We start from the raw sequence: 65,356 nt of genomic DNA on the forward strand, positions 1-65,356 counted from the left end.
TGCAAACGTTGATGATTTCGAAGACTTGAAATGCGCCTTATAATGACATCACGATCATTAAACTGCGTTAAGCAGGTATTAAACGAAGCAAATATTTGCTATTTTTGGTACGATTTTTATTTGCACAAAATAAAATCTGTATTGAAAAATAGCAAATATTTGCTTCGTCTAATACCTGCTTTAGAGAAAAACAAAAACATTCGCTTTCTTGCAAGCTATCTACAGCACATAATCATTGGTTCATGAAAACTCATTTGGACCTGTTTGAAAATACAAAACTTATGCCCATCCAGAATAATGTTCGCAACTTCGGCAACTCTGGTGAGACAGCGTTACATATTTCCATTTCAAGTAAACACTGAGGGACGAAACGAAAGTGTTTCTAATTAGACATTTGAGGTTGACGGTTGAGATTCTGACTATGTGTGGATGAAGGAGACAAAAATGAACCAGATCGTTGCATCAATACAAATGCAGCGAGTGAAGTCTTGCTAACACATGCATTGCATTGTTCAAAATTACACGGTTTTCTGATTTTTATATATCAGCTGAAAGAGTGCAATTTTCTGAGCAAAACGTGATTTTTAAAAAACTTTATCGTTGTCCTCCGATTTTTAAATGAAGAATAACAAACCGCTCGAAATACCTCAAATGACAATTCTCCCATATACCGTACGTGTGCGAAATGTCATTTAAGACATTCCGAGCAATTTTTTATTCTTCATTTAAAAATCTATAGAGAACGAGGAACATTTTTTTAAAAATCACGTTTTGCTCAGAAAACGCGGGTTTTCAAATGATATATAAAAACTGGTATTCAGCTTTTTACGCGCCATAATGGCGGACACTGAAATGCAGAATTAAGTATTAAATCATCCACCCTTTTGACAACTTTGCTCATGTCAATTTGAAGTCTTCACGTGTGTTGTCAATTTCTCAGAAATCCCAAAACTGACGTAAGCAGAGAGCACCAGAGAGGTTCACATATCACGAACACGCATTATAGCGACCGCCATTATGGTGCGAAAAAAATTGGATAGCTTTAGGACCCAAAAGTCAGATAGTTGAGGGTTGCAAAAACTAGACAATTTCTCTCGACAAAATTCAACCAAAGAAAAAAATCGTTCAAAATGAGTCTGTTTCATTCTGGAGTCAAAATAAAAGTACTGAACAATCTTCAAAATTTCTGAACATCCGGCATCATTCAGAAAAATCAGGACAAATGCTAAAATATGAGAAATAAATCAGGACGCTCCAAACGGATCTCAAAATCAGGACATGTCCTGCTAAATCAGGACGGATGGTATCCCTAGCAATTGTTGATATGTTGACAGTTGAAAAATAATAATTTAAGCTAAATTTTACATTTCATCTCTTTCTTATGTGACCAATACGAATTCGTTGTTATCTTCCATGCTCAACGATACTACAGCACAGTGGTACGAGAGCTCAAAAACGTGAACTTAATTTATTTGCTCTACAAATATTGGTTTTATTGACATACTATCTTCCGAAGATATCTAGTATATAAAAAGGATCAAATCATGACAAAAAATTTAGTTCGAAACTCAACCGCTAGTGGCGCTGCAAAATCTAACTTTTTAGCCTTACGTTTTAGAGAAATTGTGTCTTCAACAAAGTTATAGATAAAGTTATTACAAAAAACTTTGTCGAAGACACTTTTCTTCTAACTCTCCTTGTTTTGAATATATAACGTCTCTTATTAGACTTGGTTTTAAAATTAGTTTTTCTCGAATATACAAAAAACTGTAACATTTAGAAGGTAATAATGTTCAACATTTATTTGTATATCATTAAAACACACAACTTTGTAGAAGACACGAAATAGATGGCTTCCACACAAATTTATCGCCAAAAAATGTTAAAAAAGCATCATTTTTTTGTACATACCAAGAACACAAAATAGCAAAACCTAGCAGACGAAACCTGCATAGCATGAAATATTATCATAATCACTCTAAGAAATTACTTTGATCGTTTGTCCCTTTCAGTATCTTCATTGCCTAAGTTTTGTTTTAAAAACAGCCTTACTCAACGTTTTCGATGACAATACACGTCAAACGTTGGCCAGGTTACTGATCACTGCATACTTTTTCCACATTAAAAATGTTGTATCATCTATTGCATTGTTCTAATAATTGAATTATATTTTAATGTTTTAATTTTGCTAAAATAAATGTATAAAAAATATAAAGTTGAAAAATCATCATCAGAATTAGCATTATCCTCCTAATAAACATTTAGCCTGTATTTTGCATCACCGCAAAGCTCATTAGGTGGCTTGTCTCGCAAACTGCTAATAACTGGATATGTTGATTCCAGAAAACGGTGTAGTAAATAGAAAACTTTTTGGTGTGGTCTAATCTGTATCTATGAAGGTAATAATTATTCTTCGTTTTCAAATATATTAGCAAGTTCACCATACCTCTTGATGACTTTGTTCCGGCTTTCTTGTGCCTTCTCGGATAGCCAATAGGCCAATAGAGACTAGGAAATGCCTACTAGATTTACAGTACTAAAAAAAAATCGATACAGTGAGATCGATTCTTTGCGTGAAATTGTCCAGTGCTATTACTGGTTCAAGTTTATGACATATTCGCCCTGCAATTGCACTATGAACTGTCTTTTTGAATTTCATATCAGGCAAGGAAGATACTAAAAGGGACAAACGATCAAAGTGATTTCGTAGAGTGATTATGATAATATTTCATTCTATGCAGGTTTCGTCTGCTAGTTTTTGCTATTTTGTGTTCTTGGTGTGTACAAAAAATGATGCTTTTTTAACATTTTTTGGCAATAACTTGGTTTGTGTGGAAGCTATCTATTTTGTGTCTTCTACAAAGTTGTGTGTTTCAATGATATACAAATATATGCTGAACATTGTTACCTTCTAAATGTTACAGTTTTTTGTATATGCGAGAAAAACTAATTTTAAAAACAAGTCTAATAAGAAACGTTATATATCCAAAACAAGAAGAGTCAGAAGAAAATTGTCTTCCACAAAGTTTTTTGTAATAACTTTATCTATAACTTTGCTGAAGACACCATTTCTCGAAAACGTAAGGCTAAAAAGTTAGATTTTGCAGCGCCACTAGCGGTTGAGTTTCGAACTAGAACTTTTTGTCATAATTTGAGCCTTTTTATATACTAAATATCTTCGGAAGATAGTATGTCAATGAAACTATTATTTGGAGAGCAAATGAATTGAGTTCACGTTTTTGAGCTCTCGAACCACTGTGTACAGGTGTAAATATTTTACTGTTCGATCACTTATCCATATGGTAGAGTAGCGTCCATCATTCTAATTTGGGAATCGTATCCCGAACCCGTTCCATCGCTCGCGAAACTATCGTGTCAACACGGCTATCGCGTATAACAAGAATTGCATGTTTATCGAAAATTACCTCAATTTAAGCTCCCTAAATCAGCTTCTCGTATCGTTGTAGCTCGTTCCGAAAGCTGGCCGCAGTTTCACCAAGCGGCGACGTGGCGTGCCAAAGCCGTGCGTCCTGTTGCCGCGACCGTTCCGCTCGCTGTGCTGCTTCTGGCTTGAGATCGCTCGCGTCTTGTTGTGGTCGCTCATCATGTGTAATTTAAAACGGTAATTTATTTTGGATATTATTTATCCATCTCGATATCATTCCGGTGGTACCCTCGTTGCTGCTCAACACGGACGCGCCCATCATCGATGAGAGGAATACGCCTGCAGGATTGCGGATATTTTTATGGTTAAGTTAGGCATGCGCATTTTTTTCCACCAAATTGTAGACTATCGAAAAAATTTGGACGCTGTGTGGAACTGATCATCACTACTCGGTACCGGAGTATTCAGCGGGAATTCGGCAGTTTGGACGGTTTCGTTTTCATAGCGCATACAATTTATTATTATCGAAAATTATAATTAAGTAAATATATTGATTTTTCGCTTATCTTTATTGTATTATAAAAAGCGAGAAGCAAATTATCGAACCAATACCGAAAGTGGACCTTACATGATGCACCGAAGCCAGTTCCTTGCGGTTGCTCGTGTATCGAACGGAACGATAATATGAGTGAGAATATGAGTAATCATCGCAAATTACTGTTTTGGCATGCTTGGAGGCAACAGATCGGTTTAACAGCTTGCAATGGGGTAGGGGTTTTCGAATCGAAATGAATGAAAAATCAGCCAATTTACATACTGCGTACGACCAAGTATACGTAGATTCGAGAATGATAAACTAAATTCAAATTATTCGTGCCTTTTGAAACACAATTGTTTTTCAGAAAAGTTACAATGAAATTCGCGCTATCATTAGGAACAAATTAACTCGAAAATTAGTCCTAGTCTTGTGCTTATTCTTACTCTTAGTTTAAGTGTTGGTCTTTGTGCTGGTGCCTTGCTCATAGTCTTGGACTTGATTTAAGCTCTGGTTTTGGTTTTGGTCTTGGTCTTGGTGTTGGTCTTGGTCTTGGTCTTGGTCTTGGTCTTGGTCTTGGTCTTGGTCTTGGTCTTGGTCTTGGTCTTGGTCTTGGTCTTGGTCTTGGTCTTGGTCTTGGTCTTGGTCTTGGTTTTGGTCTTGGTCTTGGTCTTGGTCTTGGTCTTGGTCTTGGTCTTGGTCCTGGTCTTGGTCTTGGTCTTGGTCTTGGTCTTGGCCTTGGTCTTGGTCTTGGTCTTGGTCTTGGTCTTGGTCTTGGTCTTGGCCTTGGTCTTGGTCTTGGTCTTGGTCTTGGTCTTGGTCTTGGTCTTGGTCTTGGTCTTGGTCTTGGTCTTGGTCTTGGTCTTGGTCTTGGTCTTGGTCTTGGTCTTGGTCTTGGTCTTGGTCTTGGTCTTGGTCTTGGTCTTGGTCTTGGTCTCGGTCTTGGTCTTGGTCTTGGTCTTGGTCTTGGTCATGGTCTTGGTCTTGGTCTTGGTCTTGGTCTTGGTCTTGGTCTTGGTCTTGGTCTTGGTCTTGGTCTTGGTCTTGGTCTTGGTCTTGGTCTTGGTCGTGGTCTTGGTCTTGGTCTTGGTCTTGGTCTTGGTCTTGGTCTTGGTCTTGGTCTTGGTCTTGGTCTTGGTCTTGGTCTTGGTCTTGGTCTTGGTTTTGGTCTTGGTCTTGGTCTTGGTCTTGGTCTTGGTCTTGGTCTTGGTCTTGGTCTTGGTCTTGGTCTTGGTCTTGGTCTTGGTCTTGGTCTTGGTCTTGGTCTTGGTCTTGGTCTTGGTCTTGGTCTTGGTCTTGGTCTTGGTCTTGGTCTTGGTCTTGGTCTTGGTCTTGGTCTTGGTCTTGGTCTTGGTCTTGGTCTTGGTCTTGGTCTTGGTCTTGGTCTTGGTCTTGGTCTTGGTTTTGGTCTTGGTGTTGGTCTTGGTGTTGGTCTTTGTCTTTGTCTTTGTCTTTGTCTTTGTCTTTGTCTTTGTCTTTGTCTTTGTCTTTGTCTTTGTCTTTGTCTTTGTCTTTGTCTTTGTCTTTGTCTTTGTCTTTGTCTTTGTCTTTGTCTTTGTCTTTGTCTTTGTCTTTGTCTTTGTCTTTGTTTTTGTCTTTGTCTTTGTCTTTGTCTTTGTCTTTGTCTTTGTCTTTGTCTTTGTCCTTGTCTCTGTCTCTGTCTCTGTCTTGGTCATGGTATGGACTTGGTCTTTATCGAAGTTCTGGTGCTGGTCTTGGTCTTGAACTTGGTCTTGGTCTTAGCCTTGTAACCATATAGATTGAGCATTATGATTGACTACGTATTTGATTCCATGTAGTCAACGTAAAAGTGATATTTGATTCTATTCAGGATAGAATGTCAAGAAATTTTTGCGCACTCTCTATTACAAATTAATAACGTCGCAAGCGTCAACATAATTTGAATTACGGAGTAACGCTTATAGCTAATTTAAGTTCCCTTCAAAAATTATATACGTATGCAATCAACATTTTATAATTTTGCAACATATTTATGCAAAATCAAATTAATGTCACCCATATAATTCTGATGGCAACCGCGAACTTGATTGCACTAACTAACTTGTTCTGATACTCATCAATTACTGTCGACTAAAAATAACCTATCGACAGGTTTAACCTTTTCCAAAACACATCGAACAGTAGAAAAATATACAACACATATCCCGCTGCCGCTCACCGCATAACATGTCAACGCACAAGAGACATCTGTTCAGGAGCAAGCCCGCAACTAATTTCTAGATCTTTTCCCGTCCTTTTGGGTGATGGAAAGAGACTCTCGATGCATACTGCCACCGTGTCAGCAGCTTGTTGCTCGATGGCTTAAACGTTCCTGGGAGGTCCTTTCTCTAATACTGCGCATAATTGCTACAACATGTGTCACTCACCACCACCGTTTTTACCCTCATCCTCACCCTGATGCATACGTATAAGAAACATGCAACCAGGAGTTTCGGTATCTTGCCAAAACGATCAGCGCCGGGCCCACAGGACTGATAATCAGCATCAGACAGCTTAAGGAACATCTTCGCGGGCTGCTGCCTGCCATAAAAATATGTTCACTGGAAAAGTGGATAATTATTATGTGCCAAATAAACAACAAAACTGTGCAATGGTTTGACGAAGGGCCTCGGAATCAGCATAAAAATTATGATGCTTGTTAGGTTGGTGCGGCTTTCTCTGGTGCTGAGATGGAACCGCTTTAGGTTTTGTTCTGTTTCCACTTCGAGAGCATGATCACGGTACGGGACGCGAGGAGTGGTGGCACGGATCGATACATGTAAACCGTGTTAAGTAAACCAGCAAATGCAATAAAATTAAATTTATGCTCATCTTGATTTTATGTGAAAGCTATGTGTTTGCGTTGTTTCGCTTCTTGCTCGGCACTTGGCCCCGAGGGGTGGGCGTAATCGTTTCCCCGTATTTGGAATATTTAGTGGGGCTGAAGCTGTCAAGGTTAGTTAAACTGTTTATTGGAAGAAATGATATATCTTTGTTTTAATGCTGTTGATGAGTGCACCGTTGCGAAGTTGTGCGGTGCGGCCGAAGGGGAAGGGGCCAAAAAAATGACTCACCATTGCGGGACGGAGCGATCGCGTTTGCTGGTCCGGAGTGGGAAATACGAAAATATGTTAGGAAGGAAGCTTCAGACCAACTTTTGGTTAACTGAACGTCCAATCGAAAGTTGTGAGTGTAGAAGCGATATGAAATTTAAAAAAAAACAGAAATTCTTTTTTCAATGTTATTTTAGATTAACGAGAAGACAACATCGAAGGCAGAACAGTTTGGATATTCGGAAGAACATTTCCCTGAACAATAAGTGACGCCGGTTAAAAGCTCGTCCAGTTTCTATTATATCTAGCAGCGTTTCGCGCAAATTCCAGCAATTTCGCAGCAAGCTACATTGCAGCCGCCAAATCGATAGATACGTCCTGTACCAACTCGCATAATTTACGAGTACTATCCGTGGCGTTGGCAGCCTTAAGACTGGTTGTACGTCTTCTACGTTTACCATCCACGCGGTAGGAACGTAATCACGAGAAAAAACGTGAACTGGAACCGATTTCAAAATTTACCCCTGAATCACGCAAAAAGCAGTAGAAAAATGATGATGTGATGAAATAAATGCATGCGATTGTCTTAAATATCTACGAAGAGGACTAATGCGACAAGTGGCCATGCTAACGGTATTATGGAAGAAATTAAAAAAAAGGGTTTGGCTGCTCTGCTTTGAGTATAAAGACAAATTCAAATCCAAAGACGACTGTAACATGAAATTCCAAGGGAAATACGGCTTTTTCAGTCTCAACGGTGGATCAAAACGCTACAATATTTTATGTTCGACGTTTCGGGCTTAAAACTTGATCTTCCTCAGGGAATATCAATACATCACCTTCAATGCACAATATCAAAGGCACCATGCGTTGGTGGATTTAACTCGTTTTCTCGGGTTTTTTTATCACACCTCTGCTGACACCAAAATGAAAACGTCGGACATAAAACATAGTAGCGTTTTGATCCGCCGTTAAGACTGAAAAAGCCGTATTTTCCATGGAATATACAAAAAACGTTGCGCGCGAAGTGCATGAGTTTTTCGTCAACTGTTCAACCGTCTCGTCACTAGGATGACATCGAACTCTTCATAAGGATGGCATTGAGGATGCAACCGGGCCACGGACAAGCGGCATAGCAGCCAAGTTCAGACTTTCTTTCTTTTGCTGTTACTAGGAGAGCTAACCAAGTACGCTGGGCCTGAAGCTACAGCGATTACGAAATATACTACAGGGTGACAGAAAAGTACGGTCCGGTTCATAGCTTTATTCAGTAACTCATAAAGATACCTCACAGATAATATCTCGGAATTACACCACCTTTCTCTGGTCGAACCAGCTTCAGACGTCTCGGAAAGTCGTCGCAAGCGGCGCGCACGTGCTCCATCGGCATCTCGTCCCAGATTTTCGTGATAACTCGCTTGAATTGCTCCAAATTTGTTATTTTATAGTCGTTCAGCTTCGACATCATGTATCCCCACACGAAATAATCCAGTGGATTCAGATCGGAGAAGACGGTGTCCATTTATTTTTCGAAATGAAATCGGTCAAGTTTTCCTCACACCACGCCTGAACAACCTTTGCGATATGGGATGGGGCGCCATCTTGCTGGAAGCAGTAGTAATCGTCTTCAAACAATAGTTCAGCTTGAGGCAAAACATGTTTATGCAAAACCGTGTCCAGGTAGTACGCTGCGTTGATTTTGACCCCTTTATCGATAAAAATAAGAGGCAGTTTACCTCTCTTGCAAATGGCTCCCCAAACCATCACTGACGACGTCGTATTTTGGAACCAGGAAACGTTCAGCTTGTCCGCAGGAGCTTGCTGGAGGCTCACACTCCAAACTCGATCATTTTGGCGATTGACTGTTTGTTCCAAAACGAACAGCTTCTCGTCCGAAAAAATAATCTCGTCATCTGCGCGCCAACCGAGTAACTCCCGCGACCGTTGGTACCTCTTGTCCTTTGTAGCTTTGGTAACCCCATGAACCACCTGGTTTTTTTGTACGGTGTAAGTTTTAAATCCTTGCGCAGAAGCAGGCGGATTGATTCTCGGTTCATTTTAAGGTTTCTGGCCAGCTTCCGTGCAGATTGGGCGGGATTCCGGCGAATACGGTCTCGTATAATCTTTTTCAGCCTTCGAGTTCTCACAGACCTTGGTCGTCCAGATCGTACCTTATCCTCGGTGCCTCCGGTCTCTAGGTACCGATTCATGGTCCGGTACACGAATTTTCGGTTAATTCCGTTCGGTTTTAGGTGTTTGAATATGTGTCCGGGTTTGTTTTACATGTTCAGCGATAACAGCTGCTCTTAACTCTGCCATGGCTCACAACTCAATGTGAACAAACTGCACAGAAACGAAACTCTGCCACTTTGGGCAGCAAAGTTAACCCTTTCATTTGACATATAGATGGCACCAGAGAGATGCAACGTGTAGGCTACAGGCGACCCCAAAAAAGTGTGACCGGACTTTTTTGCCACCGTGTAGCTCAAAGTGAATTGTTTCGTTTTTCGCCAAGTACAGATTACAATTGGCTTTTCGAAAGGCCACGAAAACGTTCTTTAAGAAGTGCTAATTTTTGTTACCTTGCAAATAATGAAATATGCAGCTTAACATTACACTATTTTAAACGATTAAAAATGATGTTAAGATTTCTTTTCACTAAATGCGATCATATTTCAACCATCGAGCTAGTTTGAATTATGCTTGAAATTTGTTTGATGTTGTTAATAAGTCGTTTATTATATGTAATACAGATGAACAGCTAGAATAAAGCAACTACACAACTCTGAAAAATAGTTTGAAAAATAAGTTAGAAAATGTAATTGATGTATCACAATATAACGACAATAAAACATAGTTTAAAGATAAAGACGAGGAAATGGTGGAGAAATTAGGATATTTATTACGATCGTTGCATCTGCCGTCTGCAGTCGAAAAATGTAGGGGAACTGCTCCATTATTCATCTCATTAAGCCGATATTCACGAAGAATGCACGGATTAAACAACAAATTGTCATGAAATCATTGAACAAATAAACAAAATACGCTTACGTGCTCTTATAGAATCGTTCAGTATTGTATATTTAGTAAACTTAGCTAGATTTATCCTGAATTTTGTAAAACAAACCATTTTGCACAACGCTTCCATATCCATCTCAAAACTAAAATCACTGCTCAATTATTCATCCCACGACGCCCCCATATTCATCACACTGCAATGCACTGTTAATCATGAATGAATCGCATTATCATGAATGAACGTAGCCGCAGCCCGTCGTAGTCGGTTACCTAGATACCAGCTGTAGTTGTTTACGTGCAAATATGGTAACCTAGGTAACCACTGCAGTGCTGTCCATCTATATCAATTATGTCGGAATAATTCAACATTTTCAGTATGATTTGTTCGGATTAACAGAAACAGATTTGGCAACTTTTGATTTTTCTCAAGGCAGTGAAAACAGATGAAAATACATACAGTTGAAATTTAGGAATTGTAGAAATTCATCTCATATATTACTGCTAATTCAAGCTGGTTTTTGGAAATTTGAGGTGAACGTTTCAAAGATTAAAGTATTCTTAGTGTAGTGAGTGATTTTGTTTAGTGCTTCAAATGAAAAATGGTCCGCTAGTGAAGAGAAAAACTTTGGTTGGCTGCTGAACGAGTCTCGTTGTAGCCGTACAGAACAATGCGCGAATTTCGTTTTCTGAGGTAGGTGATTGAAATAAATGAGTTTTCGAGTGCAGATGCCTGACTATTATATCAAATTTAGAGCTTTCAAGTGAGTTTTTGAGGATTCTACTAAACGAGAAATCTAAAGTGAACTAAGAAGAATCCATTTCATGGATTAGCAGATCGATTAATTCTGATTTAGTACAAATTCATGGTGCTTATTTAACAAAGATGGCGCCTTGTCAAATGAATGTTGTTTGTAACGAAGTTCTTTCGAGTGTTGTTAGGTAAATACATTTCTAACCTCTAGGAAAAAATTAAGGTGAGGCTGAGAATAAAAACACGTAAGTCACTGAACAAACGAATTGATACTGCCTGCGGACTTTTTAATGTTTGTTACTAAAAATTCCTCTAAATACAGGGGGCTCTGGCAGCACGGCTATCGTCAGCGCGTGTCAATTGTCTGCTTGGTAAAAGTTTATATTTTAAGTGCAAATGAGTTTTTTTTTTGTTGAAACTAGTGTGTTTGGTGTAAGTGGCTGCTGTAGGCTGTGGAGGCACTCGAATAAGCAACAATTTCAATGGATTCAGTGTGGTAGGTACATATTATTGTACCTATCACACAAAAAATATTTGTCGCCCTATCTTACGCCGCATTGAAAGTGCAGAAAAATGTCGCTTGTGAGGATTGCAATATCGGGTTTTTTCCTGTTGTTTTTTTCGATATTCATCATACATTTTTTAATAACTTATTTCAACTCATGTTTTCAGTCGCAGAGAGCAACACAACTGCAACTATTCATATGTCATGAATCAGTCTCATGACAGTTCATCTCTTTTTTTTTGACGTAGGACTACGTCTAACCGGACTACATCGAGATACATTCTGCGGAAACTAAAACCAAGGTGTAACATCGAAATAAAAGATTTCAAACATTTATACTGATGTAACCACATGATAGATCACAATAATCAATATGTCGTTGGATTGATAAAATGATGGACAATTTTGTGATTCTTCAATTTTCATTATCACTTCATTGTTAAACAGTGAAAATTGAATAAAAGTTTCAAGGTCGAATTTTCACCAACAATGTAACAATCATATGCAAGCACGCCTGGCACAGACTTCATAAATAGACGCCAACTGCCTGCTGTGATATCCTGTATAGCAGTGGCAAAAAAAATTTGAGAGAATCTCCCCGTCCCAATAGGTCAACTAATGTCAGCTTCCATGAGCCTCGACTATTTTGATGTCTTGAAGGTGAACCTTTTTCGGGAAGTTCGTAACCACCTCCAAACTGATGTCTTGAAGGAGAACATGATGGCACAGGCAACAGTACTGCACCGAGCAATGTATGAATAGAGCGTTGGTTACTCGTCGTATATCAGTGCAGAAAAACTTGATATTCATTTTTGTGCAGTCAAGCCAATTGAAAACTACATTGCCGCTGTTGACGCACAGTGGGGCGTGGAACACGATCGAATTTCCGTTCGAATTGTCTTTTTCTTCTTTTTCTTCTTTTTTTTCTTCTTCTTCTTTTTCTTCTTCTTCTTCTTCTTGTTTCTTATAGCAGCAAATATCAGAATTCAATATGATTTTTCGGGTGCCGCAAAATACGCTGCGCCGTCGGGGACAACAAAATGCGTTGTTTATTTTTGAACTCTACACTCTGATTTTTTCAGATTTATTTAAATAACTGAATATTAGGTATTTAAAAGACAAAAGAAAACCAAAATGCTCCGTACAGATCTTTGAATAGGTATTAAATGAGCTGTACTAATGATTATATTTTACTAGCTAAATGAATTTAGTCCAATATGACAGTACTAGTTGCATCCCGCGGTGGTGGTATAGAGGAAAAAAAATTTGTGACAACTTTGCCGCTTTGTGATCGGTGAGTGAGCCAACTTTAACAAGACAAATAGATATAGAAGGAAGTTTATTTTTTACTGAATCATACTCAATTAATTATTTTATAGAAGGTTGCCTTTTCGCGTATTAAAGAAAATTGACTGTATTAGAATGAAAGATATTCATCAATGGTCCAGAAACCAAATTTAGGGGAAAATTTGGGTCTAGAACTCTATAGCAATATTTTAGAGAAAAACTTTCTTCTACAAAGTTGTTACATATGATAAAGCGCTTATTGAAAAATTCAAAAATCAGGGTGACCAAAATTTTCAATGCTATCAAGTATCTAACTTTTTTATTTTTGTAGATAAAAAACCTTGTTCTACAATTTTATAGCTTCAATAATTTTAAGTAACTTTGTAAAAGAAAAGTTTTTCTCTAAAACGTTGCTATAGAGCTCTAGACCCAAATTTCCCCCTAAATTTGGTTTCTGGACCATTGTGAATGTTAAAGAGCATATTTTTACTTCTGAAATAGAGTGCTGCAAAGAAATAATCAAAATACAGACCCCGTTCGATTTTGGCAACACGCCATAATTATTCTGTTACCAAAATCGAACCATGCCAAAAATGAACGGTTCTTTTTTCATGACTTTTTTGACTTTTTAAGTGGTCAAAGACGACCTTAACAGTAAAAATGGCCACCAACGAACTAGTTTTTGTTCCAAGTCGTTTGAGGTGTCGCTTGATGAATTTGGGCTGACGACCTTGATACTTGATATTACCACCCAAACCAAAATAGTTTCCTTTCGGAAGATGTTGAACTTAAATTGGTTAAAATAAATCAAACTACGAAAGTAAAACGAGCTCGAATCAAACATAGCTTCAAAAGAAAAATATAAAATTATTGTAGTCCTACGTCAACTATGCGGTCGTGTCTTGGATACCGCCTTCCTACTATTTTTTTTTTTTTGAGAACACAACGGACACACACAATGTTTTTCGAATCTTTTTCTATCAATTTTTTGCGTTTTCTACGTTAAAAATTTGAAATTTTCAGCTATGAATGGCAGTCAACTGAGATCTTCTTTACATGTTCTAATACTCCTTATAGTATTTCTAGTATTTTATAACTCATTATTATTAATTTCACATTATATTGTATGTACATGATCATAATTATATTGTTATATTAATCCAATTAAATCATAGTCATATCACTTATCAAAGTGAATCCTGATCAAAAACCCACCCCACTAACAAAAACTCCCTTCCGTGGCCTCTGTAGAGATGCAGAGGGCTCGGTCTCTAAGAAAGAAAAGACTACATTCTAACATTCCTTCTTATTGTACGTTTCGTGCGGCACGGGAGTAAAAAATAAGCATTTAAAATTACCTTCGTCACATCCACGAAAACTATGAGCAAGTTAAAATCTGTTTTTATCATCTTTGGAGCATGTTTTTGGTTTGAATTCCGAAGGCACATCAGCTTATAGCTCAGGGTTTTTTTTGTGAATTTTGAAACTAGTCTTTTTGAAATAAAACTTAGCCGTATTTGGCAACGTTTGACGTCAATTTTTCAGAACAGAAAAATTTTGAGTTTTGCCTGTGTTGCACGAAATCGACGATACCCCAGTTGACTGTAAGGACGTGGCCGACGCGGTAATTGGTCTATAAAAGATCGGGTTATTGAATAATGCACAATGAGAAGAAATTACCACTCCGTCGTTTTTTCAGTTGATTCATTATGCACCTTGAGCGGCTCAGGCCCATCCCGGAGTAGCAACCATTGATATGTACCCTCAGAACTAAGCTAAGCTATGCTTTGTAACTGCAAAGCCGTTTAATTATAGTGTTTATTCCAACGTAGCCATTTCGTGCAACCCTAGGGCTGTATACCTTGCAGTATTTTAACTTGTTCTGCATTAGTTGTTACCCTTCCTAGATGGTTAATTAGTATCTTCTCTAGCTAAAATATTCATTATTATTAAATAAGCAAAAATTTCTAAAATTCAATTTTCCAAATCTGTTATTTAAATTGTTGAATTTAGAAATGTTTAAAGGCCAAATCACAACAATGTAGTTTTATCTGGGTTTTCAATCTTTCGAAACGATGGCACGCATGCATAATCACACTACCCAGATGTTCGACTACTCATTCCGCAGCCTAATAACTTTTTTATGGTTAACATGTTTTTCATGACCCTTGATTGCAATTGGATGGATCGGTTACAAGCTACTAATGGGCAGTTTTCGAAAAGCTCATCACCACCACCAACACTACTATTACTATAGGTCACCAGGCGGTGGCTAAATTAAGTTTTTAAGCAGTTAGGCTAAAAACATCACATTTACAACCTGTTTACGCGAGGCTAACCGCGGTCTCCGGCGGTTGATGAGGCGTTTGCATCGAGTAATCTCTAGACCACGACCACCTCAACCGCATACACTGGCGTTTTTTTTTTTTTTCTCTTTATGCCACCACTCTTGGTTTTGAGCAGCAATAACAGCAAACGCACAATGGATTTTCGAACAAGAATCGGTCAAAATTGAAAACAGGTTTATGATTCAATTATCACTTTAAGTATCACATCATATTGGATTACATTTGGCAATTTAAGACTATTTTTACAGAAACCGAAAGTCACCATATTAGATTTCAAAGTGGCATCTGCGTTCTGCTTGAGGCTTCCAGGCATCATCTCTTGTTTTTGAAATACCCACATTGGGTGATATTTGACCATTCTATTTTACAAAAACTGAAGGTCACCATTTTGGATTTAGAAATGACATCAGGAATAGATTTTCGGCTTCTGAACATCATTCCGCTTCCGGCAATACTCAGATTGGATAACATTACTCTGAAAAGATTTTAGCTTCTTAACTATTCCTGTGAACTTCAATGCCCCTAGTACGTCAAAATGCGGGAGATTAATTCCTCGCTGAGTTTGTCGCTTCAACGTCGGCTTATAGAGAAACTCATTTAAGTCTCTGTAAAAGTTATTTTCACAAGTGGCTCCAAAATTCTCAGGAATGGTTAAATAGCCAATCCTTTCTTTTCAGTTCGACCTCCAGGGCTGTAGAAAATGTGTTGAGTAAAAAATTTATTTTATTTATTTTCCAAATTTTGTCCAACCTCCGGTCACTGTGGTACGATGCGTGATAATCGTGTAGGGTTCTAGCGCGCGGGTACAAAGTATTCCTACGTATGTACTGCACTTGTACTTCGCACGGATAATTAAGCACAAATTAGAGCGCGTACAGAACAATATGGTAGGTCTTCGCAAAAAAAAAGAAAGAAAAGCAACAACTTGTGAACCTGCCCAGCTGAAAGCGGTAGGTAGAATCATCGTCCAGGTCGTGGCCGGCCCCAAAACCGACCGGCTTCTCGTACACGACACGAAATTCGACGCATGCGATTCTCCCGGCAATGGGGGTATTATTTTAACTTAATTATACGCATTTTTCTACGAGTAAGCTCGTAATGACTGCATAATTAATTCATATTACTGCCGCTGTCCATCCGTAACCGACTCGGTATGTTTTGGACCCTAAATGAGGTCTGATTCCGGTCCCTGTTGAGTTTTGCATAGCATTAGCAAGAGACGTCAACTGCCGTCTGACGCCTTGGGATGGAAACCTGTTGCGAGTCGCCTGTCATTGCAGGATTGCCTGGCAGGTGTACAGTTTGGTGGACGAGAGACGGGCTTCGAGCATGACGAACGCCACTATGATCTATCCCAAGGGTGCGCGCGATGTTACTGATGTTATGTCCGCCAGAGGTAATTACCCATTTTTCAAAGTATGTTCGATAAATGATGCGATCCAATGTTACATTTCAATTTTATTGAAAGTTTTAGTGAAAGCTCATTCGCGAAACAAATTTATTCATTCGTTTTAAACAAGGAGCTCGTTCGTCCGTTATACTCAGTGCTGTACCAATTTCGTCAGTTCATAGTACAGACAGCTTTGCAACATTTTGCTGACATTTTACGTAGACCAGACACCTACCATTCGATTTATGAGACTTTTTTACTCAAGGTAAGATATTATTTGACTACCACTTTAAGATATTAGCGAATTACCATTAATGTTCAGAAATAGTCGATATTATTTTGCTTTGTGAAATACAGTAAAACTATGCCAAACCCGGTTTCGTAGAATCACCGTTTTGAGCTCAGTTTTTGTCCGATTTAAGATCTGTTTTTTTTTTTTAAAAAGATGGGTAAAAAGATGCTAATATGTGGACAAACTCTTAGAATTTTGATATTTGGTCTTAAAACAAAATGGCGTCGAAAAAACATCAAAAATTTCCAGTTTCTCAAAAATTCAAAATGACGCCATTGTTGCCCCTTAAGTTGAAATATGTTCAAACTTCGGGAAATTTATTTTCGCATCAAACTTCATCAAAAAATCATACATAGAAGCCAAGGCAAAAAAAATGTTGCACTGTGTTATCAATCTACAAGATAACTCAACTATTAATCTATGAATCTATAATCTACTATGAACAAAGCCTTAAGGGCTGAACATTTATCCTGTCAAAAATTATACGTTTGTAAAACAAATTCAAATAAATATCAAAATAAAAGATAATTCAAGTCAAGAGAGAAGATCATTCCCTGGTCGACCGTCATTTCATAGTACAGACAGCTTTGCAACAAGAATTCATTCGGAAATTCTGTTAAATTCTATTTCTAACCACCTTTCGCGAACAGAACGTCGTTATTACGAGTGACGCGCAGTGAAAGAGACTGACTGAACATAATCACGTACAGATTACACGCGTCTCCATCGCTCCAAACTCATGATAAATGGTGATTAACTTACCGTTCTCGATTTGAACAAGCAGACAGATCTGGATATGCGATCAAATCACTTGTATGAGAATAAAAGATACTCCAAGAGATTGCGAAAATGTAAATGTAAAATTAACTTGAATTTGTACAATTGAGTTGCTGTTCAATGTCTCTTTTACACTGTGCTACAAATGAAAAAAAAAATGCAAGAACTTCTGAAGTGACCTAGTGTAGGTTGTAGGTCTTGTTGAGTGTAACATTCGCTTATACTAGAAAATTTCCAAACACCCTCAAAATCTGAAGTTATGGTCAAAATACGGTTTTTTGGACCTCAGCGCATATAATATTTTTTAACTCAGTCATTTGTCAACCGATTTTCAATATTAAAGCAGTTTTAGAAAAAGGACAAATAGAGCTTTTAAAATGTATACAGGTTTGTTCTAATATCAATAAAACATGTTAAGTTATTTGAGTATATATCTAATTTTATAGACTTTTTCACGCAATTTTTCAATTTGATTTTAAATTTGCTGTCTATTTTTGTGAGAAACATACCACAAATACACTATAATTTCAAAAGTATATTCAATTCCGAATCAAATGAAAGCAGTTTTGTGTAAATCGGTTGATATTTGGCTAAGTTATATATTTTATAAAGAAAACCAAAATTTTTGGCTTCTATCGTACATTTATTTCACAGTGCTACGAATGATAAAAAAAATGCAAAAACATTTGATGTGACTTAGTGTGGGTTGTAGCTTTAGTAACTGAATTAAACATAAAAATGTGAGCTAAGGTAAAAAACAGGGTTTTGACCATAACTAATAATTTTTGGGGTATTTGAAAAACTTCAAGTAAACGCGCAAGTAACATTTGACTAAAGCTACAACAATGTTCTTGCATTTTTTCATCATTTGTAGCTCCGTGAAATAATTGCGCGATAGAAGCCAAAAATTCTGGTTTTCTTAAAAAATATATAACTTAGCCAAATACCAACCGATTTTTACAAAACTACTTTCAATTGATTCAGAATTGAATAAACTTTCAAAATTATAGTATATGTGTGGTGTTTCTCACAAAAATATACGGAAAATTGACAATTGAATTGAAAAATTGCGTGAAAAAGTCTAAAAAGTTAGATTTAAGCTCAAATAACTCAACGTGCTTTATTGGTATTAGAACAAACCTGTATACATTTTGAAAGCCCTATTTGTCCTCTTTCTAAAACTGCTTTAATATTGAAAATCGGTTGATAAATTACTGAGTTAAAAAATATTCTATGTGCTGGAGTCCAAAAAATCGTATTTTGACCATAACTTCAGATTTTGGGGGTGTTTGGAAAATTTCTAGTATAAGCGAATGTAACACTCAACAAGACCTACAACTTACACTAGGTCACTTCAGAAGTTCTAAATAGCTGTAGCACAGTGTTATCGATGACTAGGTTAGTTTTAGCATTTTATCTGATTATTGTTATAGATTTTTTTTCATTGGATTTTTTTCGTTTATATTGATTTACACTTACAATAATGACTAGTCTTACTTAACTACAAAAGCAATCGGGTTCTAAATCAAAATTGTCGATTTATTGCTGAAAATGCATTATGTATTCTCGAAACCACAGTTTAATCTGTTTAAGAAGGAAGAAATCAGGGAATTAAGTTATGTGTTTCGGCGTAACTCAAAGTGTGCAAATTGAAAACAGCCGATTTCGATTAAATTTGGTATTATGAACTGTACTTACTTACTTTACTTTTTTGGCCAACGGACCGTTCACCGGTCTAGGGCCGAACGAATTAGAGATGTCCAGCTCCTTCCGTCTTGGGCAGCCGTTCTCCAGTCTCCCCGTACACCAGCAGATCGTGCATCTCTTTCCACCGCACACATCCACCGCGTGCGAGGCCTACCACGGAGTCGACGGCCTCTTCTTGGTTCTCTACTGAAGATAGTTTTGGCGGCTCTCTCGTTAGGCATCCTGGCATCCTGGCTATCCAGCCCACTGAAGCCTGCCCCGCTGTATTACCTTCACTATATCAGCATGTTTGTATACCTGGTACAACTCGTGATTCATGCGTCTGCGCCACACTCCACCATCCAATTTACCGCCAAGTATCGATCGCAGAACTTTACGCTCAAAAACTCCGAGCACTCGTCGATCAGCTTCCTTCAGCGTCCATGCTTCATGTCCGTAAAGGGTCACCGGGAGTATCAGCGGCCTATACAGCGCTAGTTTTGTGCGAGTTTGCAAACTACGGGACCTTAGCTGGTTACGCAGTCCGTATAAAGCCCTGTTCGCAGCTGCAACTCGTCGTTTCACTTCACGGCTCATATCGTTGTCGCATGTCACAAGCGTACCAAGATAAACGGATTCGTCAACCACTTCAAATCGTTCCCCATTTATCTCCACCTCAGCACCAACATCACGGGGACACCCACGCTCTCTGCCAGCTACCATGTACTTCGTTTTGGCAGAGTTAATGACAAGTCCCAATCTCGCTGCTTCTCTCTTAAAAGGTACGAAAGCCTCCTCCACGGCCTCACGGTTGATATCGATGATATCGACGTCGTCCGCAAAACCAAGAAGCATGTGAGATTTCGTGATGATCGTACCGTTTCTTTCGACGTTTGCTCTTCGTACTGCACCCTCAAGAGCTATGTTAAACAGTAGGTTGGAGAGCACATCCCCCTGCTTCAGTCCATCCAACGTTACGAACGCGGCTGATGTCTCGCCTGCCATCCGCACGCACGATTTTGATCCCTCCAGCGTCATACGACTCAGCTTAATTAATTCCGTAGGGAAACCGTGTTCCAGCATTATCTGTCACAGCTCGTTTCTTTCCACTAAGTCGTATGCCGCCCTGAAATCCACAAACAGATGGTGAGTCGGTAAGTTGTACTCCCGGAACTTATCGAGGATCTGTCGTAGGGTGAAGATTTGATCCGTCGTGGAACGCCCCTGTCGAAAACCAGCCTTGTATTCGCCAACAAAGGATTCCGTTAACGATTTCAATCTGAAGAACAGGATACGAGAAAGCACTATATATGCGGAGTTGAGCAATGTTATGCATCGATAGTTGCCACAATCCAATCGATGGCCGCTCGCTTCCCGCTTTTAGAAGTTCGGCCGGGATACCGTCCATTCCAGCGGCCTTGCCGTTTTTCAGCTCACTAATCGCCTTTTTCACCTCCTCCTGTGTTGGTGGCTCCACCGTTTGTTCGTCACTCATAATCGTCATCCTGTTCCTGCTCTGCTCATCCGGCTCCTCACCGTTCAATAGCGCTTGAAAATGCTCCTTCCACCTGGCTGCAACCGTCGGTTTATCAGGCACAGGGAAATTCCTGCATCTGACTCTGTTGACAGTTCTATAGAATCTCCGCACGTCGTTTCGAGCATAGCTGTTTCATGCGCTGGCGAGCACCTGCTCCTCGTACTCGCGCTTCTTCCGACGGTGGGTTCTATTTTCGGCAGCTCTTGCCACCCTGTACATCTCTCTGTTCTGACGCGTAGCCGCAGTGAGCATGCGGCTCCTGGCACGGTTCTTCTCATCTGTCGCTCTCTGGCACTCGGCATCGAACCAGCCGTTAGGCTGTCTTCCACGCGTCGTACCTACCACCTCTCTCGCAGTCGTTTCGATGGCGCCGTGAATACTGCACCACAGCCCATTTATGTCTTCCACTCCTTCCTCCTGCTGTTCTGCGATCCGTTGATCCAGCTCTCTGACGTATTCTGCTGCCACGCCATCAGTTTTCAACCGCTGAATGTTAAAACGCGTCGTTCTCTCTGTGCGAGATTTCAGCACGTTCGACAACCGTGCGCGGATCTTACAAACAACGAGATAATGGTCAGAGTCAATGTTTGGTCCCCGAAAAGACCTAACATAAGTAGCATCCGAAAAGTGCCGACCGTCAATCAGTACGTGATCGATCTGGGAGCAGGCTTCTCCATTTGGATGCCTCCAGGTGTGTTTCCGAATATTCAAACGTGGAAAATAGGAGCTACATATGGCCATTCCTCTGGCCGCGGCAAAGTTTATCAGCCTCAGGCCGTTTTCATTGGTTGACGATTGGAAGCTATGCCTTCCAATGACCGACGGAAGAATTCCTCCCTCCCAACCTGTGCGTTTGCGTCTCCGATGACGACTTTTACGCCGTGTTTGGGGCACTCGTCATAGATTCGCTCAAGCTTGTCATAGAACTCATCTTTGACTTCATCGGATTTGTCGTTTGTCGGTGCGTAGGTGTTGATTAAACTATAGTTGAAGAATTTGCCCTTAATCCTCAACACGCATATACGGTCATCTACGGGCCTCCACCGAATGACTCTTGTTTTCTGATTTCTCAGCACTACGAAACCGACGCCCCGTTCTGCTGCTTTGCCGCCACTGTAGTAGAAGTGGTACTTGAAAGAAGTGCGTGCAATAGGGTCTACTGCACGGAATTCCCTTTCTCCGGAATTTGGCCACCGAACCTCCTGAATCGCTGCGATTTTGACTCCATGCCGTTGTAGTTCTCGAGCAAGCAAGCCAGCCCGCGCCGGTTCATTGAGAGATCGGACGTTCCAAGTACCCAATTTCCAATCGTTTACCTTAATCTTTTTCCGTGTTCGTAGCCTAGGTCTTTGCCGATTGATCCGTTCTGTATTTCTAAATTCGTTGTTCGTGGTTGATGAAAGGTTTCGGTATGCTACCTTACCAGGGTCGCGATACCTACATCTTGCTGATGGGGCTGCCATCTTAGGTGTAGCTGACGGGATACAGCATTCCATGATTCAGCCGCCCGCTCCGGGTCAGACGCTGTTGTACGCCGCCCCTATGAGGATACAGCCGCGTACGACCCCCTTCCTAGTCAGCATACGACTATAGTTTCCACCGGGGTTGGTTACCCGATCTCCGCTAAGGTTACTCGTATTCCGGTCGGCACCACGTGGAGGTTAGGATAGGAGTTGCTGGACAGAGGTGAATGGCCACGTTAGGGTCTCAAGTTACACGTGTCCAGCCATTTGCCAACCATTATGAACTGTATTTTTATCAATTTTCAGCTCAGTCCAAGCAATTGTTGTGATACAAATTGTTATCCTTATTTGGTCACATTCTATTCTTTAAGTTTTTATCATGCTTCCCGTTAATCTATTATAGGTAGGTCTAATTTTATTCTCGTTAATATTTGAATTTCTTCAGAATTGAAAAATAAGAAAAGAACTTGTGAAATTATATTCGTTTCATCTAGTTTTATTCAAATATATTATATTGGGAACCAGCCTACTATCAAGTGATGCGAGAAATACCACATGGGTCGATGTGACATAGAGAAGATTCAAGATAGCATAGTAAATAAGATATTGAGTTAGGCAATTTCACAAAAAAGGGCAACCATTTGATTCGGTTATTCTTGCTACTCTGGACTAAAGATGTCATTTTGTGCTATTAGTTACTTTTTCTGAACCACGACGAATTTTTGATAAATGATTATAAATACTTTTAGAACCTGAACGGTTTGTTTGATCAGTGTTACATCTTCGGGAAAGTTGTAGATATCAATTTTATCTTTTCAAAAAAAATATACCATGGAAAAAATTTAAAAAACAATAAAAAAATTAAATTGTCTTCAAAAGCACATGTCTGTCTGATCCATATAGGCTTGGAAACTACTGAACCGATCGGCATGAAATTTTGCATATAGGGGTTTTAGGGGCCGAGAAAGGTGACGATGAACAGCAGCATGCAGCAGCAGTATTGCTAGTAAAATTCAATGGCGAACCGTTCGTCAGACATTCAATCAGTTTGAGGTAAATAACTTATTCTACAAGCATCGTAGCGCCTTACGGTCTTTAGAAGAGTTTTTCCCAGGAAAATTTCCCACATATATCATGTATCGATAGATTTTTAGGAGCCAACTGGACATCTCTAAAGAATTAGTTTTGAAAAAGTGGATTTTCCCATATAAAATCGTATGGAATCTTTAAAAATCGGGCGCAAAAATATAGTTCTACCGATCGATCTGAAAAGTTACAAGGTTGTTATAGGACCCATAGGAAACACGAAAAGTGCATGGGAGCTCAATATATTTTTTGTCCCACCCTAGTCACACCCATTAGCGAAGACAAAAACCGTTTTACGATAAGTTAGTAGGCAATAAGCTCATGCACGAGTGTAAAGTTTCGGATAAGGACGAAGATTTTTCAGGATTTTTCTTCGAAGAGGCACGTCTGTTTGTCTAGTCTAGTCTAGTCTAGTCTACACTAACACAGCCAGTACTTGAAAGGATCCTGGAAAATGATATCCACCATTTAAAAAAAATGATTTCCATACATTTTTCTTGTCAACGGCCAGGCCTACTGTGTAGCGCAATATAATACACTATAATCTAAGAACGGGGACAATCCGTACCAACCGATCCGTATGTAAGAAGTAATATACCTTATTCGTTGGGAGTGATAAAGCTAAGAAAGTGCACTCCTTTGTTGACCAATCTCCTGGGATGGAACATAGGTATTTCCTCCTTATGTTCGGTTTTCGAAACCAAGGATATAGCGCCTTTACTCGCTTCAACTGTTACGGTTGGAACTTGAGTACTAACTCTAGTCCTAGCATCTTTAGCTTATGGTTATAGCGCCATTACTTGCTCTCTGAAAGTTACGCGGAATAAAAATTTGTATATGAAAAATAAAAAGCCTATTACGCGTTGAAACCCGATCTTTGTTTTAGTAAGTAAAGTAAGATAATATCAGGATTTGCCGTGGTAAGCAATGCGATCGAAAACTTGTTTTAGTCTCGTGCGTGGATGTATAATGGTATTCCAGGAACAATGATTTTACCCGTTATCTGCCTTGCTGAATATCGGTATTAATAAATTCCACAAATCACGCAATACAGATCTGCAGGAAACCAGTTGGTGCAATGCACTGATATTGAACATAACTGAGGCGAAACACTAAACTAAAAAAAGAACGCTCTCACCAGCCACAATGCTATCCAGATCCTCTCATTCAATCCTCATCCCGTTTCCCTAATCGATCATACTCATCGATCTGTCGAGTATCATTCGGCTCCAAGTTGCAGAAAAAACTCTAGACATTCAGTATCCCTGCCACTGTTGCGGGAACTCCTCCTAATGGCGCCTTCGAGATCCTTCGATTAGGGCTTCAGGCTCAGGCTGCCTCAGGCTCAGATGTTTGCTTCACAAGTTTCAAGAGGCATCACTCCCTAGTTCCAGCTTGACCTTCATGCACCGACTCACCCTTCGCTGCTTCTTCATAGCAAACAATCAGCCAATGCAGCTGGCATTTATTGGCACTATCCGAAAGCAATAAATTTGAAAATATTCAACGAGAAAGTTGTGACGCAGGAAAAAATCGCGTCCATTCGCGTTCATAGTTTACTTCGATCCCCTCGAAGAGGCACGTCTGTTTGTCTGTGGTTAAACTATTGTATATTTTTAGACTAAATGGTTCGCAAGCATCAAAAAAGGATTTTCTTCGGCAACATAAAAAAAAATCCAAGAGAAGCTAAAAGTTTTGGTTAAAAATAATATTTGTTTATTGTAACATGCAAAAAACTTTGCACGATCAAGTGATCTCTAGCTTTAAATTTACAAGAATTCACGTTACTTTGTACCTACAGTGAACATTCCTTGTGCTTCTTTTTTGCCTGCCAACAATGTTTCCATATTCATCACATCATCAGTTAATTAGCCCGAAAGAGAAATGTCTTATCTGGAACCTGGTCGTGGATATTTTTTTGCGAACAGCCGTGAGAAGTTTTAGGACCGACCTCGAATGCCACTGCTTTTCGAAATAATAACAAGTCATTTTCGCGCCGCTTACGAAGCTCAAACAGGCAATTTGTATTCTAATTTATGCTAATTGGAACAGGTTACGGAAAGTATCTGGCTGGATTCCCGATTTTGGTTAACTGTTGCCCGGCGCTTCGGAAACTGAACCGGAGAGGGCAGCAGAATTATGAAGACGAACGTCATTGTGAATGCGCAAGAGAGATTGTAATGAAACTGTTTATCAGATTGTTTGATATAGATGCAAATTTTTGGTTAATGCTATGCAATAGAAAAAAAACAATTTCGCACGGCTTTTTAAAATTAAAAAATTACATTGTGCAAACCTTTTACTAAAGAATATAAACAATGATGATCGAACAAGAACAGTACACTCAATCGAAACAAACATGATAACATATTAGGGATAGTTATAGGTTAAGGTTAAGAAAGTAATTAAGGAAAGCGTGAATTTCATTTGAATTTATCTATGTTTGATTACTGAATCCAATCCTAAATCAAAATGAAGAATATAGAAAATAGAAGAAATAGACGAAAGAAGCTTATTTGCCGAGAAGGTTTTATTCGAGTTTAGCAATCGCCAAAAAACACTCATCAGCAATTATCTCCCGGTATGACCATCGGTGGACTCCACATGGAATGCTTCGTACCGAACGAGTACTGTGGAGCGGCAACCCCTGGTTTCACATTAATCAGCCCGTAACGGTTGGGAGCCGGAGAGATTCTTTTGTCTTGTATTGGGTATGTACCACGAATCGTGTATTTCGGATTACGTTTATGGGTGATATTGCGGTCCATCGCACCGTACTTGCTCGGGCCAGGACCTTCCAGAGAATACGGTAACTTAGTTCTTTCTCTCATACTGTACAGTGGATTACGAGTTTTGTAGACATTTAGATTATACATGTACTTCGGGCCCGGAACTCCATCATTGTTCGGCAGCTTATGCCGGTACCCGAAAGTGTAAGCGGGCGCTCTTTTTTCCTTCATAGGTGGAACTTTCTCGATTTGATGAGCACCTGGGCCAGGATTTTTATCCGCAGCTGAATGAAGTGGAAATATAACAACAGGCAACCACTTGATAACAGGACTACTTACTAAACAAGTTGAACCTTTTTCCTACCGTGTACTGGGGATTGTATGGAGCTCCATATCTCGTCATTTTACCAAGACCGTATTTGGCAGGACCGGGACCAACACTACTGAAAGAGGCTCCCGGTCGAATTCCCATGCTGTACATCGGCCTGCGCTCCCTATTGCATCCATGCTTGTCATAGCCAACCAGAGGTGGAAGTGCATATCCCGCTGGTCCTGGGCCTTAATAATTGGAATTAGCTTCAATTTGCTTCGAGTGGATAATATTCTTACCAATTCTCGACATTTGGTACATTGTGGTATTTTTTTCGTTTTTTAAATTTGGATACTGACAATTTTACTCTTTACTATTCGCAAACGAAATTGGTAATGTCAAATTGTACCTGAACTATTCAAGACCTACTAATTTTTCCTTTCATAACTTACCAAACATTTGCAGAATAAATAATTTATTAATAACTTTTTGCTAGGAGCAGTACTTGTTTTGATCCATCTATAAACAATCGTGAATAGCATTTCACGATTTGGTTTTAGCTCACAGCTCAGTACGTAGTCTCCACGATTACATAGTTCATAGCTAAAATTATTTGTCATATTATTTGTCCTGTATCATGTCTGCGTTTGTACATTGCGGTATAGATCTCTTTTTGCTTGGATAGTAGCAGTAATGTACGAATGTACTAAAATTTTTTAGATATTTTTTGTTACTCGAATTCAATTTTTGTTCTTCGAAGAGCAAATCTCAACTCAAAAGTTCATTCTTGAGGGGAAATATTGTTGCCACTTTTATACGCATAAACTTATCTTTTGGTAGAATAATATACCTCGTTATTTCGTTTTTATGTTTATTTTCGTTTTAAACTATGTTTTACATAAATAATACTCGAGATTTGAGTGTGCACGTGTTTTTTTGTATCATACAATCAGTTTGTTACAAGTTATTCGAAAAGTTTTTTAATCGAAATCAATTCCTAATACAACATTTCATACAATCTAAGGAATATGTTTCGAATTTCCATACAAGCTTCTGTACAAGTCATAAAATGACTCACAAGCAGTTTTGCCCCACACGCACACTATGCACGACAATTCTTCGTGATCCCATACTACAAAGCGTCCAGTGCAGAATCAGCTGTCTGATAAGACGGAAGAGCTCTCCCACAAGTAAACAAAGTCTGAATAGTAGTCTTAAATTCGCTACAAACTGTTGTAAATAATGCTAACAGAAAATTCATCTTTTAGTTGCAATATTCGCTCGCTACTTCGTCAATGATCCGACGAGCGATGGGTGAAGTAGACGTAAAATCTGCAATCCGGCAGACGCTGGCCAAGATCGAGGAAGCTCATTCGAAACGAGTTCAGGTTAGTGTGGTTTCAGTATTTTAATCTCTATTGCCGCAAAAAAAAACAACGACAGTACAAATGTTTACGACTAGACTGCCCCTGTTTACATAGTTGACGTAATAACCAACACCATCATTGCGAGAAAAACGCGTTTTTGTTATTTTAACCCAAATCATTATATTGAGATACAATTTCAACGAAATATTCTGTCAATTTTATGAAGATTGATGTTTGAATAGAGGCCCCATAGTTTAAACGAGTCTGCCGTGGTAATTGTTCCAGAAAAACCGCTACGCCAGTTTATGTGAATAAACATGCATTTTTCCCGCATATTGTTCGCATAAGTTGGCGTAAAAACTCAACTACTTCCCACTCTGCCTCGCAGTTGATTAAGTTTTATCAATCGTGTTTCGGTCAAACGTCAGTTATTGTCCATCGGCAGTTTCAATTAGACAAAAACGCACAAACACATACAAACACACACACATACACACACAAACACATGCATAAAGACTTACATTTACGCTAAGGTGGGTAATCGTTACATGGAAAAATGCAAACTTGACAGCACAGAGCCAGGACAAAGTTTTTTTTTGGTTCAGTTTAAGCCCCCAGACAATGCTGAACCTGCCGGATATGGATTACTCGTGCCTTTGATTGGTGCATTGCATATGCATGTACATAAATTTGTATGAAAACTAGTATAGGAAAACTATTTCGCATGTTTCTTTTAAAGGGCTATCGATCAATCCACTTCCGGTAGTGTAAGGATTGTTTGGGGCCCCAAATAGAACCATAAAAACGTTCTGGCAAATCGATTGAGTTTACCCACCGTAATATACCCACACGTTTTAATTATTTCATCTGATGCGGATATCCACTAGTAGGGGGAAAGGACACGGTGACTTTAGACCTTCCTGAGGCTGAGTGTTTGTAAAAATATTTAATGTACAATACAAGACTTCAATCCCCCTTTCTCTTTTCCCCTTTCCATGGAATATTTGTCGAATTAAACGACTTAACCTAGGCAAACAGACAGTAACTAGACAGTTGAATAAAACGACTTAACATAGACAATTGCATCTTGGATGGAGTGACGCCAGTTTTTGCAACCAATTGGCAGTTACGCCAAAACGTTTTTCCAATATTTCTCAAAAGTTTCAGAACAAAATAGTTTTCTTTTCGTTTGTAGTGTATGTATCTTAGGGAAAGGAAGCTGAATCAATGAAAAAGTGCATTTTGGTCATTTTGGCTCTTACGTCAACTATGTAAACAGGGGCAGTAGACAGTTATTAATAGGCAGCGTGCAACATTGTTGCAGAATATGCATTTTTGTTGTGACCTAGAGTTATTTATTACTTTCTTAAGTCCTCATTTGTCCGGACAATTACAATGTTCGTATCAAATGTCGTTCATCGTTCGTACAAAATGTTCGAAAACGTTTTTAACCCTGGAAAGATGTACGTTGAAGGATAATCATGAGTCAAACTGACGCACGTCTTTTAAATAATTGAAAATGCAAGTTTTTCTTCATAAATTATTGATAAATGTTCGTTAAATGCTGGGGAGCATCCAGGTATTAATATTTCTATATTTATTATGAAAAAACGAAAAAAAGTTAAAGGGTATGTGCTTGAGTGCACAAACGTAGGCTTGCCGTGGGACTATGGTGGGTGTAAAGATTTAATTCTGCCATAGCCATAGTATATAACACACACCAAACGTACAAATACCATACACAATAATCCATGAGAATTTCATAAAAAAACATACACCTGTCATAAACTACAGCATACAAATACCAAAACCCTCATGCCCATAACTGCATAACAGTCCCATGTAATTTCTTATCACTTTTTGCTTAAACCTCAAAAACTTCTTCACATACCCGGAGCTCTCAGAAAATCGCAAGAAAAAGCTTTTTGTTGCTAAATTGATTAGAAAAATATAAATTTTGGTCAGTCCCATGTTACAAATAAACGCAAAACAAGTTCAGTGCTGAAAATAACTAGCATAGAATTATGGTCACTATCATAGAAATACCAATTGAAGTAGGCCGAGAAGCGATGCACCAATTGAAGTACTAATAGGGAAAATAATTAACTTGTTGCCTATACTGCCGGTAACCGCAAGTCAGTCCCATCTGTAATTTTGTCAATTTTGAGTTAGCATCGTATTTTGGCCTAGCTTTGAGTATGTTTTCAGATGTACTGATAAAAAATAGTGGTTTGTTCAACAAAAGTGGAAATCAATACCAAGTCGAATTGTCACATTACGCAAAGTAACCGCAAGTCAGTCCCAGAAGAAAAATAACCGAAAGTCAGTCCCGATTTACAAAAAAACATGCATAATACAACAGTATATGAATGGAAAACCGTTTAGATGAAAATAAGTTATCTAGTAATAATTATCAATTATTGGGATTATTTTTTAGTTTGAATTGGTGATGAATTTATGTGTAGCAATTTTTTGCTAATACGAAGTCAAGTCAATTTTTTTTTCTTGGTTCGCTTCTTCGTGGATCTATCCGCAAAATCTTGAGTATCGAAAAAACTTCCATCAGAATCCAGGGAATCGTTTCAGAAAATCTCCAAAGGTGATGCTCGAACCTCAAATGGATTTGGATCATCTGTACATTTGTTGTCGGATGAACCAACTGCAGTCCCGGCTTCAGTTTCTTTATCCGAGTCCTCACCGGATAAGCTTTAATCGGTTCCGTACATCATGAGATTTTCCAACGTCGACATTTCTTGAAAGGTTCTCATGGACATACACTTCCTAACAGCGAAGGATTGACAGTTTTTCACGGCAACGAATAACAACACGTCAACACGCACTATAGTTTCAACATGGCAATGTGACTGACTTGCGGTTACTTTTCTCTTCGGTGTAGAATGTAACGGCAAGTCAGTCACACTCAAGGTTTTTATCATAAAATCAATTATATCAATGGTTTTCACAACGTAATCAATGCAGGCTAGTATGCAAACTGTATTTTAGCATTAAAATATTGTCAAAATATCTCATCTTAAATAAGTGATAACTGAGCGTGAATAAAATATCTTTCGAAGCTGTTTTCTCGTTTTAACATTTTTACAGATGGGACTGACTTGCGGTTACCGGCAGTATACAAGTATTCAGTCATAAATATATTTACCTCGGATAAATATGTTTTTTGGGTCTGCGTTAGGGAAATATACCAATGGTATGAAAATGTTTGTGGATAATCGACCTTCGAACTTTTCCCCAATTTTCACGGAGTAATAAGAAAATGGTATCTAAAATTATCATGTTATACAAATTTGTATATTTTAGCTTTCCAACGGTATGTTAACTATTAAAATCAGAACAGTTGTTTGAGCGCTATTAGCATCTAAAATCTTCCATTCCGCCAACCAAAAACGTTACATGTTCAATCCAGTTTTCACAGAATGTACCTTAGTATAGTGAAGAAAGACGTAGTCCCACGTCAAAAAACAACGCACTGTCAGAAAAAAGTGGGTCATATTGCTGAAAGCGAGAAATCAAATTAACGCAAACTATATTTCTATGGTTAACATAACTGTACCTACGGGTACAAGCTTAAGTTTCCAAAGAAATTGTATAGAATATGCGATTGCAGTGTCAGATCACTTAGTTATAAGAAACAAAAAGGCATTGATGTTACTTTTTTACAAAATCTCAGATGTGTCAGAAGGGACCCAGATGACAAACTACATTAAACAAAAAGAAATCAGGCATTTGTTAAGAGATTATTGATTGAACTAAAGGAAAAGGCATCAAAAATGTGATAGAGGTTTTTTGATACCTTTTCAAAATCAAAATCGACCCGCTTGTAGTTGGAATTTCAAAACGGTAATCGCATAATCAATGCTAAAAATTTAAAATTGATTTTTCATGCCAAATACTTTTAATACTTGAATCGTGTAAACAAAACGAATAAATCTGCTGTTTTCCCCTATTTTGCAACAAAAACTATTCTTCGGTTATATAACTCAAAATAATATAATACTTTAATTTCAAATTTTGATATAATCATTTCTGAGGTTGTCTTATGCTCAGTTTTTCGTTCGTTGAAATTTTCTATCACTCTCCAGTTTCGAATTTTGAATTGCGTAAAAGATAAAATTGCCCAATGTCCAAAAAATTCTTTGATTTCTTCCGATGGGATCTAATATTATTTCAGGATTTTCGAATTTTCCCAAGTGCTAGACACTCTGCATACTATCACTCCTATTACATCAAACCAAAACAGAAAGCTAGCCATCAGTTATACATTGATACATTCATTTTTCTACTTTCCTTCGGAGAGATTAAGGTGAAACGGTGCTGGTGCATCAAATGACCGATTCCAAACCACCACTCTGAATTTTCAAAGGCACAAGCCTCGGTAATAGGTAATGCGTCACCTGTGAAAACGCAAACATAATATGGTATTTCCACGGGAAACGCATTAACTGTTTCCAAGTATTGTGCTTAAGTAAAAATTCGAATTGGTGGATCGAAGTCGGCCATTTTTGGCTTCAACACAGTTTCACCCTCAATATAAATTCTAACTAATTGGCGTTTCAAACAAATATACTAAAGGGTAGTAGAATAATTATCAACTACAGATTAAAAATCAATAATCCTTTCTCGAGATGACGTCGGTCGATTCAAACTCAGATGCACTGGACTAGTTGTATTAATCATTGAAATGGCCAGATAAGTACGATTTCTATAACCTCCGACAGCTTAAGTTAACAATATTTCATAAAAATCACTCGAGAAGTCAGCCTTACCAATTTGTTACAAAATATTATGTAAAATCTCCAACCTTGAAAACATTATCCACTTAAAAGAATGTGAAGAAAGTTATTATTATCTTTTTGTGAAGTCACCTGAAAGCTAAAACAAACTGCACAATATTTTGTTGGGAGCACGACTGTCGAGAAAATAAGCTACAGTCGATGATTTTCGATTAAAATAGGATTATTTTTCGGATAGCTTTCCTATTTCAAAATATATTGAAAAAAATTACATTGTTTTCGTTCAAACATGTTTATTTACGGTATAAATTTAAAAAGTATAATTACAATAATAAGCATTTAAATTTTTGGATTTTTTTGGTTACTTCATGTTAATGACGATTTATTGGTTACTAAAATTGGAATGTGTCTTTGTGCTCCGATTAGTATATTACAAAGAGAAGGCAAAATTGTTTTGTTTTGCATTTCAATAAACGGATATTGTTGCTAAAGTTAGAAATAATACTTCCAGTAAGAATATAACGATTCGAGGAAAGTGCGTTCACTGAAGTGATAATATTATCAACTGGTATTGCGCAATTTACCTTTCAATAGATTCGCAGTAAAATAATTTTTCCACACCAAAATATGCTTACACTGCTCTCTTCTTTGTCACAAAATAAAAAAAATACTGGTGTAGTTAATTTGTATTTCCATTCATTTTTTGAGCAATTGAACTGTGCAAACTTGAGTAAATTCAGAAAAAATCATTAAGAATTTCTCTAGCAGGTGTCTACTGTAATTCGATTCGTACCAGAAATGACTAGTGGTTGTTTATTTTTGTGTAGGTTCGATTTTTCGTTACGTTGGTGAGTGATTTCAAGTGATTATTCAATAGATTGAACATTTTTATTCGAATAAGGACTTTAATAAAGAACATGGATTCAGAGGAACCGTGTGAGCACGAAGACGAATTTCTCTACAAAACAGCTGAAGGTTTGGCTGGAGAATCAATTATCGATTATAATTTGGAGAAGCTGGAAAACAAAGACGAAACAATGGGTAGCTCCGTAAGAAGACAGCAGCAGTAGCAGTGGCAGAAAAGCAGTAAATGGTTGTGGCGCTTAATTTTTTTGTATTTTGCTGGATAACAAGCGACAATTCAAAGGACAGTCTTTAGGAAACTACGTTGCTCATCGGTAGTTGTCAGCAAAAAGTAATCGTGAATTTGTAAACAAAGTGTGGAACTCATTGAAGGAATATTTGGCTCGTGAAGTTGTATTCGTGTCGAAAGCGAATTTTACAAGTTTGTGCTTTTCCAATCTGATCGGCGAAATTACACCACATACATAAGACATACGTAACACTCAGGAAGAAATCTTCCAAAAAAGTTGGTACAAAATCAACTACTCGAATGGTACCACGTCTGAATAAAATCACTGTTTGAGTTGTTTTTTAAGGCAGTGTACCTGTGTAGCCCTGCATCAGAGTCTATGTTTATAATAAGAGTCCCGCAAAGATGAAACCAAAAGAGCCAAATCAGTGTCAAACGAGGGTACCAATCGAGCAATGTAAATAAACAAGGTGATAATGTTTGGATAAAAAGTGTTGTAATTGAGCGTAATAAAGAATATGTGTTTTTCCGAAGTTTCACTTACACATTTCAATCCAACATTAAACCTGTACACTGGTTCACTCAAATTTAACAAAACATTACCGGTGTAATCTTTCAAAACTGTGTACCTTGTGAAGAATTTCAAAAAATGATATTCGCTTATGCATGGTGAAAAACAGAACTGTATAGTTCTTGGCAACAAACGGCACAGAAACTGTGTTGCCGAAACGATAGATTTTCTCTTCGCGCGACTCTATATACACATAGACTCTGCCCTGCATTTGTCTCGTTCCTACTTGAAAAATGTTGCATTGATTTTGTAAATAACTCTTTGACAGTTCCTTAGGGGCCGTCCACATACCACGTGGTCAGATTTTTAACGATTTTGAACCCCCCCCCCCTCTCCCCCTCCGTAGAAAACTGCCCATATAAATTCTAAAAAAATTGTATGGACCGTGGACATTAGCCAAGTATTTTGTATTGCAAGTATTGTATTGCTTGTATTTTGAATGCTTTTGAATAGTGAGCAACCTACGAGAAGCAATGAAATCCTTCTCAGCATTCATCGCATTTGATTCGCACGAAATAAGGACCACGTATCACCGCTATTAGACGATAATTGCATGTAGCTCATAGTGTAAATGATAGTTTTTACGATGAAACGGTGAAAGTAGTAAAGCATCACCTCGAAGCCCTCAAGATAAGAGATATGCTGAGCGAAACCCTCATCAGTGCAATGGAGTTGTCTGCTAGTGTTCGAGAAGATCGAGGAGACAAGGTATTGAGCATAGAAATCACCGATGTTGAAGACGACCACATCTAAGTTGTTTTTTTTTTTGTTCATTTTTTGTTTCGTTTATTCAAATGAAACTTAGTAATGTTACAGAAAAGGTTCGCAAATGAAAGAATCAAATAGAATCTTAACTATGTATGTTTGAAGTGAGGTCAATCGGATCTTCTATGGCTGCAATTGTTGGATCGAATTTGCCTTTATGAATATAACCACATTTTTTAAACAATTTAGCCATACTAAAAGAAGAAAACGAATTCATAATCACTACTAAAACTTCGAGATCCTGGTTATTATTCCCTCTGTAATGTTGTTGCAATTTTTTTTTAGCTATTCCAAATACAATTTCGATCGGGCAATAGAAAGGTGCGTATGCTGGCAGAAAGATCATAAATAAACCCGAAAAACGGAAATACCCTACAATTCTTTTATTGCGTTGTATACGGGCACCATCGAAAATCCAAATCGAGTGATAACCGGGGTATGTTTCTAGGTAATTGCTTCTTAGAGCAAACTGCTTACAATGTTGATCATTCGGGTCTCAAACTGTGGATTTTCTAACAAATTCTCCCTTGCAAACCAGCTTTCTACCCTTGGCTGCGTACTAGAGATGGTCGGGTATGGGAAATTTGTTACCCGTACCCGACCCGTACCCGACTCAACGAAAGTTTTCAAACCCGTACCCGACCCGAACCCGAAGTCTGGTTTGTTTAAAATACCCGTACCCGACCCGAACCCGAAAAATATCTATTCCAACTACCCGTACCCGACCCGTACCCGATAGAAAAAACGCCGAAATTGCCGGTACCCGACCCGTACCCGACCCGCCCTGGATTTATTTTTAATTGTTTATTTCAAAATTCCTGGGTACCTCGCACATTTTATGCACTGATTGTCATATGTGGTCTCTCGAGATGATGGCCGGAGTTAGGCTAGAACCGAGTGTGCGTGTGAACGAATGAGATTGAACCCAGAGTTTCAGGCGAGTGGTCCACTATAAGGAATCGGTCCACTATGAAAAGTGCATGTCTGGTAAAGTTTAAAACAAACGACGAGTTTTATAAACACATTAAAGGGTCAAACGAATTTTGAAAGGTCAAAATTATTATAGTTTATAACTTGAGAAAAATTTTATAATTCACTGCATTTGCCAAAACAATGTAATTTTGAGTCTAGATTCGGTGTCATCGATAAATTCTAAAAATCGGTAAAAAACAGATATTTCTGCACATGCGGCATCCTTGGTCACAGTACAAACCAAGACTATGCTATCGCTGTCAAATCTCATATATTTGTTTCGTACTAAACATCTCAATGCAAAGTGGGAAAGCGCTGGCCATCGAAACAAATGTTTAAACGTCAGCTGATTCATAATATTTTTTCATTATTGATATAATTTTTAAGTGCTTAAGTCCAAAATTTGGGTGCAATATAATAAATTGATTTTTTTATAACTTTTCAAAGCTCGGCATACTGACGTTTTTTGACATATTTAAAAAAAATATATCATTACTTTGAAACGCTCTGCAGCTTCAATGATTGCTTGGTTTTTTTTTTGGCCTCGAAGAAAAAGTTGATTTGTAGTTAGTTTTTATTACCTATTATAATATATAATATTGTTTTAATTTTTATAAAAACAAATTTTTTTTGCGAAATTTGGTTGATTTGAGGAGTTGTGCAAAAACCACGTAATCTGTTTTCGTAAAGAGGACGTCCTGTGGCGTTGTTTGTGGTTAAAGATCATATAATTCTGTTTAATAAAAAAGGGAGGGGAAAAGTGCTAAAAAATCATGGGAAATTAAGTCACGTGCATTGTGAACGTCCCCAAATAAAAAGTGGAATGGAGATTCGTGTTCAACACACCAAAATTAAGTAAATACCATATTTTTGTCGTATTTATCGACACTTTTTTTTACTTGACAAGCATTTGTATTAAGTCGCCCCACTGTGCAATGTTCCGCGGTTTTCCTAACAGTTATGAAAAAAGCCCGACAAAAATTCCATTTAAATCAAAACCGTTGCAGAATTAACTATTCAATCTAACATTAGAAAGCGATAGCATGATGTCATTCCCTTGGTGAATAGACTGCCGACAACTGACAGAATAGGTATTGGGCGATCTCTCGTTGAGTGAGGATGTGCGATTTTTTCTCCGATCTTACCGATTATCGACATTAAGAAAACACCCAGGCTTGAAATAATAAAAATAAATTCTCATAATGCACGAAAATTGAATTACCCGTACCCGACCCGTACCCGACCAATTGAGAATTTTTCAAACCCGTACCCGACCCGAACCCGAAGCCTTGGTTTTTTAATTACCCGTACCCGACCCGAACCCGTAAAATATTTTTTGGCGTTACCCGAAACCCAACCCGAACCCGTCGGGTACGGGTTTCGGGTAAAAATACCCGTACCCGACCATCTCTACTGTAGTGATGGGAAACTTATCGATACTTATCGATAATATCGATAAATGCTGGTTATCGATATTATCGTTAATTTTTTGACGTTAACGATAATTATCGATATTATAAGGGTGAGCACAAGTCAGTGCGGCTGGTTACTGGAGGAGACCCAGGGGGAATCTATCTGTCAAATATCGTGTAACCGTGACCAGCATATTTGGCAACAAGGCGTCCGGTTGTTTTGGTTTTTGTCGTTTTGATTGGAGTAAAATTCAGTAGAATTGTAACGTTCTTTTTTACCAAAACTCTAGAAATCGCGGAAAACTTTTATTCATACTGCGTTGCGTAGTGAAATTTGGTGGCAGCAGCCTGCAATTAGCTGAAAATCATGAACTTTCCTCGCCACACAGGAAATCTTTTAAACGTCATGGACCAACAAACTTCATGGACCAGAGTTGATCTGCGATAACGCACACATATATAAATTTTGACAGCAGTAAATCCCCCCTGAGGAGACCCAAAAGAAGGAGACCTCATCTACCCTACCCCAGGAGTTGCTTTTGCCGCTAGGTATTTGTTGGGTGCTGCTATTCGACAAGTTTTAGCATTGTTGGGGGTGGTATAAAGGTTCGCCCCGGGTGTCATTGAGTTTTTGAGAAAAAATGGTGACTAAAAAGGTAGGTATTTATAGTTTTTAGTTTCCTAAGTACAGATGAAATCGACAACTTAGTACTGGAGAACTTTAAAAAAATATCCTAACTTTTTGCACCATCTCATAAAAAGCAATGATACGAAATTGTAAAAAAATGCATTTTTTTTGGCTTGCCAACTCTTATAATATGATGGACATGCATAGCGGCAGTCTATTGGTAATTCTCTGGTAATTGTTTAGTTTAACACAACCCAACAAACAATTTTTAGTTCCACTAGAAATCCAAATGCACAAAATTGTTGCGCCAAAAAAATGTTTACATTTATACAGGGGGTGGACAAAAAAATTGTGATAAATAAAATTCTTTCATGTTTTAAATGGCCAGAACTTTACGAAAAATAAATCAATTTTGATGACCGGTTTAATTTCACTGGACAACTATTCTAGTTTCCTAGTATTACTTAGGAACTTGGCGTGACCAGCCTACACCGAAAATGTTTCGGATTTTAAGAGTGTATGTCAAAGTGTACATTTTTGCAACGCATAGAAAGTTTTAGGCAACTAAATTGTCTATCTAAAATACTTAAAAAAATCTGAGATCACCGATATTTTCTGAAATCATTTTTTGTTTTTAAAATTATATTTTTTTCAGAGTAGGATCTTAAACTTATTTTTTTTTTAATTTTTGAAGGAAAGGTGATTTAGAAGAAAACCACGTTAATTTGAAAATCTGCACAAATAACATTTTAGACAAAATCCGCTTGAAAATAATCTGACCTTTTTAAATGTTAATCCAGATAAATTTTCAAACGCAAGTTTGCAAAGTTGCTTAGTTTAATAAGACCTACACACCCACAATGTTCGATTGAATTCTGCTAGAGTGCTGCAAGCTCAAAAAAAATTAGTACCCAACAGGGAAAAAACCGCCAAAATCAACACCCATACTTAATAAATTCATACCTCGATGATTCCTTGGCGAATTTTCAATCTTTGGCTACCAATGAACTCGAAATAAATTATGATTTATTGACAACATATGAACCTAAGTGAAACAAGATGTCATAAAAAGTTCTACGCGTTGCAAAAATGTACACTTCGGCACACACTCCGGAAATCCGAAACATTTCCAGTGATCCTTGGTCACGTCCAGTTCTCAAGTAATACTAGGAAACTAGGACAGTTTTCCAGTAAAATGAAACCTGTTTTGTCAAAATTGATTCATTTTTCGTGAAGTTTTGGCTATTTGAAAATTGACAGAATTTTGTCTGCTTCAATTTAGGTCAATATTCTAGGCGTAGGTAGAGTCTACAACGTGTTTCAGAGGTTACTTCTGATGGAAATCTGACTAACGCCGGTACACTGGCAGTGTTGGCAGAAAAAATGATTTGCAACATAAATCTCGACATAATCAACTTTGAACAGCTCTAGTATTTTTTTGGGACACCCTAGCTTTTTAGTGTCTTCGGCCAAGTTGTTAGGCATCAAATAACCTATAATTTGAAGTCATAAAACCTATGGTGTGGGCCATTCTGACCTCTCTAGAATGGAAAACGCAAAAAAGTTGGTTTTTCCATACAAAACTCCATATGAATTTGAAATGCAATGCGCCAAGCGAAGACAAAACCAATCGACTTCCGATAAATTTAGGATTGTTTGGGGTCCCAAATATAACAAAAAAAAAACTTGGTGCTGGCTTTCTGCTATCAAGTTTCGTTTTTTCCATATAACGATTCCCCACCCTAATAAACATAATGGTGGATTTTTTAACAGCTCAAACCACAACTTTGGGTTGGTGAATTTTTTGATGTCTATGAATAAAAAAACGTCTATGAATGAAAGCTTCTCAGGGAGCTTCGTAGCCGCAAGGTTACAGAGTCCGCTTTGATAAGCGAGTGGTCGTGGGTTCGAGTCTTAGTAGAATCAGGCCATTTGGTTGCCAAAGGACGTAAGCATTCTCAGGCTTCCCACCAAGTACCCTTCCTACAATCTGAATTCTATCATCCTAACAAAAAAAGTCCCTCGTATAATAAAACTGTTCTGAGTAACGTATAATGGTTCTCTTCAGGGAATTGTAATTAGGGCGCGGTCTTTGCTGGAGGAATGAGGTTTCGATAAGACTCCTCCCTCTTGACAAAATAAGTCCTTCTTATAATAAAACTGATCTCAGGAATATAAATCCTCTACAGGAAGTTGTAATTGGCGATATTGGCACGGGGAACGAGGTTTCGATAAGACTCCTTCCTCTTGGCATAAACAGTCCCTCTTAAAACAAACCTGGCCAGAGAGGAACGTTAGGTGTAGCCTCAGCTCAGGGAATAGTAATTTGGCGATATTGGTAGGATAGAAAGAGTCTCGGTATAGTAGAGCAGTAAGCTTGAAACGAAAGGGTGAAGTCTCACACGCAAGCACGGATGTAAATGAAAAGCGTATCATTCACTTCAATAATGGTACTGCCAATAATATGAAGTGCGGAGCACAGAAAATACTTGGGCAATATCACAATAAATCAAATGTCTCTGGTCGCAGTGATGAGTCCACACAGAGGAAAAAAAATAAAAGCTTCTCGAGTAATTTTTATGAAAGATTGTTTATTGTATGAAGAAAAACATGCCATAAAGCGGAAACAACGTGCGGTAGATGTTTTTTTACAATTTTGAACTCTGCTGCGTAGAACATTCTGATGAAACATCTTCGGATATAAATTGCTGGAACAAATATTTGTTGGATAATTACTCTTTCCTCATGAGGTTTTCTTCGTTAAACGTCATTAACTGGAGCGTAACGCTCCGCTTAATGACACCCAATACTGCCGGTACCCGGATAACTGTCCCATAACGAAAAACAACATGTTGAGAAAACGGCGATTTAATATTATCCGTGAATTTTCGGATTTCCAGCAATGACATCCAGAACCAATTACCATAACAGTTACATGGCACCACAAGTTTATCATTGAGAACAAAAAAACATGGATGGAATTGGGTCTACGTTATATAACTTGAAAAAAATGCAAAATGGGACAAAGTATGCGGGTACATTTCGAAAGTACTCGCATATTTTGTCCCATCACATATAAATTCAACCAGCAACCGGCAGTATCATTGGCAACGTAGATTGTACTACAGAAAAGACAACATTAGTCTAGTTAATTAAATGGCATACTTCTATATGCCTAAAATAATCCGATATACACTAATCTGGAACAAAATTATATGTTTGCAGTTTGAACCACTATGCAGTGGGACTGTAATGCGGGTACTTTCAATATGGGACAAAAACAACTTGGCATTTTTTCATGTTTTTTCATACAAAAGTATCAATTTTATTTTTTTCCAGAAAATATGATAACAATTGAGTCGATTCCCGATGATAACTCAACAGTGACCAAAATCAGTATGGGACAGTTATGCGGGTACCGGCAGAATAGCTCTCTAGCAATAAGATAAAAAGAAGAAGGAAAATGGGGATAACCCAACGCTAAATTTTAAATCAAACGTGTCAACTGGCATCTTAGAATTTTAACTCATTCTTGTGAAATTTTCGCTCTATTTTTTAGTATATTTTATATTTATTATTTAATTTGAAAAAAAAAACATTGTTTTTTTTTAAGAACCGATCAGTTAAAGACGTATAAATTGAACCCTAGGTAAATATTTTAAAGACCTCATTTAAAATAAATTATCGTGTTTTGCATGTACTTTTTTGCTGTGATGTTAGAAAAATTTAGAAAAATTTAATACCTCTTTTGTCTATCACAGTAACAAAAGTAAAATTGGAACAATGGATCCTATCACTACGACTACAACTGACACCATAACATTTAATTTTCATCATAAATCTGTGGAAAATTTGGAGAAGCCAATATATTTTTTAAAAGTGAATAGCAAATTACGAATACGCGTTGTTACAAAATAAAACGTCGCTTTTTCCAAACAATCAACCGTGCCCTGTAATAATAAAATTCATCAGTAAAATCATATGTGCAATCAGAGAGAAACACTACTTTGAAAGCAAACTGTGTAAGTTTTAAATCCCAATTATCAATCTTAGAATTAATTTAGTATCCGCCAGTCTGTTATCTAGTGACTATTCTGACACCAGAAGAAGCTTTTTCATGATACTTGCGTACAATATTTCATGATGCCTTCGAGTATCGTTGGCAGCTTGCAGCAAAGTTTGATTGTAAACCGTTGATTCGCCTATAGATCTTTGTATTATCTGTTTCTTTTAGAACAAAAAAAAATATGAGGAAGAATTCGACGCGTTTTGTTCTAAAAGAAACATTTAGGATAAATTCCCAATGATTAATTTTTTGTTATGGAAGGCTTGATCATGTAGATGTAGAAACATTTCAATAACAACTTAAAAGCGGATAATTCGATGGTTTAGTGCTAGTCGGTAACACGAAAACTCTACAATTCTATTGATAGTATGCTACATGTCGTAGACCTTCAAGAATTTATGTTCTTACACCACACATTACTGTTTCTCAACGATTCAATTGCAGACCATTAAACCATCCAAACCTCTGCTGGTGGCGGTCAGTAAGACGAAACCAGTCGAACTCATTCTGGATGGATATTCCGCAGGGCAGCGTGATTTTGGTGAAAACTATGTTCAAGAGCTGATCGAGAAAGCCAACGACTCCAAAATCCTCCAGCAATGCAAAGAAATACGCTGGCACTTCATCGGCCATCTGCAGAGTAACAAGATCAATAAGGTCTTCGTCTAATTAAACCTGTACCTTTATTATTATGTTTCTATGGATTTAAACTTTTCAGATTGTCAACCTTCCAAATTTACATATGATCCAAACAGTTCACAACGCCAAAACAGCGGAAAGTTTGAACAAGGCTTGGGAGAAAGTAATGGCAGGAGACCCGAACAAGAACAAACTCAATGTGCTGATACAAATCAACACCAGTGGAGAAGATGGTAAGCAGAAGCCGAATGTTCCCAGAATCAGTTAACAACATTTCTGTTTCTCAGAGAAAAATGGCACCGAACCGGCGGATGCAGTGAATCTGTACCGTTTCGTCACCGAAAAATGTTCCCACCTGAACTGTCACGGAATAATGACCATTGGACGGTTTGGTCACGATTACTCCACCGGACCGAACCCGGACTTCATCGAGCTGATGAAGTGTCACGCGGAAATCTGCAGCACCTTCGGAAAGGATTCCGCCGAGCTGCAGGTGTCGATGGGAATGTCGGACGATTATATCCAAGCGGTAAGCGTTAGGAGCGACTGTCTCAATGTCGAACAGAAACGGTCACGTAACTGGGGCCTGTTGTCTTTCAAAATAACACAACTTTGTGGCTGCTCTTGCATTTTCTGTATTATTTCACAGATCGAGATGGGTAGTACAATCGTACGCGTAGGCAGTTCTATTTTTGGAGCCCGAGCGAAGAAACCCGAAGCGTAGGAATTTTTCCGCCGCATCTCCGTATACTAGCGACGCGCACTGGTCCCGATCGAACTACAACAACTGTTGTGCCATTTGGGCAATTCGTCATGTACAATATGTTGAATTAAAGAATATGTTGCAAATCGAGCAGGCGTTACATCAATCTTTTTTTTTTTTTTCATACAAGAAATAGACAGTGGCACTTTTCCAGGAATCGGAATGGAAAACATTATTTGATTGTTTTTGATGCTTCGCCAACCCGACCAAATCTGCGAGTTATCGCTTTGGCATTTTAAAGCGTTTTAAAAATAATTCCAAAAGAATGTAAGGTCGACGGTTAGAACAAGAAATTTTTTCTAGTTATTAGACAAGGATGGTTTGTTGCCGTCAGATTTCCATCTTCGTTTAATTCGTCGGCTTAAAATATGTCAAGCAAATGAGTGATTGGTGTCGTGGAACACTAAATTCGCGCAAGGTTAGATCCATTGAGAAATGAACGTTGTTAACGTCCGTCTAAAATTTTTACTGTCTCTGGTTTACTATCGGAAGTCGCAACAAATATTTCCTAGGAAAACTCAATGTTTTGTGTGTTTTGGTAGAGGTTAGTCTATCTCATAATCATCTGAATGTATATATAGAAAATAAACTAATGGATGCATATCAAATGTTTAACATTACGACACAGCCGATAAGGCTAACCAAAAAATAATATATAAGACTGTTGAGAATTTTTTCTGTTATCTGCCTTCTTATTTGCATTTCTGCTATGCTTCATTTTACATCTCGAGATACGATGCTAATCTAACAAAGGCAGCTACGAACCTCGACTAGTAAGCACTTTTAGATACAACAGGATCGTAGCGCTAGCCCCGCAATTGACTTTTGCTCTAACTGCGAACCCAGTGTTATGAATAGAAGGTCAAATTTCTAATCGGAATGTAAGCACCTCCTCTTCACAAATTTAACTGTTATTTTTGTCTTATTTTCAACTTATGAAATTTTTATGGCCATACAAATTTCTATTACAGAAGCTTCGACGACCAGTTCGTCTCTTTTGAAATGTATGGTTTAGTCTAGTTTACTCTACTCCTATAATCAGGCCCACAATTTCGACACGATTTTTTGCACTATGCATAAACATTTTCCTTTTATCCTAAACACCTGTTTGGTGCTCTCGCTTCCACTAACCAAGTTATTTTTAATGCAAATACTAAATACTCCTTAATTTTTTATTGTATCAATCAAATAGGTACAAAAACAAAATATTCGACAGTTGGAGCTCCAGCAGACATCGTTTTTAGTGTTGGCAAACTAGAAAATTTTCGAATTTATTATCCTTGCTTTGTCAAAAAACTGTTAAGAAAATTAGAAAAGCAGTGTTCAAGACACGACAGATTGATGGAAAAATAGTTGTTCCGATATTTCTATTTTACCGCGATTAAATTTGATGCTTTGAATTCATGACTCAGACTTAGAGTAATCACACAAGTTCATACACTTTCAAATTATCCATCAATAAAGAATGCCCTCTACCAATCAATCTATGACTTTCAACTACTTGACATTAAGTGCATTGTAGTCAAACCAATTCCTAAATACTGAATCCTTAATATTTCCAGGAAATTACAATTTTTGAAAATATGTTTTCTTCCGAGACATCAATATTAAGTGTACTCTATCAGCAGAGATTTTCAACAACTTCCCAAGCAACCTGCACCTTTAGGGCATCGAATTAGTTTAGGTTCATGGAAACAAACATTAGTTGACCTCTTGGGGTGTGAAGGATAAGTCAAAGTTCGCTGACAACTAAATAGTAGGCGGTTAGCGTCTACTCTTCATGTCTGTGCTGATTGTTTGATCGATTCATTTTGGGCAGAAATCAAATTTGGAAACTTTTCATTCAATGTAAAACAAGATTGTTCTACTTTTTATCTATCTAAATATACGAAGTTGATTGTAATCCATTATGAGGTTAAAAAATAATAATGTTAATGACGTTTGAAATCATATTCGCTTACAGAGAATCCCAGCTTTCGTATTTCGAGGAATTTTCCCGAGATTGGTTTTTCGTTTGTAATGCTCGGAAACTTTAAAACCCGGATAGTTGAGCGTGAAACGATGAAACAACACTCACTACTCTAGAGAATCATTGAATCAACGGTTCAAATTTGTCCGAGATGTTTGTGAGGTGTCGGCAAATTAAATTAATATAAGAATACAACATTCCACCAGGAAGCAAGCAGCAACATATCGTGCATTTCATTGAGGACCACATTTTTTTTTCTTTTCATTGGACGACCGTTAGCACCCAGGTTCGGCACTCCACTGAACCTGCGCGGTGTCTTATTGTTGCCTCTAGATTTACTTGCTCGCAGAATAAACAAAAATCAGCCTGCTGTTCTTAGATTCGAGGTCGGCTTTTCGGCCCCAAAAGACGTCACCACACGCGAAACGCCATCGGTGGAAGATATAATTAGAAGTTGTATTGAATTGAACTTTTTCCTCTACTTAGAAGTAAATTGTGAACAAATTATTCGGTTCGCAAAAATATGCTCCTGGGAAGTTCAAAGCCAAATAATAGGGGATACGCAACGGAACGTGAATTACGCTCCCCGTCGAAAAAAAATGACGTCAGTTTTTCATTCTCAACTGTACAGATTTTCTGGTGGGTGCAGCTATGTTCGTTTTATTTCCATAGCTAGCTAGTTGGTGTAAATTTTTCGAAATTCCATTTGTATTAATGGGTGAGAAGTCAGTAGGCGAATGTGGAACCGCCGCTGAGCCGGCGGCCGGCGATTGAATTTTCGGTAGCAAATTTGCTGAATTTTCCGAACGCCCGCATCAACATTGCCGAGCGCCCATACCCCATGTACATATCGGCATGTGGAACGTCTCTTGCCGAAGCTTGCTTGTGTGGTGGCGAGACACTGCAAAAGTGTTATTTTTGTACGTAAATCTTATTCAATCATTTTTCGACTCTGTGACATATTTCAGTGACTCAGATCGTGAAAGAGATACGGTAACGGCACGATATTTGTTTTTTTTTCCTTGTCGATTATAATATTCTAGTAATAGTAATGAGCAACAAAATATGCTAATAAATCGAAAATAGTTATTGACAACAATAAATTTGTGCTTGTGTGTGCAGAAAAATATTGTTTGATCCCACCGTCTGACAGTGACATTATTAAAATAGACAATTGCACTCATATTTAATTTCTTCAGATATAGCGATTTAGCAGGACATGTTCTGATTTTGAGACCCGTTTAGAGCGTCCTGATATATTTTTTCATATTTTTAGCATTTGTCCTGATTGAATAATGCCAGATATTCAGAAATGTTGAAGATTGTTTAGCACTTTTATTTTGACTCCGGAATGAAAGGGTTCTGACAACTGTTAAGTATAATTTTAAACAGTTTACGTGTGCTACATTTTTTGACGTAGGACTACGTCTTTGTTTTCTATACTAGATTACACTTTGTGAAAATGAAAATGAAACTGGCAAATGTTGCGTCAGATTTCAAACGGTTATAGCAAGCGAACGACTTAATGCATCTTAGTCATTTATATTTCGGTGGATAGATAAAATGTGTAACAATTTTTTGATATTATGTTCAACATTGTTGCTTTACTGCTTAATGGTTGAAAAAGGTGAAAAGTTCCAAGGTCAAGCTTTCCCATACATTTCCCTTGTTCTTGGCTTGCTTCCCAAGCACAGATAACAATAACATGGACGAAATAAATTCCACTGCCTACATATTTTGACTCAACAAAGTGTTTTGGTTTGTTTGTCTTTGTCTAAGCTACGTGGCCACGCCTTAATGGTAAAAATCTACGCTGAACTCGATAAAAAAGATTGCGTGTGGAAAATTCAGCTTCAGTTTAGTTTGTTCCACAATAGCGAGTGCGGTGCAGCTGTTAAAGCTTTGCGACATTGAGAAACGAGAGCTGCATACGAGTCAACTTCCAGGCACCGCGGAGCATGTTACCTGTATTCTGCACACGGCAGCAACAATAACCATCGTACGCTGCAGGATATTTTGCTGGCACAGCTGCTGGAGGGCACAGCGGAGAACAAATTTTATACGCGGCCAACAAAATAATCGATGCTACCGGTGGTGGTGTGATCATCAGCATTCAGTAGCTACATTTCGAGCTGAAGATTATGAAAGCGGTTCTTTTCAGAACTATAAGATGATGAAGATAAGAGTTATGAGAATTTTCACAACTACTAATAGTGGGAAATTTTTATCTATTTCTAAATAATCATTTTTACAATAACGACCAGGACGCACCAAATATAAACGGTAGTGTTACCTATGAATAGTTTATCACAACAAGATATAACCCTCATTTCAAGAATTTGCACGGCTAAATTGAGTGATTTTCCGGTTTAATTGTTAATTTGTGTCCACTCGAACACCGTTATCAGTCAAATATTAGAAACAAAAATTAGTTAATCTAAGAACCAGAGTGATTTGCGCATCGGGAAAGCAAAACCTTTCTTTTGATGCTTATGAAAATCACTCAGTAGTATCGAAGGTGTTTTGGTTTGTTCCTCTTTCTCGAAGCTACGTAGCCACGCCTTAATTGCAAAAATCTGCTTTGAACTCAATACAAAAGACTGCGTGTGGAAAATTCAGCTTCAGTTTAGTTTGTTACACATAAGCGAGAGCAGTGCAGCTGTTAAAGGTACGCGACATTGGGAAACGAGAGCTGCATACGAGTCAACTCAAAATATTCATGGTGCGATTATCAGCGTTCTGTAGCACGAATTTTTAACTGAATATTATGGAATCGGTTCTTTTCAGAACTATAGATGCTTGAAGATAAGAGTTATGAGAATTTTCGCAACTACTACTAGTGTAAAATTTTCATGTATTCATGCATCGTTAGTTTTAAAATAACGACTATCAAAAGTAAACGGTAGTGTTAACAGGTAAGCGCAGCATATAATAATATTTAGTTTAGCATATATTAAATATTTAGTCCTACGTCACCATTCCATACAACCCCTAGGGCTGTATACCTTGTAGTATTTTGTACATAATGCCTGATGAATCAAAGTTGCAGAATTGAATCGTCCGAGAAATACGATAAATAACGTTAGATAAATAAATGAGGGTTTTGGCGTATGGTGTAATGCAAATCTCATATTACGTGTTTTATTTATTGATATCTCAAAAAATAGAAACAGCTTAGATCAAATTTGTGCCGGAAAATAAAGTTGTCCTGATTTTACACTCCGATCAAATGGTAACCCTATTCAGATATCCTTTTATCAAAAACTGAAAGCTGTTGGCTCTACCGATATTCCAAGCACCCTCTAGAGAATGACTTAGTAGCAGGGTTGATATTTGTTGACACTTTTGAGTGAAAGTGAGAAAAAGCCCTCCTAGAAAGGTATAGCAATCACTGAAAAAACCAAAATATAAAAGTGCCCCAAAGGGTCGAATCTCGTATATCAATCGACTTAGTTCGACAAGCTGAGCATTTTCTGCATGTGTGTGTGTATGTGTGTGTGTATATATATGTAACGGTCTCCCAATCTCACTCGATTTTCTCAGAGATAGCTCGACCGATTTTCATGAAACTAATTGCAAATGGAAGGTCTAGTTGCCCCATAAGACCCTATTAAATTTTAGGGTAATCGGATTTTTAGTTTCGAGGTTATGTATCAAATTGTGAAAACCACAAAACTTCATTATCTCAGGAACTACACAACCGATTTGAACAAAATTGGTATCAAAAGAACGAGTTTGTTTTTTGAACCATTTGTAAAATAATTGTTTAATGATTGGACATGTAGTTTAAAAGTTATGCAACGAAACGTGTTTCAAAGACTGTTTAAACTCACTCACTTTTCTCAGAGATGGATCAACCGATTTTCACGAAATAAGTTGCAATAGAAAGGTCTAGTTGCCTGAAGAGACCCCATTGAATTTTATTATGATCGTACTGTAACCTTGTCTGTTATGTATCGAGATGTAAAAGTTTTGAAACTCCATTATCTCAGAAACTACACAACCGATTTGAACAAAACAGGTATCAAATGAACGGACTGTCTTCAAAACCCCTAAATAACGAATTTTATGATGATTGAACATGAAGTTCTAAGGATATGAAGAGAAATGTGTCCAAAAAACTTTTTAAATTTATTTGTTTTTCCAAAGTTGGCTGGACTGATTTCAACAATCTTAGTTTCAAATTAAAGGTTTAGTTGTTTTATTGGTACCCATTTTCTCTGATTATAACACTGTTTGTCGAAATTGAAAAAAAATGCTGCTCTAAGGCTCACAATAGTTGCCCTAGAAAGAAAAAAATCACAGGAATGAGTAAAAAGTTATATTTTTGCCTTTCTCTTAGAAAGGTATAGCAATCACTGAATAAAAAAACAGAGGTATAAAAGTGCTCCAAAGGGTCGAATTTCGTATATCAATCGACTTAGTTCGACAAGCTGAGCATTTTCTGTATGTGTGTTTTTTTTGTGTATGTGTGTGTATGTATGTAACGCTCTCCCAATCTCACTTGATTTTCTCAGAGATGGCTGGATTGATTTCCATGGAATTAATTGCAAATGAAAGGTCTAGTTGTCCCATAAGACTCTATTGAATTTTATTGTAATCGGATTTTTAGTTTCGAGGTTATGTATCAAAATGTGAAAATCATAAAACTTCATTTTCTCAGAAACTACACTACCGATTATAACAAAATTGGTATCACAAGAACGGGTTTGTTTTTTGAACTATTAGTAAAATAGTTTTATAATGATTGGACATGTAGTTGAAAAGTTATGCAAAAAACGTGTTTCAAACACTGTTTAAACTCACTCACTTTTCTCAGAGATGGCTGGGCCGATTTTCACAAAATTAGTGCCATATGGAAGGTCTTGTTGCCTCATAAAACCCTATTAAATTTTATGGTTATTGGACTTTAATTTTGTCCGTTATGTATAATAATGGGAAATTAGGCTATGACAGGAAACATGTTCTAAGATTGCTTGAACTCACCCACTTTTCTCAGAGATGGATCAACCGATTTTCACAAAATAAGCTGCAATAGAAAGGTCTAGTTGCCTGATAAAACCCTATTGAATTTTATTATAATCGGACTGTTACTTTGTCAGTTATGTTTCAAAATGTAAAAGTTTTGAAACTCCATTATCTCAGAAACTACACAACCGATTTGAACAAAATAGGTATCAAATGAACGGACTGTCTTCAAAACCCCGAAATAACGAATTTTATGGTGATTGAACATGTAGTTCGGAGGTTATTAAAAGAAACGTGTTCAGAAAACTTTTTTAAATTCACTCGTTTTTCCAAAGATGGCATGACTGATTTCAACAATTTAGTTTTAAAGTAAAGGTTTAGTTGCTTTATCAGTACCCATTACATTTGATTTTAACACTGGTTGACAAAATCGAAAAAATGCTGCTGTAAAGCTCGCAATAGTTGCCCTAGAAAGAAAAAAATTCACAAGAAAAGCTATAAATTTTCATTTTTTCTTAGTTTGACCTCTGGGCCACACTTGTGTTGACCAGTGTAATCTGACTTTAATTTTAATCATTATGTGTTAAATTGTAAACATATTAAAAGTCCATTCTCTCAAAGACTACACGACTTATTTAAAGAAAACAGGAGTAAACGAACAGGTGTTTCCTCAAACATACAAAGAATCAAAACCCAAAGGCTGTTTAAACTAGCTGCTTTGATCAAAGCTCGAAATTAGGAGTCATTATGATAAAAAAAAACTATTTATTTATTACAAATATTACGTCAAATTTCAAATACTATGCTATAATCATTTCTTCAAATACAACATCAATATTTTAAAATCCAAAGAGTGGATTTACCTTTGTAGGATTATATTTGGCAATTGAAGAATATTTTCCAGAAACCGGAAGTCACAAACGCGGATTTCAAAATGAAGTATGGAGTTGATTCCTGGCCTCTGAGCATCATACCGTGTACTGAAAAACTCACATTTCGTAATGTTTGTCCCTTTTAGACTGGTTGCCAGAAACCGGAAGCTACTGTCTAGTAATTTAAAATGGCGTCTGACGATGATTTCTGGCCTCCAGGTATCATACCGCTACCCCAAATCGTATTGGATGATATTTGTCACTTTAAGCTCTTGACCGGAAACTGTCGCCATCTTCGCCTTCGAAATACCCAGATTAGGCAGTTCGACAATTTTATGATGGATTTTATGATTCTATGATTCAACCAGAAGTGGTCATTTGGATTGAAAATGGAGTTTGAGGTCGGATTCTGGCCACTGGGTATAACCCAGGTTTCAAGAACTCATATTGATTGATATTTGCCCATTCATTGGATGCCCATCAGAAACGATCAGTAATATCAACTGCGTAGAAGAATTTCATTTTCACTGATAAGATCATTCAAATTAATGTACATATAAAGTTTGAGGTTTTTACCCTTCCGTTTTAAGCTCACTGCTCTACTATACCGAGCCTCTTTCTATCCTACCAATATCACCAAATTACAAGAGGATTAATATTCGTCTGGTCAGTTTTATTATAAGTAGCACTTATATTTTGTTAAGAGAAAGGAGTCTTATCCTATTATAGAACTATTATACGTTACTCAGAACAGTTTACTGTAGAATTCACCTTGAAGGAAGGGTATGTAGTGGAGAGCCCGAAAATAAATAAATAAACCCATGTTAAAATCCTTTGATAATCAAATGGCCTGATTATACTGAAATTCAAACCCACGACAACCCGCTTATCTAAGCTTGCGGCTACGAAGCTCCCCGGTTAATTTTCTTACACGACTATTTATTTCCAAACTATGGGATGTGATTCTCGGGTTCAAAACATCATTGTTCTCAATTGATGTAAAAATCACGTACTTTCCATCCTGGTGATTTTGCTGACAGCTCTGGTCCAGATTAAACGGAAAAGCTTGTCATCTTTGGCGTGGTCCCCGTGGTTCTGTGGTTAGCGGTGTCGGTCGGCTAGCTCTCCCACACGGTTGTGATATCGGGTTCGATTCCCGATCAGGTCGAGGAACTTTTCGAGCTGGAAATTTTCTCGACTCAGCACTGGGGCACGGTGTATCGATGTACTTATCCTACAACATACAAAATGTGCCGAAAACAATATCAACAACGAATTCTCTCAACTAATCTAGTTGATCGAGACCGCATTAGCCCCCAGGGTAGCGTGCGATATTGTTTTTTTTTTGTCATCTTTGACAGCCTGTTTTTTTTTCCGGAAAGCGTCCGCTTCACTAGAACCCAATATCTTTTGATTGAGTACAGTTTTTGTAGACACTTCTTCTGGTAAATTTGTTTGTTGATTGTGCCTGTGTTGATAAAATACTACAAGGTATACAGCCCTAGGTTGTATGAAATGGTGACGTGGGACTAAATACTGTAATTAGGGGCTTTTTTGTTCCAAAGTATACAGAGTCCGCAGACAGAATCAATGTGTTTGCTCGGTGACTTACGTAATTTTATTTTCAGCCTTAGAAATATATTCAACAACACTCGAAAAAATATCGTTTATATTTGGCGATATTATGCCTGTAGAATTTTTTGTGCATTTGACAAAACACAAAATAATATGGGAGCCCTTACGAAAGTTCATTATTTGGCAAACATAAGAAGATATGTTGAACGAAATTATCAACAAGTTTTAGCAAAAAAAATGTTTTTTGCTTGACAATTTTTTTCATTTGCCTACAATTACATTCGCTGTATTACGAAGACAGCTAATAAGCGTTTATCATGAAATAGTTTAGAATAATAAAATATCATCTAACAATTTTGAAATGTAAGAAAAAATTCGGAATGAATCTTACTAAATGGACCAAAAATTCACAAGCATTCTCCGGCTCTTACTCTTCTCTTAATTTGTATATTTGGGAATTCAATTTTGCGATACTATCTGGTCACGATTATTTAGTGAATATCGAATATAAAATATAATAAATATAACTTATAACCGTTGCAAAAATGTACAATTCTTGTTGAGTAATTTATGGTAATCATATTTATGAAATAAACTGTCAATCACCATCAGCAGCACCATTGCAGTTTTTCCTCGATTGCACACGAATAGAAATGGACGAAGGTACGAACAGAAGTGTACCACTGCAATGCGAATAGTACCGCGCGCTGCAGTACGAACGGAAGTGTACCGCTGAAATGTACGAATAGAAGAGTACCTCTGCAACCATAGACGCCGAGAGACCTGCTACTCCATTGGTACTGTTGCTCATACCAGCATGTTTTCTTTCAAGATATCAGTTTTTATTAAGTTCTGAATGCAGGTTTAGGAATTGTTCAAGTATGGGGATTATTTTAAAACTTTTCGGAAAACTTTTACCTTCGAGACATCACATTAGTCTAAGCTCATGGAAGCAAAAATAAATTGACCTATTGGGACGGGGAGGCTCTGTCAATTTTTTTTCGATATTGTTGGGGATACGGTTGGTGTCCATTCACGTCGTCTGTGCTAGGAATGCATGTAATTGGTTCATTGTTCGCGTAAATTTGTCGTTGAAACTTTTTATCAATTTTACCGCTTAGCAATGAAATTAGAGTGATAACTAGCATATTACAAAATTGTTATACATTTAATCTATCCAACAACATATTGGTTATTGTTATCCGTCATGTGGTTTTACTGTTATTAACGTTTGAAATCTGACGCAACATTTGCCAGTTTCATTTCCAGTTTTACAGAATGCATCTCAGTATAGTAAACAAAGACGTAGTCCCACGTCAAAATGACCTGTTTCTTCTACAGGTACAAACTGCTTGCAAATAAGATATATCTTGGGAGTTTAGCGAAAAAAGACGCTCATAGCTTGAATATTGCTAGAGTTACACTGATTTCATGGTGTCCGGATTATTGCGAATATTTATGATAATGTAAACTGCCCACTAGTATACTTTTATTGGACAGTCTAATGATAGATGAACAGTACCGTATCACCATTAAAATGGCAGTGCTGCTGTCATTCGATACTGATTGTTCAATGTTTATCGTCATCACCTTAGTTTTTTGTTCTTGTCAAAAACTTCGCACGTGACAGCAAAATCCTTGCAAGTTTTTTTTTTTTTCTGGAACTTATAATGATCTTGTAAGATCGAAGTCTCACAACAGGTATTTTGCAATTTTTTTTTCTTGTATCACTAAGAAAAGCCACGAGTTTAACGATTAGCGAAGTCAATTAAAACAATGGCGTTCTTTATCGTAATGCTGGTTCTATTACTCAGGAGAAGAAGAATTCTTCTTTTCAGTTGAAACTGAAATCTTTGAATTTCAATTTTCTACAAACGAGGTGACAATAAAAGAGACTTTCAGCTCCAATCAGTTGACAGTGAATGTTTGCTAGCAGCATTTCTGTGATTTAGCACACACCGTGTTGCTTTAGTGATGTTCATGAAGTTGAGAATGTAGATGTTTACATAGTTCATCTACTTCATGCAATGAATTGGTTCAAATCAAATAATTTCGATATTAAATCGGTCATCTCAGTTTTTTCAATGACCGGACTTTCTTTAAAAATTGACACCGCTGGTACTGAAGGTCGTTTCAACTTGAGACAGTGAAAATGCGGTTTTTGTCATTTTCGTTTGCAGTGTCGAGAATTTGCAGCACTGGACAATACTGTCACCCTACGTTGTGTACAAATCAGTGCATTTGTACAGTTCATGGACTGAGGGAGGGCCAAAAAACACCAGGTATAACAGATTCAAATCTGGATGGTTTGAAAGTTCTTCATTTGACGACGGGTTGGCCACAATTGCAGTGCCATATCTGGAAAAAAAAGCGGAAAGAGAGTTTTGATTGGCGATAACCTTGCATCGCATCTAACGCTGAAGGTCATGGATATTAGACTGGGACACGATTATATTGGAAAAAAGCGATGGTGTTATTTTTTTGCTCCCATGCACTTCTCGTGTTCCTTGTGGGTCCTATAACAACTGTGTAACTTTTCAGATCGATCGGTGGAACTATATTTTTCGCCCATTTTTTAAAGTCTCAAACAAAAATCTATGTAATGAATAATCAATTCTAGCGATGGTGTATTAGAGACAAACAAAGTAAAACTACTCTCTTTATATTTTACGGCTTAAAAATTTAGGAGAGTTAGATATCAAAAAGTAATCGTGCAATTCACTTTGGCTCCTGATGACAAAAGGATGAATAATGTCGGCATACAAGTTCAACATTTGTACTGTTTAGTTTGGCAGAGAAGTACCAAATTTCAGTTGCAAAAACTGAGCATATCAGCCTCAGGTGGGTTATAGCTCTGAAAGGGTTTTACTATTACCACAAAAATGGTAGGGGATAATACTGAACAATTGCTTTTTCTGATCCTACCGTTGGCACCTATCCGAGTAATTTCATGAATCATAGTACAGATGCTCGACTAAGGTACCGACACAGAACAATAATCACCGGCGTCAAAGAAAATGTTTACCCATTACCGGTTCTGTTAATGGGAATCCCGAAGATTCAATAATAGTGAGGATTTAATAAGCACTTAAATAAATATGTCTAGAACGTATGCTGGTTATATTTAACTCAGAGATGAAAACTTTTAAACTCCCGAAGAATAGTGATCAAGGTTCACCGGTTGCCGGTCGAAAAACCTAGGTTATTCATCATTCCCTCTGACATACGCAAAATTTCTAAGATGTATGCCTTTACAACTACATGGCCGCACATTAAACTGCGGCTGCAATAAACTAAAAGTAGCAGAATGCGACAGCTTCGTGATTGTTTGTGCACTTCTGCAATGGGTCGGCCAAAAACTAAATTATGCATAAAAAATTCACTCTTAAATCTCAACAAACGGTTTCCTGTAGACTCCGTCAAAAAAAACAGTCAAGATGACACCGAATGTATCCTCTGAAGTGGAGAAACTCGCTCTAAACGAAAATAGAGCTCTTAGATTCTGTTTTCCATGAAAATCTATATTACTAAAGTTTCAAAATTAAATTAATAATATATTCATTCAAACCATCCTAACTTCATATTGTAATACAATCATCAGCCAGCAAGAATGGATGGTATTCCGGCGAATTCTGCGCAACTCAATAAGTCTAGTTCATCACCCAGTTTTCCACCCACCTGAACATGTGCGTTGGCCCACACCACCCATCAGGCGTTTTCCTCCCGGCGTTTCTCTTCTAATCGACCGTGCGTGTATGCGTGACTCTGTGGTTGTCGGTGACTAATTTTAGCCCTCTGTTCTTTGCTGCCCATTCGGCCTCCACAGTCAGTCAGTCGGTGTCGGTCGATACTAGCGCAGAAAAAAAAATATAAAAAGAATTCTTGGGGCCCCCGTCTTGATCTAAAAAAGGCAACTCTACAGGAGGCGAACGGTGTCCGAGTCCGTGGTTCGCGACGCGCAAGTGTGTGTACTCGGACGGCGCGAGAAAACCGAATCGTACTTATCAGCAGGACCGCACCAGGGCAATCAGTCGCTCAGGGGCTTCAGTCAAGTACAGTCGCTCTAGTTAAGAACACCCAAGCATCATGGTAAGTTTCTTGGGTGGATGACGAAACGGCTGGGAACGTGCCACTTTGGCTAAAGTGCTTCGGATTCCTGGTGCAACTTTTTATGATAAAAAAAAAATTAAAGATCATTAGGTGCAAAATAGGGATCTAATTCTTAATGGCTTTGGTGTGAGCTGGTTCAAAATAGTAACGTGTGCTGATAAGTGACATTTAAAAATAGAAGAAATATGCTTTGAATAGTGAAAATATTTAGGACGAGATGATGAAAAAAGTTATGAAGAAGAAAGTGCTCAAATCATATAAAGAGCAGTGAAGGCATTACAGAACGAAGCAAAGGATTACATTGCAATACACGATCGATAGTTAATGATAATTCTGCAAATGTTTTGAAAATTTTAAGTGGTTGCTGTAGTGTAATTGAGACAATAATTCCAAAACATTTCACTCTCATAGTACAGCTGTGATTATCCTACTTATCAGCAGCGTTAAAACCAGTACTCAACAACATTTTCTGAAAAAAAAAATGTTTTTCTATTTCTATTGAAAGTAATACAATCCAATTGCCTCGAACACATTAAATACATTTAAGTTGTCTAGCCCATCTGCAAATAATGATAAATCACGTATTTTAGTAATCGCAAAAGTCATCTTGAGCAAAACCAGCTAGCTCTCAATTTTCGGAAAATCAGCATACAGTTAGGATACAAATCTCATCCGAATCGGGAAAGGCACAGTTTCTGGTTTGCACAGATCCAAAAATAGTTTTGATTTTCCTCGATTCACAATTCGGCAGGCGAGGCGCACGGTGAAAATTACGTAAACCAATCCAACATGTACAACCATAGTAGGCGCGCACAGGTCGTGAAAATTTGTTACTAATAATAGACACCGCTGATCGTGTTGGTGGAAATTCACACCTTCCACACCTCCTCCCCCGATCATACGTATCGTTTAGTGAGGCATGATCAAGTGCGAAGATCTGCAATTAGATGCGAGATGGAATCCCAAGCCACTTTTGCAATTACATTCGGTTGATGGATGATTAATATGTTCGTTTCGTGCTTTTAATTAATGACTAGTCTGAGAAAAAGGAAAAGAAGACCAAGAAGAAGGCCTCCTCCAAGGAAGAAACTCCCGCCGATACTCCAGCAGCAGAAACCCCGGCAGCACCAACCCCCTCGGACTCTGGCTCGCAGCGAGGATCCACCCGCGGCTCATCCTCCCGAAAAGCTAAGAAGGCGCCATCTTCTGTGTTCGTCCTCTTCTCCCAGAAGCAGATCGCCGAATTTAAGGAGGTATGCTAATGAAGAACGATTTTGATCTCAAGATTAAACAAACTCAAAACACTATCTTGTCGTTCTCGTTTCACAGGCCTTCCAGCTAATGGACAATGACAAGGACGGTGTGATTGGCAAGAACGATCTCCGCTCGACCTTCGATGCCCTGGGCAAACTGTGCTCAGACAAGGAATTAGACGAAATGCTTGGCGAAGCTCCGGGACCACTCAACTTCACCCAGCTGCTGACGCTGTTCGCTAACCGCATGTCTGGTGGTGGACAGGATGATGACGATGTCGTCATCAATGCCTTCAAAGCCTTCGACAACAATGGCAAGATCGATGGCGACCGATTCCGTTACGCTCTGACCCATTGGGGTAGCGACAAGTTCACTGAGGACGAAGTTGACGATGCCTTCGACCAGATGATCATTGACGATAAGGGCTTCATCGATACCGCCGCCCTAATCTCCATGCTCACCGGTACCGAAGAGGAAGCGGAAGAATAAATTTCTCATCCTTCATTGTGGTGAGGAAACTGAAAACTCGAAAGCTTCTATTTATTTTAAACTTTTACTTGTAAACAACATCTACAAAACAAGCAGTGACAACAACATCAACAACAACAACAACAATACGGAGAACATCTTCATGTAATCACAATTCCATTTGCTTACATCATCTGATTCTAAATTATTACTTTTATTTTCTATGATAAGACATGAATCTTTAAGCTGTAAGGAGAATAACGTTATTTAAAAAATAAAAAAAAATAAAAAAAAAAGAAAAAAAAGTTCATAGAGAAGAAAACAAGCTTTTACTAGGTACCACCGGTCTTTCCTTTCCTCGCGGTGTCAGCAGTGCAGTATCAGACAGAATGGGTTAGGTGGAAAAGCAGAGAATAGAACTAGCAGGTATGTGTAGAGAGTTGGAGAAATGACAATTGCAGAAATAAATGTTTTCGTTGCGAAAATCGTTACTGGCTCTGAAATTGTTCCCCTCATATCCCATCCCAAAGCACGGCCGGTAAATTATCTGGGGTATGAAATTTCACTTAAGTTTTCTTTTTGAAACAAATAGACAATATCATTGGTAACTAATAAAATTTTGGCATTGCTGTAGATACATTGGTGATCGTTAAGCATTGCAAGCTATGCTATGCTTAGTCTACAGAAAATTTTAGTAACTGGTTGCACGGTTTGTCAAAGGCGTTTTGCGTTTATGACTAGCAACCAAGCTACATGTGTTTTTTGCCCTAGTTTTTTGCAGAACATTTCATACTAACCAGAAATACCAGATGTCCTGTTTTTGCTTGTGCGAGTGCAAATTTTTCAAACTACGGATAGATATTATTCCGATTTCAAACAAGTTTAGAAATTTTTGAACAACATCTGGCACCTCTAATACTAACATAACTACAAAACAGTTCATCTATATTTGTATGAAGATATATCAATATCGAATATGAGTAAATATGTTGTACTGACATTATATTGAAAAGCTAGCGCTGAAAATTCGACAGTTTTTTTTTGTCCGAACAAATTAGCGTTTAACTACTATCTAAAAACTCTACAAATAAATTGATTATAATATCTCCTTTCTCTCTCCTAGTCCACACTTAACAGACACAGATTTCATAAAGCACACAGTACGAAAACAATACCTACTAACCATAACCAAATTTGACCAGACCACCTGACCAGATCAGGCTTGTAAACGGTCAACACGTTCATACAGTGATGCCACATGGACAGATTCATCTGAATTAATACAGTGTTTTTGCGTATTCTCCATACTGATATCTGTATATGGGTCATTCCATGTTAAGTGTCCGAGAAAATGCATCGACCATCTCCGATTTCGACCAAAAATTGTGAGTCGATGCATTTTGGGGCGAGACGAGAACGAGATATTTTGAGTTACATCATTAACAGATACTACTCTAAGTAACATCTTTTCGATTGAACAAACGCCTGCTAGGATACTATTAAGATAGCAGTAATGTATGTAGAAGCGCTTTTGTGCGTAGACAGATTCAAAAATCTTGCAATTTTGAAAATGCTGTATCTCTGGAACGCTACACTTTGTTTTTGGTTGATAAGTGATTCCTATGTAAAATCGTCTGCTAAACACATTGGCGTGGTCAAAATCAAAATCGAAGGGGGGGGGGGGTATTTCGAGGAAATTGCAAAATAAATTTTAAATCGAAAAAAATGCAATGTTGGCAACACTGCTGAAAAAAATTGACTACGCAGTTCGATTCTATATCTGAAACCCTTCAAAATGATATGTCAATATCACCTGTAGCTCTCCAGAGCCCCGAGATATTCGCAAATTAAAAACGGTGTTTTGCTAAAATCACAAAAAGTGGAGGCCCATTGGCCGAGGGGCCCACCAATCAGTACAACACTTTGTATTTATAAATTTCGGCCCAAAATACATCGACACACAATTTTTGGTCGAAATTGGAGATGGTCGATGCATTTCCTCGGACACTTGACATGGAATGTCCCATATACAGATTACAGATTTTTTGGAAATAATACAGAATTATACAAATTTTTTTGGTTTTCATGAGGTCGCGAAATAAACTTCTCGGTATGGTTGAAAACGAAAATAAACTCAAATGCTGTTAAGCGTGTTGGAGGCTTTATTATATTTATATATTAAGCGTAACCGTGTGCATAAATGAGTCACCGGATATATGTTAAACATATTATAATGCGTGTTTTCGATAGAGGGATATGTTCAGTGCATATGCAGATTATCATATAAATTTTTTTTTAATTTCACCCATGTGACATGATTTTCTGAGCTTCAAAATACAAATAAAAATATGGCATCACTGCTTTCATATGATTTCCCTTCTTTAGGTGCGTCACAGTCAGTGCTGAAAAAAGTCATTTTCCCCAGGAAAATTCTTCGAAAACTACAGCCAATCATTTTCAATTTTTACTTCCAATGATCGCAGCACTCTTTCAGATACACTAGATTTTCGTCCTAGTAACGTGCTGTTATACTCAGATGAAATAGATCGCGCGCATCGTTCACGGTTACGGAATCAAATTTGACGACAAGTCCAACTAAATGATCTTCACTTCAAAGCGAAAAATAATAACAAACAGTCCACTCAACCAAAATGAACCTCACCGAAACACTTTTTCACTGACATTGACCGATGCCTTGACAATCTTTGTTAACTGATAAACTGATTTTGTTGTCTTGCTTCCATCGCATGAAATATAATGAGGTATTTTGACAGTTCACTTCCATGCAAAAAGCGGGAAGGAAGAACTCTGAAAGGATTGTAAAAAAATAACGTTTATGGATGCTTTTTTTCACTTTCACTCAAGAGTGTCAAAAAATATCAACCCTGTTCACAGTAGGGTTTTGCTCGTAAATGTAGAACAACTATCGCCTCTCAAAGAGAGAACAGGATGGATTTTGGCCTATTTTTGTCTACTTCGTTCTATTTATGTTGAGAAAATGTCTTATTACAAGATCGATGATACAGCCCAAGTAACACATGCGACATCTTTTACGAAAAAAATGAAAGGAAAAAGTTATAAATAAGTCATAAATAAGTTACAGAGAAAACATTGGGTTTTAATTCACTCGCATTGATGTTTTAAATCGGAATGATGTTTTAAATCGAAATAACAAGTTGAAGTTGTAAATATATTACGAATTGCTTTAAAAACTGATTTATAACATGTTTATAACTAGTTTTTTGCTTGAGAATGCAAGAGAGACAACAGTGGTGAATATGTGTTTGACAGCAAAACGTATAGTGGAGACAAAATTGAAAAATGGCCGCAAAAGTTGTAGTTCAGTTTTAAATCAGTTGTAAATGTGATTTTATGGTGTGAACTATTTCTTCTTCATCAAATACAGTGCAGATCATAAATACTGTTTTAATATTCAAAATTATATAGAATATTTAAACATCCAGGGAATTTATGTTTGATTAAACATAAATAATTAATTTGACAGTAAATTATAATCAATAAATTTATCATTCAATTTACTTAAAACAAGAAAATCACTTAATCTGATCGGCCATGATTTGTTTCAATTCTCTTTTTTGTCTTGCTCAACGATCTTCGGTTTTATTATTATTATTTTGATCATCGTTAATAACCTCAGATCAATGTTTGAATATTTCTGTTTTACTTAAATTTCAAAATATATTACTTAATGCGTGGTTTAGTTAGGAGAATTTTTATATTATTTTCTGTACTACAATAATCAAGATGGTGACGGCGATTTTTTTATAGATTGTAGTAGCTTTATATAGCCTAGCTTAATTGGTTTCAGGATTCTCCTCGTTTGGTTTGCTTAAAGAGTAAGAAAGTTCAAATAATGAGTACATAGTGCATGACATCTTAGTTCACCTTGATGTTTCAATGTACATTTTTTTCAATTATTATGCGATATTTTTACCGAAATAAACTTTATAGATAGTGGTTATATAACGGACAAAATCTTTGGGCAAACGGTGTACCCATTCAACGAATGCTAATAATCAACATGGCTGCCTCGTTAGCGCAAGCGGCGTGCTAAAATAATATTCAACACCATTTTTCTGTGCTAAAGGCACGTTTCATAATATAATCCTATCGAAAATATATACCTGAGGCTCATTCCTCTAGAGTTTATCTGTTACTTTTTTCTTTATTTCAAATTTAAAAAAAAAATATGATATTGATTACTAACATATTGTGGTATTTTCGAAGCGCGTAAATTTTAACGAAGTACAAGGCAAATATTCACGACAAATCTGAAATCGCACGTAGATTTATTGTATTTAATCACTATACCAACACCCTATTCTATCAATGGATTGTCTTGATAATTTCTCAAATGAAGAGCCATGATTATTTTCGTGGGTCATCTGTTTGTATGTGTTAGAAACAATCATCAGCGAGTGAAATTTCAACTCATTTGTGCAATTTGTTTATGACCTATTAATAACAGGCCACCATTTGTTGGTACTAGAAATGTAAAAGTGGTGGTTATAGTCGTTATAAATTTGTTTTATATAAGTCGTGTGAACAATTCATTTGAAGTTGAATATATGTTTTATATTGGCTCCGCCCCTTGCGCTTTTTGAGTTGTTAACAAGTTGTATATATGTTTATACGTTATTGTTATAGTGACGAGATTTGTTATATATCAATTACCTAAACTTATTAAAGACTAACCGTGTTACTTGGGAGGTAATTTCCAAAATCCTCGCACACAACGTGAGTAAATCTCATTTCTAAGAAAAATGTCAAAATACGTTTGAGAAAAAAAAACGTCGTGGTGGCGAGTACTCGTTTGATATGTTTGTTCAAGAATGTATTTAGACAGTAAGCCTTGCTACCGTCAGAGGAAGAAGAGGACGATTAACGCAGTGAAAGGTAGTTCAACCGTGACCATTTACAAGCCTGGTCAAGATCAATGAAATATAGAATGTACGGAGATGGTTTGAGTCTCGGGTTTAAAGAGCTTCTTTTTTGTTAACAGTGATGACGTAGAAGTCAAAAATTTTTCACAGACTGACAGTTTACGGCTGAAAATGCCTACCTGCGTCGTTAAACAATGCGGAACACAATTTCAAATGGCATTTTCTTGTTTTTGGAGATCTACGTCACAACCCCAACACGTGCTTCTGTTTACCTTTTTTTCATTACTAATACAGCTAATGTCTTCTTCTTCCTCACCTTTGTATACCTCATTGGGTCAAGACGACTGTTTTTTAAAGCTGCCGCTAGTGTTCAAGATGTGGTATTCTTCTCCCCTCTATGCCGCATAGGTTGCTGCACGAGTTTATTGCGTGAAAAATTTTTATGAATAAACTTTCCGAAAATAATATTAAACTGGAAACAGTTAAGGAGGTACTTGAACAATCGGATAGGCTCACTTCTTACTATATTAATTTAGGGTAGACATGTCTGGACGAAACCAATTAGGTCCTGCAAAAAAGCCATAAAACGCACAAAACAACACAATCGTTCTTCGGTTTTTCCCTTCTACACGTCAGTTGCAGCAACAAAAACAACAAACAAAATTCTTAATCAAAATACGGTGTAGAGGTTGTGTATGAGAAACGACCACGAGGTTAACATAGAATTACGATAGCCTGTCGTATATCAAAGTATTTCTTGCAATGAGTTAGGGAATACACTCGATTGAGGTTAATGAACTTGATGGTATGATGCGATAAATTCCAACAATATACTCTTTCCAATTTCTCTTTTTTTACCGATTGGTAACTCTGCAGTATTGTTCAATTAACCTGAAGTCATTTAAAAATAGTGTTAAAGATTGCAACACAGGTTGGAAACAATTCAAAATTACTTCTAGGAGCGGAAATATTCATATTATAGTGTATTTGGTCATTTTGGGTTGTTTGCAGAAATCACCAAGTCACCATCAGGAACTGCGTCTAGAATTGATTTCCAATCTCTGGGCATCATCTCTCCATACTGATTCCGTACCTAATATGGAGTTAGAAAGTAACGTCAGAAGAAGTGATACCTAAGAGAAAACGCAAGGGCTTCACAATAACAAAACACATTAGCTAACTTTTCAACTACAAGGTTGCAAAAGCAGCAGTTATCACTTATTTGGATGCTTATTCTATGGACTTAAGTACCAATAATGTAACTTGGCTGTCCAAGAAGATGCCGGTTTTCGTATGACTGTAGCTACGTTTAGGACATCTCTTAGTGCCGACAAGTATATGTAGCATACACTTCTGCTTGAAAAACGGTGGGCCTCTACCCATTGGGATAGTTTCCTTAACACCGGGCCCGTAAACTCCGGAGTCAGTGTTGGACCCTATTTTTGAACCATCTGTATAAGAACGGAAGATGTCTGCTGGAAGTGCAGGACAATTCTTCCTCCACAATCCACATATGGGGATTGGTTTCAATCAGCTTGTATTATTTTTATTTCAAAAGGTGGCGGGGAAATCTGCAAACAGACACCTGACAAGAGAGCCAAACGTGTGAGGATGAAACTAGGAGAGTGATGCTAGGGTAGTTACAGTCTCCCAAACACCACTCGGCCTGTTCAGGACTCACTAAACCCTCCAGTCCTAATCTTTCAAGAGTACGGTTAGGTATTGCTTCGGGGTGTGGCTTTTGTGCTTGATGCACCCTCATTACTCGTATAACCTCCTAGCTAACTACCTGGAGACTGTCAATTAGCTACCACTGGCGTGTTAGTGGTTAACCCACCACACACGTTGCAGCTCTCGGACAAACCGCGCTCTAGGTTTCCGGGTTGTCGCACATCCTCCGGCACGTACAAAACTAGGCATACGAAGAAGCAATCTCTTCCGCATCCACACACTCGGGACACTTGGGGGACCCCGCATGTCCGAACCTATGCAGATATTGCCTGAAGCAATCATGGCCTGACAGGATCTGTTGCACGTGGAAGTTCACTTCGCCCTGA

At 37.7% G+C, this 65,356-nt stretch overlaps 3 protein-coding genes across 5 annotated transcripts; 2 read left to right on the plus strand and 1 right to left on the minus strand.

Moving 5' to 3' along the window:
* Positions 1–25,641: 25,641 nt before the first annotated feature.
* LOC129717820 (outer dense fiber protein 3-like protein 2) lies at positions 25,642–26,570 on the minus strand. The gene is made up of 3 exons (XM_055668004.1): positions 26,452–26,570; positions 26,182–26,400; positions 25,642–26,126 (listed from the first exon to the last, which is right to left on the minus strand). The coding sequence occupies exons 1-3, from the start codon at positions 26,471–26,473 to the stop codon at positions 25,678–25,680; spliced, it is 690 nt and encodes a 229-aa protein (XP_055523979.1). The 5' UTR covers positions 26,474–26,570; the 3' UTR covers positions 25,642–25,677.
* A 685-nt stretch (positions 26,571–27,255) lies between these two features.
* Positions 27,256–43,269, plus strand: LOC129717509 (pyridoxal phosphate homeostasis protein). Of its 3 annotated transcripts, none has more exons than XM_055667463.1 (6): positions 27,256–27,342; positions 27,421–27,540; positions 42,222–42,434; positions 42,496–42,649; positions 42,704–42,945; positions 43,066–43,269. In XM_055667463.1, the coding sequence occupies exons 2-6, from the start codon at positions 27,448–27,450 to the stop codon at positions 43,138–43,140; spliced, it is 777 nt and encodes a 258-aa protein (XP_055523438.1). In that variant the 5' UTR covers positions 27,256–27,342; positions 27,421–27,447; the 3' UTR covers positions 43,141–43,269. The 3 variants fall into 3 exon arrangements, with proteins under 3 accessions (XP_055523438.1, XP_055523437.1, XP_055523440.1); XM_055667462.1 differs by having other exon boundaries at positions 27,274–27,360; XM_055667465.1 differs by having other exon boundaries at positions 27,323–27,351.
* Positions 43,270–56,390: 13,121 nt separating this feature from the next.
* On the plus strand, positions 56,391–58,452 carry LOC129717525 (myosin regulatory light chain 2). Its single transcript, XM_055667492.1, has 3 exons — positions 56,391–56,652; positions 57,711–57,926; positions 58,003–58,452. The coding sequence occupies exons 1-3, from the start codon at positions 56,650–56,652 to the stop codon at positions 58,414–58,416; spliced, it is 633 nt and encodes a 210-aa protein (XP_055523467.1). The 5' UTR covers positions 56,391–56,649; the 3' UTR covers positions 58,417–58,452.
* The last annotated feature ends 6,904 nt before the right edge of the window (positions 58,453–65,356 follow it).

Source organism: Wyeomyia smithii, chromosome 1 (assembly GCF_029784165.1).
Source record: "Wyeomyia smithii strain HCP4-BCI-WySm-NY-G18 chromosome 1, ASM2978416v1, whole genome shotgun sequence".
NCBI classification, from domain to species: domain Eukaryota; kingdom Metazoa; phylum Arthropoda; class Insecta; order Diptera; family Culicidae; genus Wyeomyia; species Wyeomyia smithii.

Excerpts from the sequence above, each read along its gene's own strand:
- LOC129717525 (XM_055667492.1), top strand. Across the intron at positions 57,927-58,002 it reads AGATCGCCGAATTTAAGGAG|GCCTTCCAGCTAATGGACAA; the intron begins GTATGCTAATGA and ends CTCGTTTCACAG.
- LOC129717820 (XM_055668004.1), bottom strand. The coding sequence starts at position 26,473 with ATGTACCAAATGTCGAGAATTG. Across the intron at positions 26,401-26,451 it reads GTACCAAATGTCGAGAATTG|GCCCAGGACCAGCGGGATAT; the intron begins GTAAGAATATTA and ends CCAATTATTAAG. Across the intron at positions 26,127-26,181 it reads AAAAAGGTTCAACTTGTTTA|CTGCGGATAAAAATCCTGGC; the intron begins GTAAGTAGTCCT and ends CACTTCATTCAG.
- LOC129717509 (XM_055667463.1), top strand. The coding sequence starts at position 27,448 with ATGATCCGACGAGCGATGGGTGAAGTAGACGTAAAATCTGCAATCCGG. Across the intron at positions 27,541-42,221 it reads CTCATTCGAAACGAGTTCAG|ACCATTAAACCATCCAAACC; the intron begins GTTAGTGTGGTT and ends ATTCAATTGCAG. Across the intron at positions 42,946-43,065 it reads CGGACGATTATATCCAAGCG|ATCGAGATGGGTAGTACAAT; the intron begins GTAAGCGTTAGG and ends ATTATTTCACAG.